This window comes from Balaenoptera ricei, chromosome 5 (assembly GCF_028023285.1).
Source record: "Balaenoptera ricei isolate mBalRic1 chromosome 5, mBalRic1.hap2, whole genome shotgun sequence".
Lineage (NCBI taxonomy): Eukaryota > Metazoa > Chordata > Mammalia > Artiodactyla > Balaenopteridae > Balaenoptera > Balaenoptera ricei.
Genome location: NC_082643.1, coordinates 103,860,805 through 103,932,893, shown reverse-complemented (window position 1 = coordinate 103,932,893; position 72,089 = coordinate 103,860,805). Strand labels below are relative to the sequence as shown.

Here is a 72,089-nt window from a genome sequence, read left to right as displayed (position 1 = left end):
TGACAAGGGGATTCCAAGGATGTCGGCTTAGAGGCAAACTCACCTTGGGAATCATCGGGACAATAAGGAGGGTGGATGGTTTTAGATGCAGTTTAAGTGAAAGTCTATACACTAACAAGATGTGTTGGGATTTACCAAATGGTAAGCCCTACTTTCCAGATAGGCAATCTTTGCTTTCCAGGTGCCTATAGCCCCACTGAGGAAAATAAACATGCGCAGACTAAAATGGCAAGGAATGGTCCAAGTGTATAAATTATATGGAATTGACCGTCAGTAACTGAGGCCCCAGGAGGAGAGCAGTCACATGGCTCAGTGGCAACACTCAGCTTTAGCGGCTTCCAGATCTGAGTTTGAATCCTGTTTCCTCCACTTGCTCAATATAGGACCTTAAAGGAGTCTCAACGCTCTCTGAAAGATGATGTAATACATTTGAGCTGTTTATTTTCTATGCGCCAGACACCATGCTCACTACCTTACCTGGGTTGATTTACTTAATCCTTACCTTCACTCTATGAGATTACGTTCCTCTTCATTTACAGAAGAGGAAACTAAGGCACAAAGTGATTCAATTATGTTCCCTAAGTCATGACCCCAGTATGGGAGGAGCAGGAATGTCAGCCCACACCATCCCTCTGTGTTTGCCTCTGTGCCATGCTCATCTGATGACCTCTCAGAGCTGTTGCAGAGGCTGAACAGTGCAATGGATGTGGAAGAAGTTGTGAGTTCTTGGGACATACCCCAATGCAGAGATTGACTCCATTTCCCTCCCTCAACCCCTTCCTCTCAACCTCACTTTGTTGGCTTAGGTTGATAACCTTAGGATTTGATCTGATCTGAAACAAGCATAATGATATTGTATATGATTTGCCTACTTCCAGTAGCAGCTGTGAGAAATCAAGTGAGATCACAAAGATTAAATGACTCAGTCACAGGAGTTGAACACATTTTTATTGATGTAGTTAGGTGTTCATGTTTCCACCAGTATTCTAGCTTCTCTTCTTTTATAAAGGTTCCTAAGTTTTCCCAGGCCATTCCAAAGCTTTGTAAATCAACTAAGTTATTTCACTCACTCAATCATTCAGTCATTCATTCAACATGTGATTATTGCCTACCTTTTTCATTCCAGGCACTGGAGGGGTTGGTATAAACAAGACAGACAAAGTTTCGGTTCTCACAGAGCTTACTTTATAGTAGGGGGTCCACAGACAACATACAAGTTAGCAACTAGATAAACAGGGTAAGTTCAGATAAAGGCAACTGCTAGGAAGACACTACAATAAAGAAATGTGACAGAAAATGGTCTATGTGAGCAAACGTATGCTAGAGGCAGGGGTGTGCACAGGCCTTTCACAGGAAGTGACTCTGAAGCTAAAATCCAAATGGTGAGAAGGATGCGCAAGGTCGGGGTGTTTGAGGCACAGAAGGAAAACCAGGGAGCAAGGGAGATGGAGGTCAGGTTGAGGTCAGAGAGGGAGGCAGGACCCAGATTAGGGAGGGCTTTGCAGCCAGGTCAGCAGAAGAGTGTTGTGATCCAAAAAGAAAGTTTAAAAACTCCCTCTGGCTTTTGCATAGATGGTGCATGGTGGCAGTGGGGTGGGGCATGGGGAGGGAGACGAAGGTACTGAGACCAATTAGGAGGCTATTCTTATGCCCACGGAGAAATCATAGCTTGGAGTGGGTGTGACAGCGATGTCTTCAACACACAGTGTCTAGTGTTTGCAAGTGATCTTTTCCTATACGGCATGAGCCCTCGCCTGGAATGTCGAATCTGTTCCATCCAAAACCACATCAGATACTTCCTTCCGTCCTCACATAAGTATTTGAGCATCAGTCAAGAGTGAAAACTAAAAATTTATCTCCAGATGAATTTTATACTCCCATCCCCAAAGCCCAGCTTTCTACTTCAACAGACCTTTAGATGTTAGGCTTTGCCAGATGTGTATATTGTGAGCAAAAGCAGAAGCAAAAATTAACAAATCTAGTGTAAAATATGTTGCCACCATGTTATCGCTCCTTCCTCAACAGAGGAGAGCATGCCACACTGACTTTAGAGATTAACTTCGGTTAATTTTTGGTGATCTTACCAAAGTGCATTAGTTTCTACAGTTCTCTCTTTCCCATCCATGGGATCCACTTGTAATGTTACATTTGGGGAGCAGCTCCACCCTCTATTCCTAAATTACCTGCTATCCCTCTGTGCGTGTCCTTGAGGCCCTGGGTATCCCTGTAGAACTTTGGAGACATCATTCCTTTTATGGGTTTCACCTCATCATCACAAAACGTATTGGTCATTCTAACCTTTCTTCAAGAGGCAAAGAAAGCAGGAGTCCCGCCAGGGACTGTTTTGTTTTTTTTTTTGTTTTTTGTTTTTGTATAATTCTCAACCCGTAGGCCATGGGGATGGGAGGCATAGAGTGATTTCAAGAGCTCTTGAACCGTATATGTACTAAGCTTTGTCTCTACCCCAGATAAAACGCCTTGCCCTTTATAAGTTCTAATATTTTTTCAAATGCATATTAATGATGGTTTGTGAAATAAACTCCTGACGCATTTTACATTTTTATTAATACATGGCAGTCTTGTATTTTTTTCAATACTTGGATATTAAATTGATAAGCACTTTCCTGTGGTGGTTGCAAAACAGACTTTTAAAAAGGTCCTTCAAAGTCCAAAATGGGATTATTCTCTGAGGTACGGGCTGGGGATTCAGGCACGTGGGTTCTTGCGCCTGGCAGACAGTGGAATCCATGAGAGCAGGGTTATCCGTGACGCTGTCTATGTTTCTCACATCGCTGAGCACAAGCTCCGGGACCTCCTAGGAATGAAAACAAAATCACTTTCCTGGGTGTTCACACACTCTGTGCATTAGACTTGGGAGGCTGACACGATTCATTTTCCGAAACCCAATGAAGGAGGTATTTTCATGAGGATGATTATAGTGATGGTGAGAATCTTCACTTTATAGATAAAGAAACAGGTCCAGAGGAGCCTGGAGCTCGGAAAGATTAAGTAACCTCCCCCAGGTTCACAGCGTCTCAGAGGCAGAGTCCAGACTTGAGCTCAAAAATGTGAATCAGGAGCTCTCGGTAAAACCTCATGCTATTTCAAATAGAAGTGTGTCAAATCAGTGAACGAATGACTCACCTTACAAAGCCGAGTCCCAGACATCTCAAAAATCTCCACCTTCATAGCTGGGACCTGGGCCCCTGTTCAGGGCTTCATGCGAGCCTGAGAAAAGGTGGAGATGCAAGAGGAGGGGGTGGGGAGGAGGAAGCGTGGGATGCTATTTGCTTCTCTAATAGTCCTGTGACACCAATATTTAATTTTCTCGCTGAGGATATTTCCCATTGTGTCAGCAGAGCCAAGGAAATTGCTCATTGCAGAGAAGGGCCATATTTATCCTTCTGTTAGGGAAAGAGCAAAGTGGTGCTGTTCGCTGATACAGTTGGTGCCCTCCGCTGAGAGCCGACAGCAGCACTGGTGTTTACTATCCACTCTCTCATCCGTCCTCCCCCTGGCCCTGCAGGACAGGCAGCCGGTACTCTCCTTGCCCTGCTCTAAATGAGGAGCCAGCTGCCCACATATTCCTGTGTGCCCTTGGGCAAGTCACTTTCCTTCGCTGAGCTCATTTTTTTTTCATCTGTAAAATAAGAAAATTAATCTTATATTACATGGCGATTTTGAGGATTAAATAAGACGTCAGGTAGAAAGTTCACTGTACTGTGGTAGTACCTTGTAGATTTGACTGATTTTGTCATAGGCATTGGTAAGTAGTGACATGCAGGTAAAAGCATGGGCTTGGAGCCAGTTCTGCCCAAGATCAAGACTTCAATCTGTCACTTACCAGATTTGTGATGGTGTCACATCTCTGAAACTTGTCATTTGCCCCTGGGGAACCACAGTATGGTCATTTCTTGTCTCTAGAACCCTCCACTGGCCCCTCCACCTGCAGGCCCAACTCTGGGCTAGGTCAATACTCAGGGTTCAGCATTTGGTCAGCAGGCTCTGGGCTTACTCCAACCTGCAGGTCACCAGGTATCGGAGTTGCTGTATTTTCCCTTGTGATTTAGGTCTTGTCAAATGCAGCGGCCCCTTCCCCAGAGGCTGCAGTCCTGTCCTGCTCTTACCATCGGGAATACTTACTGATTGGCTACGGAGTGTCCATCACGGGGAGCAAAAAGGTGGACAAAACATAGCGCCTGCCCTCAACAAGATCAGATTTTAGGGAAGAGAAAAAGAAAGGAAAAATACCAACCATTTATTTGGATGTTTACTGCAGGCCAGGGACACTATAGCACCTTCCTTACAGCCAGTTCTGAAACAAGACTTATTTTTATAACACAAATGTTTTCCAGCATAATTGATATATCAGGGAACAATTTGAGCATAGCACAAATTTTGTGTTTGCTTAGCAGAATTGTGTCCACAAGAAGCATTAGATAAACAAAGAAAACTGCATCCATGTGAGCAGAGACATATGAAAATAAAACAATGAACACAAAACGTACCTCAGACATCTACCAACTACCCAGTCCCTCGCGTGTGCCCTAAGCCACACTCTCCCATCCACATCCTGTGTTACGACTTTCCATCCAATTTTATGCCTCTCCTTCCTCGCTTTTCCATCACTCACAGTATACACACTTCAGGTCTTTTTCAAGGTCAAGGGCCATATTTACTGAAGTGTTTTATTTCTTATCTACTTACTATGTGTAAAGCTGTGCCACCACTTTTATTAAGTTCCTATCTGTTTTGTCTTTAAATGTATCAGTGTCGAAGTTTTTGAGTGCTGTGCCAATAACTGCATGCTTCCCTTGAGCGCTGTCATTTTTATTGCATGATTGTGCATAGTGTAATGATTTTTAGGGACTCGTGCATCACATTACAGCAAAATTGACTGTATATAATCTCATTTAATTTAGCTTCATAATAGCAGGTGGGTATTATGTCAGTATTTACTAGGTGGATATGATTTTCACCAATAACATCTGTGGGAACCAGGGCTTCGCTTAATCCAGGTTTCCATCTACTGCTTGGTAGAGCTGAAATTAAAACCCAGGTTAGTCTGATGCCCAAGCACAGCTCTTAGCCATGGTGCTTCCAGAACTGAAGAAATCTACTTCCCTATTACTCAAGAGATTCACAGAACCAGGATCAGCTTTTCACAGAACGTTTGAAGATTTCCAACTAAAATTTACAGAGCTTGGATGCTATCCAGGGGAAAGTAAAGTGTGACACAGTCCACTGCTTCTGTTTAAAAGTTTATCACATCTCAGAGAATGAAATCCAGGTCTTCCACCTGGAAGAATCGAGGTATTCATTAGTTCCTTTCCCCCAAGGGGTTTCACTGTGATTCGGGCATTGCCAGGTGTGTGGATACTGAAGGAAGCAGATATCTTCCCCACCTCACTCTGCTTAGGGTCCGATGGAGGGGGCGGAGGAGGAGACAAGCCCCGGGAGACAGGTATCACGGGTGCTAAGAAATGGAGCATTCTAAACTGGAGCGTGTGGTGGGTAAGGTAAAAGACTGCAGGAACCTCCCGTAAAATAGGTGTCAACATGCAGGAACCGTGAAGGGGAGGGCTGGGGATAGAACCCAGGTATACCTTTGGATTGAGCAAATGAGAGAGACGCGAGAAATAGAGGCAGGCGGTCCAGGGAAACCCTTTGGAAAAGTTTCACTAAAAAGCAGTGTTAATAGGTGGGGGCATGAGATTATGGGATCTTTTATTAAAATGAGAGGAAATGAGCCTGCGTAAATGCCAAAGCGAAGGAGCAGATTGAAACCTCTGCTGGGGGCAGGTGATGGCTGGTAGAGCCCGGCCTCCACACCCGGGAGTTCTCTTCCTATCCTGCCGCACCCTCGGGGGCCGGGGGCGGGCGGCTGTTGAGAGCATCTTCCCTCTGATCAGGCCCCTCTGCCCCATTCCCAGCAGCCAGCGTCCTTTGAAATGAAAAGGCTCGTGAGTGTGTGTCCCGCGTGATTCCAGCAGTCTGGCTACCTAAGCGGCCAGGTAGGACAGGTTCACCCAAAGCCACCGGCCTCACACTTTCTTAATCGGCCGGATCGGCACCTGAAACAGGGAGGAGCCGTCAGCGAAGGCGACAACCACGGCGAGGGAGCCCCGCGTGCTGACCATGAGCGTTGTGTGTGGCTCTAGCTGGAGCTGGGTTCCCTAGTCTGGAACCAGTTCTCCTTCCTTCTTCCCCTATTGCCCCTGCCATCTCCTGCAATTGCGGAAGTGCATGTCTGCAAACATTCGGCTGAAGTAAAAGCTGGGCTTCCACTTCAATCAGCTTGTGGCAACATCAGGCAGAGTGGGCCAGAGATCTGGAGCCAAAAATAAAAGGTTTGTATTGTGGTCGCCCTACACCTAGACATGGCAATTTTATAGCACATAGATGATGATTTTTTTAGTTGAAGCTGAAATTCACATAAATACAGTTAACCATATTAAAGTAAATAAATCAGTTGTTTTTAGTATATTAATAATGTTGCACAACGACCATCTCTCTCTAGTTTCAAAGCTTTTCATCATCCCATAAAAACATCCTGTACCTAGCAAGTAATCACTCCTCATTCCTCACACCCCCTGGTAAATGAGTATCCATTTTCTATCCCCATGGATTTGCCAATTCTGGATAATTCATAGAACAGGAATCATACAGTATGTGACCTATTGTGTCTGGCTTCCTTTATTTACCATAATGTTTTAAGGTCCACCCAAGTTGTAACACGTATCAGTACTTCTTTTTTGGCCTCATAACATTTCCTTTTATGCATATACCACATATTATTTATTCATTTATCATTGATGGATATCTGAGTTGTTTCCATTTGGAGACTATTATGAAAATGATGCTCTGAACATTTATATACAATTTTCTATGTGAATATATGTTTTCATTCTTTTGGGGGGGTGGGTATATTCCTAGTATTGGAATTGTTGGTCAGTGATTCTAGGGGCAGGGCAGGAATAAAGACGCAGACGTAGAGAATGGCCTTGAGGACACAGGGAGGGGGAAGGGTAAGCTGGGACGAAGTGAGAGAGTGGCATGGACTTATATATGCTACCAAATGTAAAATAGATAGCTAGTGGGAAGCAGCCGCATAGCACAGGGAGATCAGCTCGGTGCTTTGTGACCACCTAGAGAGGTCGGATAGGGAGGGTGGGAGGGAGATGCAAGAGGGAGGAGATATGGGGATATATGTATATGTATAGCTGATTCACTTTGTTATACAGCAGAAACTAACACACCATTGTAAAGCATTTATGCTCCAATAAAGATGTTAAAAAATATTTTAATATTAATTACATATTTATTTTAATGTGTATCTTATATGTTTATATATAACACAGTAAGCCCTTAATTATATATATTGTTTCTCAAGACAACTCTAAGTAAAATTAAATCAGTTTAAGGAAAATATCAAATACAAAGGAAATACAAGTGGTAGGTATATGTGGCCCCAGACTGTGTAGGTGATACAGGAATTATTTGGGAAACACTTAGGCAGACAAATAGCTCAATGGAAGATATTCAGTCTCCTCATTCTTAAAATAGGACGTAATAACTACCTCATGGGTTTTTATAAGGTTGAAATTAGATAACAAATGTGAAACCTCCCCAGTGCTCTCAGCTTAGGGGTACAGATGGAATCCCATCATCATTTACCTAACTTTCCAGCATAATCATATGACCTCAGTTCCCTTCCAAGTGCCCCCTATGTTGCAGTATTATTTCTGGGAATTTTTTGAACCACTGACACCCAAGATGGAGACATCGTCCAGGGCATCTCAAACCTATAAAACCCTCAAGTGCCCAGGTGGGTTGGTGCAAACTTCCGGCCCCCCGACAGGCTTCCAGAGAAGAGTTCCCTTTAGCTTCTGCTCCAGATTCTTCGACTTCTAAGTTTGGCCCATAGTCTGTGACTATGGCCATAGCTATGACTCCCCCATTGCCTATTCCTCCTCCTCAAACTTCAGCCAAAAAAGGAACAAGTCCAGTGTGAGCAAATTGATGCTTGCAGCCCAACCCACTCAGCCCCTTTTAGATAGAGCCAGGCAAACCTGAGTTCCCCATAAGAACAACTAGAGTCATACTGGCACATGGTAGGGGCTTATCAAAAGTTCTTCACTTCCCTTATTAGGGTTTGAAATCCAGGTGCCCTGACAACCCCTCCAGGGCTCTCACGTGCATGAGGCATGGTGACATCCCCCTGGCCTAATACCCATGAGTAGCACTTGGGCAGTCACAAAGTACCTTTCCATATATCTTCAAAAATTCTCATATACCTCCTGGGAGGTTTGCAGTATGAGCTTCCTCTCACAGATGAGGCAACTGAGACTGAAGAAAGGTCAAATAACTTTGCCATCACTAGAGATAGTCACTGGAAATGCCAGATATTATAAGCTGAATTGTGTCCCTCTCCCCCAAGATCCATATGATGAAGTCCTAACTCCCAGCACCTCAGAATGTGACTATGTTTGGAGATAGGGTCTTCAGAGAGGTAATTAGGTTAAAATGAGGTGAATGGAGTGGGCACTAATCCAATAGGACTGATATCTTTATAAGAAGAGGAAATTTGGAGACAGGTATGCACACAGGGAGAATGCCATGTGAACATAAAGGCAGAGATCAGGGTGATGCTTCTATAAGTCATGGGATGCCAAAGATTGCCAGCAAACCCCAGAAGCTAGGAGTGGGGCATGGAACTGACTCTTTCTCACAGTCCTCAGAGGAAAACAACCCTGCTGATACCTTGATCTTGGACTTCTGGCGTCCTGAAAGGTGAGACGATACATCTCTATTGTTTAAGCCCTTAGTTCACAGTATTTTGTTATGGAAGCCCTAGCAAACTGATACAGCAGGATTCAATCCCAATTCTATCTTTTTCTTTTTTTTTTTTTAATAATGATAATTAGAAAGTCAATCTTTTTTTTTTAATTAATTAATTAATTTATTTATTTTTGGTTGTGTTGGGTCTTCGTTTCTGTGTGAGGGCATTCTCTAGTTGCGGCAAGCGGGGGCCACTCTTCATCGCGGTGCGCGGCCTTTCACTATCGTGGCCTCTCTTGTTGCGGAGCACAAGCTCCAGACGTGCAGGCTCAGTAGTTGTGGCTCACGGGCCCAGTTGCTCCGCAGCAATGTGGGATCTTCCCAGACCAGGGCTTGAACCCGTGTCCCCTGCATTGGCAGGCAGATTCTCAACCACTGCGCCACCAGGGAAGCCCCCAATTCTATCTTAAAACACAGCACTCACCACCCACCTACAAGTAGGCTGAGAACAAAGAATACACATATGTGCACGCACACACACACACACACACACACACACACACACACCCTTTAAACCACCAAAAAATTTCAGAAACTAAAGTTCATGTACAACTTTCAAAGGACAACAACTCAGGCCAGCATGTAGCACCTGTTAAGTTTTAAGTTATTCACAGTTCTAAGTAGTTTGACAATATATTTTCCAGCCAGTTAGGAAAGAGATGAACTAACATGTACCAGGTACTGTGTTTATGGTTTACAGTTACTGTAGACCATTTGCATCTAACAAAACTCCTCTGATTTAAAATGTGTATTCCAACGTTTATGATAAGTTGTGTCTAAGCAGAGACAGGAATTCCAAAAAAAATAGTACCCCAGAGTAAATAAAGGGAAAATCTTACGTACATAAACATATCCTCAGGGGACTATGCATTTCAATGCAACTTAAGGGTACGTATGATGATTGTACAAATATCATGAACATGAAAATAATTTTCCAGGAAAAAGTTTTTCCGTCTAAGAACACAGGAAAATGTGCTTCATTGCTATGAAAGAATCCATCAAGAATAGTATCATTCTAAATGTAAAAGTTTAAAGGAACCAAGTTTTACCAATACCAGGAAAATGATTCACTCTAGAAAATGTAGTTTCCTGAGATTCAAGAAGGTAAGCATTGTGTGAACTCACATTACCATGTTCTCTCCTGCGATATTACTTAGGCATAATCACCTGGAGAACAAGGCAAAAGAACTCAAGTAACAGCGGTGTAAACAGTGTTCCCAGGAAGGTCTCACGCTCCAAGGTCTCCAAGACACCAGAAAGGACATCTCCTCGAGTCCATCATGGTATTTGGAAATAAAACATAATCCCTGCAGCCATCTTTTACAAATGTCCCCTATTTGATGAGTTATCAGGAACCAAGTACAAAATAAAACAACAAAGACCCAAGAGAGTGACCTGAAGAGACACTAACTAGGATGAAACAACACAAGACAGGAACAACTTTTTTCAGGACATAAACTTGGGTGCAAAAGAGGCAACTTTATTTTTCTAGAAATCAGCTAAATCTTTATACCTTTGCACCTGGTAGCTGAAAACTCCAGCTAGGCACTTCCAGGTAAACATTGTTGTGTTAGTTTTCTGTGGCTGCTGTCAAAGTACCACAAGTTCCTTTCATTTTCTCATAGTTCTGGAGGCTAGAAGTCCAAGATCAAGGCATTTGCAGGGTTGACTCCTGGCTGTAAGGGAAGTATCTGCCACAAGCCTCCCTCTTTGGTTTGTAAATGGATGTTGTTTGGGTGTCAATTGTATCCGCCGGAAATTCATATGTTGAAGCCTTAAACCCCCAGTACTCCAGAATGTGACTGTATTTGGAGATAAAGAGGTGATTAAGTTAAAATCAGGTCCTGTGGGTGGGCCCTGATCCAATAATATGACTGAAAGAGGAGAGTAAGAGACAGGCACAAACAGGGAGACCGTGTGAAGACACAGGAAGAAGACAGCCTTTGACAAGCCAAGGAGAGAGTCCTCAGAAGAAATCCACCCTGCTGACATTTTGATCTCAGACTTCTAAAACAGAATCATGAGAAAATACACGTCTGTTTTTCAAGCCGCTCAGTCTGTGGCACTTTGTTACTGCAGCCCAAGCAGACTAATAGAGTCATCTCCTCCCTCTGTCCCTTTACATTGTCTTCCTTCCACATGTGTCTGTTTCTGTGTCAAGAATCTTTCTTTTTACTGGGATAACAGTCATATTGTATTAGCGGCCACACTGATGGTCTGATTACCTCTGTAAAGACTCTGCCTCCAAACAAGGTCACATTAAGAGGTATTGGGCATTAGGACTTTAACACATGCCTTTTGGGGTCACACTTCAACCCGTAAACAGTTATTTCAGCTTTAAACGCTGTTGAACTATGTTTTTTTCCAAACTACACAACTTGGTCAATAAACATCATAAGAGAGAGGGCTTTAGTTTCTTCATCTATGAGGATATGAGGGGAGTGAACACGTGACACGGAGCTCTGAATTTCTATGACCCGAAGCCACCGTGACTTTCCTTGAATGCTTGCACTGTTTCTCTTCAAGACAATGAACCTGATTGATTCCAGCTAGATTTAAGGAAATGGCCTCTGGGTATCCCTTAATTTTAAGTTAGAGTGATTCCAGTGTGGTAAAGGCCCCGTTCATATTAGTGCTTTGCTTAGGGCTACATACAGTATGCTTGCTCACGAGAGGAGGACAGGAAAAGTGCCAAGAACAGTATCACAGGCGGCAGGTTTGGGCAGTGAGTCAGTGAACAGAGGCTAACGCCTGCAGAAGGGATTTGTTGTAGAGTTTGGCTGACATCCTGCCATCAGTTAGGGCAGTTACCAGTGTTAATATCTCTGCTTGGCAGGGTGTAAGTGAAGGAAGCCCAGGCTTCAGAATCAGACAGCCCTTAGTCACGTTCCTGCTCTGAGATGCTTGAGCCCCGTAACTCTGTCCAAGCCAACTCCAACCAAAATGGGTTAGTGATTCCTAACCCATTAAATTAAATTAAATGAGGTATGCTCATTGACTTTCAGTAAATGTCAAAAACGTACCAAAATCCAGCAAATCAAAACATACTGTGTCCTTTCCCTGTCGTGCAACTTACGTGAGTCTTCCCTGAAGAATCAGTACAACTTTAGGACAGTTATAAAGAAAAGGAAAACACACTAGCTATACCTTCCTTGCCTCCATGTTCACTGTTCCTGTATTAAAAGTCTTCAAGGAGGAAAGATCAGTATAATAAGCCATTCAATTATGAATTCATTTTTAAAGCAGGGAAAGCTGATTAATTTGTTAATGAATGAGAGTACTCACTGGTTAATGAATTTTATAACTTGGTTAAATTCTGTACCTGTTTAATGAGGTTTTATTTTATGCATAGTCACTTAGCACAGGTATTCCTTTTGTAAATGGCATTTTATGAATATTTATTTAGCAGAGTTTCACTTTTCAGCACAGCAATGTATTTAGTGCCCCTGTATGAATTTTGCCATTCTATGGAAGCAGTAAGAACGGGAGTTGTGATGCCTGCTCTGTGCTTCTACCCTCAAATTTAGGGCTCTGCTTTTCAGAACATGGTCTGTTTCGTAAAAACAGAAACAAAAACAAAACACAGTGCAAGCTGACTATTATAGGAATGAAAGAATGAACATCAGCAGCTAGGCGCAAAGGTGGGATTCTTAAGAGAGCAGACCCAATATACTGTGGGTTCAAAGATTTATGTAACTCAGTTTTGCATACATTTTGATATAAATTATTGAGTAGCAATGCTGCCAGGGAATTTTATTAAACACTTAACATGAATTAGCTCACGTAATCTTTACACTACCACTAATGATGGTATGATACCCCTTTTACAGATGAGATAAGTTAGTTGCAGATGAAATAAATTTCCAAAGTCACTAAAAGTGGTGAGGCTTATAGCATGACCCCATGAACTCTGAGCCAGTGGGTCAGTCATTCTTTGTACAAGAATGGGGACAGGCTTGGAGCAGAGTAGACGGATTGTGACTCAGTAGCAGGGGCCACCTGGAGGGAGAGGAAAAAACAATAATGATGAGAGTTTACATTTATTGAGGGATTATTATGTATCAGGCACTTTACATGTAATATCCTGGTTAGTCCTCAAAGTAAACCACTGAAATGGGTGTTAATATTCTCATTTTATAGAAGAGGAAACTGAGGCACAGAGAAGTTAAGTAACTTGCCTAAGTTCAAAGAGCTTACAAGTGATGGAGCCAGGATTCCAGGGTCACTTCCACTCTGCTAGACTCCCACTGGAGTCTGGGGCTGAGGCTGCAGACACGTTTCCTGTCCTGAGCAGACATAGCTCAGACACAGGGACAAGTCTTGTTCTTAAAGGATGTCCTGGGGTCCATTCAGGAGCTGGAGTGTCACAGACTCAAAGGTAGGGCTTACAGATTCTTCTCAGGAGCTGAAAATAAATATTTTATTTGCCTTTTAGTTTATTTCTCACTGGAAGACACATGTGGGAAGAATGTCTAAAATGGCGTACTATAGTATAGAATAGTATTGAAAAGCAATTAACGCAATCGTATGGTTCTTGAAAGCCACCAATTATCATAAGAGCACAGAGCCCTTGCAACCCAGCCATAAGTCCGTCTCACTGTGATGCAGTCACCTACTGAAGGGCCAAAAATTCCCATACACTTAGTATTATGAAGGAATCATGGCACATCACGTGCATATACCTATGCTTGTCAACATCAGAGCTTGTCATGCAGAGAGATACATTAAGAAGGAAGCTAGAGAACAAAAAAATTTTTAAGGTTTTTAGAAAGCATGACATATTCAACAAAATCCCTTTTAAGAAGATAATTCAGTAAGATGCATTGTCCTTCAGAGAATAGTATAATTCTTCCAGAACTTATAGGAACAGGAAAGAGTACCTGCTATCTGTATTTCACAGTGCAGGTAATACCTGAGGGACCATCCAGTGGGACTTTCCAGGTGTTCTAGTATATTCCAAAGGAGCCCTTTAAAGACCGGATAAGCAAAGAAATGAACACATCCAAAGAAGTACTGTGTGGGACCTAAAAATTGATTTCTCAACAAAACCTATATTTGATGGAGATAATTAATAATTATTTTAATTTAAAATAAACAACCAAAGGAACAAAAAGCTATAACAGTCTATTAATTATATAAAACACGAGTGGAACTTCCAAGTTCTAACAGGCCATCCTAGACTTCCTTGGAAATGAAAACAGTGGAAATTCTTTATTAGAAGTTCTTGAAAACCCTGAAGAGCTTTGAACACTTAACAATATGGAAAGAGAAGAAATGGGTGCCAAATTAACGAAAATATCATGCACAATACCAACAACCATTTATTTAGGTGCTTCTGCCTGTCAGCAAGGAGGCACTTCATACATAATTTCATTTAATCCTCCCAAGAAGAAATCCCAAGAAAGGGAACGTTATAATCCTTCTCCAGTGGCAGGAAACAAACACGGAGAAGTTAAGGAAACTGTCTAAGGTAACACAGCTCGTTATCAGTACAGCCAAATTCTCACCTATGTTACTCTAAAGGTCATTCCAGCCCCCAGGATAGCACACTGCTTCTCGTTTTTGATTTTCAAAATGGCCTAAAAATTGGTTTTTGTTTTTTAACTTTTTAAGATTGATTCAAGTAAAGAATGATTAGAAATAGTTGAAAGTACAGTTGTTGAAGATCAGATCATAATGAGAAAAAATTACCTCCATGACTCACTTTTTTCCCTTAGAAAAAGCAACTTCTGCCATAAGCTGAGACTGTAACTCGAGTGCTTGTATGAACTTGATTATCAAGTTCATAAGATGTTCTGGGAATGAGATAAACAAGTTGGAAAATCAAAATGAATTCTCTTGAATCCCAGGAATATAAGGGAAAGTGTCAAATCTAGACAGAGCTTCTGAGTAGGGTGTCCTGAGTATATTCATTGGCAATTTCATGAGGGGAGGAGTATTGCAAATGATAATATCGTATGCACTTCTGGGCAATAGATTCAAGAACAATCAATTTAAATAAATCAAAAAGTGGGTCCAAATAGGGGAGAACCATATTATTTATAAATGGCTTTGTGGATCAGCTAGTGTCCTAGACCCTTAAATGTTCACTGAATCCTCCAAGGAACCCATGAGTTGGGAATGGAGATTCTCATTTTTTTTTTTTTTTTTTTCAAATAATTAAACAAAGCCTCAGGGCAGTCAGTGTGTCTGAGGTTTCACAGCTGGGAAATGTTAGAACTGGCTACATTCACATCTGTCTAAGTTGCCTCAGGAGAATGAGAGTGAAGAGACATCTGAACACTGCTCCATCATGAGGAATGAAAGAAAGTACCTGAGGTGTTTTCCTGAAGTGCAGAAGTCTCGGATCAGATACAAGAGATGTCTGACTTCATGTCAGGCGAAATAGATAAAGAAAGCAGAAATGCTTTGGTTAAATAAGGATAGAAGGGGTTCCAAAAAGGTGTTCCTAGGCAACTTAAGCTAATCAGTAACACAAGAGGCAGAGTGGTAAACAGGTAGTTGAGTCCAACTGCCTGGGTTTGAGCCCCAACCTAGGTCTGTGAACTCAGACAAACACCTGAAACTCCCAATTGTGCATGCGTTAGTTTGGGTCCACTGAGAACCAGATGTCAAGATGGGATTGTAGGTGTAAGACATTTATTGGAGGAGTGGATTAGTATCAGCACAGGCTGCCATAACAAAATACCATAGACTGGATGGCTTAAACAACAGAAATTTACTTTCTCACAGTTCTGGAGGCTGGGAAGTCCAAGATCAAGGGCAACTGGGTTTCTAGTGAGGGCTTGCTTCCTGGCTTTCGGATTGCCACCTTCTCGCTGTGTCCTCACATGGGAGAGAGAGCGAGCGAGCGAGAGAGCGAGAGAGAGAGAGAGAGAGAGAGAGAGAGAGAGATTAGGAACAGGGGAAGGGGATACAACGCAGTCCATAGCATGGAGGGAGCAGAAAGTAGGCAGAGCCTTCCCCCTATGTGGATCTGATATCTGTGAAAGAAGAAAAGGGAGGAAGAAGATTTGAGTAGGAAGGATCTTTTACTGCAGCCCACTTTCAAGAAAGGTTTGGCCAGGCTAATAAGTAGTTTTTTTATTCTTTTTTTACTTTACTGAGTTAAAATTAACCTACAAAACTGTAAGATGTCTAAAGTATACAATGTGATGATTTGACATACATAGACATTGTGACAGCACCCCCATTAAGTTAATTCGTACATTCATCACCTCACATATATACCTTTTTAAAAATTTTTTTATTTTATATTGGAGTATAGTTGATTTACAATGGTGTGTTAGTTTCAGGTGTACAGCAAAGTGATTCAGTTATGCCTATACATGTATCTATTCTTTTTCAGATTCTTTTCCCATTTAGGTTATTAGAAAATATTGAGCAGAGTTCCCTGTGCTATATACTAGGTCCTTGTTGATTATCTATTTTATATATCGATATAATAGTGTGTATATGTTAATCCCAAACCACTAATTTATCCCTCCCCCCTCAGCCTTTCCCCTTTGGTAACCGTAAGTTTGTTTTCTAAGTCTGTGAGCCTGTTTCTGTTTTGCAAATACGTTCATTTGTGTCCTTTTTTTTTTAGATTCTACATATAAGTAGTATCATATGATATTTGTCTTTCTCTGTCTGACTTACTTCACTTAGTATGATAATCTCCATGACCATCCATGTTGCTGCAAATGGCATTATTTCATTCTTTTTTATTGCTGAATAGTATTCCATTGTATATATGTGCCACATCTTCTTTATCCATTCATCTGTTGATGGACATTTAGGTTGCTTCCATGTCCTGGCTATTGTAAATAGTGCAGCTGTGAACATTGGGGTGCATGTATCTTTTTCAATTATGGTTTTCTCCAGATACATGCCCAGGTGTGGGATTGCTGGATCATATGGTAGCTCTAATAGGTGTTCTTGAGATAGTCACTCTCTGGAGGAGTCTTGCATCTCAACGTGCAGTAGAGTGTCCTGTCATTGGGCTGGGAGTAGCCCAAGGGAAGTGTGCTTTTGGCACACATGGTAATGAAAGCAAAGGGGCAGCAGCTGGGACTATCAGCCAACTGTGCTCTTACAGAAGAAATCTTAGTGGTACATTTCCTTGGCTGCTTCTGGGCACAGATTGGAAGATACCAACAATAGTGCATAGTTCAAACAACACTTGGCAGGATGAAATGAGTTAATATAAAGTACATGGCTCAATGCCTAGTGCATGGTGGCCATTTAGTATTCATCAGCTCTTATTAAAATGTGCTTCTCATACACCCTGGTCTTTGGGTGACAAATGTAAAGAGTGCTAATTACATATTCATCCCAGGTTGTGTTTGTTGATCATCAACACCCACACTTCAATTAAATATATTATTGGTTTTATTGCTTTGTAAAAATCTTCCAAAGATAATCAGTGTGAATGCTGAAAATTGTTATTGCTCTGTAAAAGGAATAAAGAGCTCAATTTTCCTGACTTGAGGCTGGTGATCATAATACACAATTGCAGCTGCATTGGTTATTTATATGTTTCTAGTTCAGTGGAGGTACCTTAGAATTACAAAATCTCAGAATTAAATGGAAAATTTTAAGCCATCTGGTCCAAACACCATGCTCTGCTTGGATTTCCCAAAGAAATGATCCTTCAGCCTCTCTTCACCAACAGCAATGATGAAAAACATACTCTTTGATATGGTTGGATATTCCTTTTTTGACATGCTTTTCTCCATGAGGATGATCTCTATGGACCGTATTCTTGTTTCCAGTTAGATTTAGCCAATAAATTTAGCCAACATCCAGCAGGATATTGATGGGTGAGAGGAGACAAGTCAGGCTACTTCTTTCCTTGGGTCCTGTCCTAAGGGTAATGTAGGACAAGCGAGTCCCCGATTGAAGTCACCACTCCTCTCAAGCTAGTGGGTGCTGATAACCCTCTCATCCTGCTCTTTTATTAGCCGTGGTTATCACATTATCCTTTGTGGTTCTCCCATACCTCTGTAGTTGGCTCCATTCATAAGCCCATTTCAAATAACCCCAGTTTGGATTTTCCATCTGTTTCTCATTGGTACCCTGACTACCACAGACTGTTCCTAACTAATAGAAAGGTGTCCCTTACCAAGGTGATGGGACCCCCCTTGTTCCATTCCTTGGAGTCAGGCAGAAAGGGTCCCATGTATCTTTCCAAATAAAAGTTCTTCAAGTCCACAAGGCAGATCTTAATAGAAACCTAAAAATCTGGACACGTTCAGTCTGAGGCTTTTGTGATAAATATTTCGAAAGCATTTCAGGAAAAATCAAATTTGAAGCTAAGTACTTTCCTTAAATATCCTGCTGAGCTCAATAATCCTTTGTACACCTTCCATTCAAAAAATGTCTAAGACTTTTAATAGTCTACTTATATTTCCAGTCTTCACATCTTAGGAAAATACATTCCCTTCGCTCATTCTTTTGTGATGCTAGATGCTTTCTCTGTGTTGAATACAGTATTATAGCCTTTAATTTGCCCTCAGTTGAGTATGCAAAAGCTTCCCCTGAAGACAAACTCTACATCTTTAATGTTATTATATGTTTTCATTTGAAGAGACCAGTAAAAATCGGGGGTGGGGAGAAAATGGAAAAACAAAAAGAAAGAAAGACAGAAATCTACAACCTCACTATGCAAACCACCCAGTTAATAGTTTCCTGAATAATTTATAGTCCTCTGAATGTACAGAGGAGTATTTTTTACATATAGTAATCATATATTTATTTTTAGCCTGAATTTTCTATTTAACTTTACAAGCATTTTCCCATATTTTCATGTAGCTTTCTGAAAAGCTGCTTGAAGACAACATAATACACCATTGCGTGTCTAGGTCACAAGTTACTTGACCACATTCCACCATTTGATAGGTAGGTTGTTCCTATTTGATTTTTTAGAAGCTTTGAGTATTATAATATTTGTTACAGTGAATATTTTTGTAAGTAAGACTTTCCATTGTTGTTGCCCGTGTTTTTAGTTTTCTTCCTCAGGTTTCATTCTCAGGATTAACCCTAAGTACCAAAACGTTTAATCAATCATCCATCTCTCCCTGGAATGTGTAAGAATTTCTGTACAACTACATCTTGGCCAGCAAGATGTTGCTATCAATGCAAACTCTGCTAGTGTTTCAATTCCAACATTTCTGGAATTGTTGTGGTCTCGGCTAATACTGAATCAGTTACACAAATGATTACTGACCCAGAGGCTTGAAAAATTAATGGTTAGAGAGTGTTTTCTTCACATAAGGATTTATTCAGACCTTATGCCAGGTGGGCTGATGTTTGTAAAATATTCAAGCAAGATCTCTCATTTTATATATTTTGTAACAAATACATCTTAGATTGATAGATAGCACATGTGTGTCTTAATAGACTCAGTTGCTTTCAATATAACTTTTACAATATCTGTATTACAATATCACTTCAATGCAATCTTTGTTCATAAGTCTTTGCTTCAGGTATTGCTATTTTCTTAAAAGAGATTTATTGCAGCAGAATTAGTGAGCAGAGGACTCTACTCATTATTAAGGACCTTGATATATATTGTTCAATTGCTTTCTAGAATGTTTTCACCATTTGAACTTGAGATTGCATGAGCATGTCCTAATCTATCCATAGATCTTTATCAGTGTTAAACATTACATACATATAAATTATATATGCACATATATATTTAAATATTTAATAATTTGGTGGGTGAAATCGTCATTCACTTTTATTACAATTAATTTAAAAAATATTCCTGGAGTGTTGGAGCAATTATCTATATTTTTGTTTAGTAAGTATTTTACCTTTAGGGAGTATACATTTTTCCCTCCTGCTCCTGGAATTATAGGTGGACCTTGATAGAAAGTCTCCTTACTCTACATATACATTTCTTAAATTTGGCTACACAGCCCCTCAGTTTCTCACTTTTCAAAATGAAGAGAACAAATAGCATAGGAGCCCCAGAAGGAGAATGTCCAGCTTGCAGCTGGCTGGTGGTTATCAATGCATGTCTTGCTAATATTCTAATTCCTCCCTCTCTGGTGCTGTTTGTGGTTTTGGCTAATGCTTGTTCACTTACACAAATGGTTACTGACCCAGAGGTTCAGGGTATCAAGTTTTGAAGTGTAGCCCATTGTGGGCTTGGGATGCCCCTGGATTCAAAAGCAGGTCCTTCTCTCAAAGTGGAGAAAGAAAATAATAAATGAAGGCAGGTAGAAGAACACCAGTATCTATGAACTATCTATTCACTATTCAGATATTCTTTCACCAAAACTTTTTTTTAGCACTTCTGCTATGAGGTCATTGCTGTGTGAGGTGCAAGGGAGACAAGGTGACACAGGAATATTGATGGATTTTGTACCTGGTCAGGGACTCGGGCCCAGAATTGACCATGACACTGAATGGTCAGGCCTGCCCCACAGACGACATTCTTAGAAAGTGCTTTGAGGATGCCATGGAGGTGCTAAGTCCTTCCACCAATGAGGACCAGGGGAAGTTAAATCCAAGAGGTGGCATATCAGCAGGGCTCTGAAAGCCATGGAGGCCATTGCTGGGTAGCAAAGGGAGGAACACGTTTTGAACAAGGCATAGAGGCATGAAAAATTGTGCCCTGTTTGGGAATCTAGGCTAGGTTGTCTGGCACTCTTGTGTCTTAAAATGTGGCCAAGTAAGTAGACAGGTAGAGAAAGAGGACAAGAAGGTAAAGTTGGACCAATCTTGCAAAAGGCTTTAAATGCCACATTTAAAAAGCAAAAAGCAAACTTACCTTCCATCAATGGGCAGCCATCAAGGTTTGTGAGTGGGAAATAATTAATACCCCTCCAAAGATCACAGTCAACATAGATAACTTGAACTCCATGCAAATGCCAGCCAGCTACAGAAATAGAGCTCCCAACACCATCCACCTGCTTTCTGCATAGAGGTTACCATCCCTTTATTTACTGACTTTTATCTAAACCTCAAAAACACATTCATGTTTATTAATGACTGTCTATAGTATATCACAATTGTGACATTTGAAAACCTGAAGTCATTTGAATTATGAGATTACCAAGGAAACAACAAATTCCTCTACATTTGAAACCTTCCCAATTCTATCAGCCCCCATGGTGTTGGAACAAGAGCTTAAGGGTTTTCAAACTCCAAGGATGTTTCATAGGAAGAGGAACCAAGCATGAAGTATTTCAAACATTAGTTGTTGTTGTTTTTTTTTACACTATGAATATGTCAAGGTCTTCAACAGGAAAGGTCCATTGTCTCTAGTGTAGTGATAGTAAAATACACAATGTGATATGATTATGCATACATTAAAATGATGTATGTGCAGGACAGAGATGAGAGCAGAGCAAAAGGGAAGACAGACTCAGTGCTGTGTGATGGGGAGAGTTGGCTGTAGGGTGAGACAGTCCTGGCTCAAACCCCAGCCTCAGTGTCCTCTCCTCTAAGGAATCATTGTCAAGGTTCAAGGGGACAGAATATACCAAAGACATTAATTCTGAATTTAAGCGAGATCTCATTTACATGCAATCTAAAACCATGGTGTCATGAACCCTACTGACTTGATTACAGGGTCTCATTTCCTCTCATCAGCATCTTCCAATTCTTTATTGGATCCCCAAAAGGAGTATATCATACACTCACAATTATCAACTAGTTACCACAGCCCGGTGGGTTGTTTGTCTGGTTAAGTTTAGGTTGTATCATATAATGAGAGGTTTCTACAATAGCGACACCCCTGAATCTCAAGGGCTTGACACCCACTGTCTGTATGTCTGGGGAGGAAAGGGCTGGGATGTGAACACTGGCCTCCCCCCCATTCAGAGTCACGTTTTCACTGGATCCTAAGAAAACCTTGCTCCACCCAGAATTCCACAAAATCTCCCATGAAATCAACTCCTTCAGCTACCCTCTTCCATGTCTCCTCTCCTGCATGCAAGTCTCAGAAAACAAACTTGCAAACACCACCTCCATCTCTCCAATGATAAGGTATGGTTCACAGAACATTCTAAATCCATTTCCTTTCACTAGTCCCTTGCCAGGCTCCAACTCTAGAGCAAGACAGCCTAACTGAGCCACTCACACCTCACCAGTGACTGACCAACATAACATGTGAAATGGAAAATGGATTTGCATTTCCAAACCCATGCTGAAATCCTGTCTCTAAATCCTATCAGGATGGAGGGGCGACTTTTCAAGAAATAAGATTTGTAAATAGATGCTCTCAGGACAGAGACAGCAAAGTTGTCCTCCAGTTTCCTCCTCTAAGAGCATAACAAAATGGTTACGGCTTTTAAGTGATTATTTTTCTGGCTTCTACCCAGGACAATTTCAAAAAATTTAAGGTACTAATTTCAGCCAGAGCAGCCTGTTACTTAAAATCTTGGCACAAAGAAGAAGAAGAAGAAAAGACAGAAAAAGGAAAAAAGAAAGAAAGGGAAATGAAGGAAGGAAGGGAGGGTGAGAAGACAAATCTTTCTTCTTTTTCTTACCTAGGAGAAATTATAGCATTCTAGAACTTGTCAGGAACATAAAGATCATCCAGTTGTATGACCTTTTTCAAAGAAGGAAATCTGAGGCTCAGAGAGGTGAAGATATGTATCTAAAACCACAGAACCAGTAAAAGGATGAACTGAAATTTTGTACAGCAATTTCCACAGCCCCCTGTTGCCTAGATAAACAACAGCTTAGGTAAGAGGTGATTTTCTGGCCCAAATTTGAATTGCAGAATCCAGCCGCCCATTTGTATAATGGTACTTTATTTTTATGCTCAGAGAACAGTGCTTGTTTGAGCTCCTGGTCACCCGCCAGAGGAGCTGGGCTCTGAACAGGCATCACGGGGACTGCAGTGAATGGGAGGGAGGCGCCCAGCTGGGAGGAAAATCTTGGCTCTCTACTGAGGAGTGTGTAGGAATCCTGCACAAGAAACTATTGAGAAATCCCTTTAGGATGGTAAACAACATCAAGTGCAGAATTGTAGGCCAGGATGAAATACCGATGTGAGCAAATAGTCAATTAAATGCCCTACTTTGTTACTCTCTTTGTTCTTCCTTCTCTTCTTCCTCTTCCTCCGTCTCCTCCCCACCCTCCTCCTCCTCCTTCTTCTTCTTCTTTTTCTCTTTCTTTCATAAACACTGAGGTGATTTATATTTTCAGGTGTCTAAACCTTAGCTCTTTAGACGTCTACTTTACATGGAATGTGTGGTGGTAGAGTGTAGAGAAACTGTGTGTGTAACTGAGATCTTTGCCAATCCTTCACTCTTTCTTTTAGTCACTAATCAGTAAGCTTGGGCTGCTCTGAACAGATACAGTATATAGAGCATGGAACTGGGGGTCAAATAGACTCTGCCCCAGTCTAGCTGTGTGTCATTGAGGAAGTGATTGGATGTCTCTGATTCCCACTTTCCACAGCTGACCATAGGGACAAACACAGACCACAGGAAATCATGAGGGTGAAGTATGAGATGCATTCCATCCCTTCATTCTCTACCTGTCAGAGATCTTCAAAATTTGTCCCCCTTTTCTCCCTGGGGTAAATTTCTATGTGACAGATTTGAAAGATCATTTGTTTATTCATTCACTAAGTGTTAACAGTAGGGCTCAGGCACTGTTCTGGCTCTGAGGGTTCAGGAATAAACGGAAGATGCAAAGTCCCTACTCTCATGGCGCTGGGATTCTAGCAGGGAAGGGCGGTAAACCAACACCAAAAGAAAGTTTCATGATGGAAGAAACTTTACTTTTTATCTACTGTGGCATTCCCTGTCCTGTGAACAGCGCCTGGCCCACTAGGTGCTCAGCTAATATCCATGGAATAATTGAACAAATTACATTTGGCACAAGAAAACTGAAATAAGAGAGATGAGTAAAATATACACATTTAACCTATAAATAAATGTATATCATCTCCAGTAATGATCAGTTCTATGACAGACTTCTAGAGCCCTGTGGTAAGCAGAATAATGACCCCCAAAGATGTCCACACCCTAATCCTCCAGAGTCTGTGAATATGTCACCTTCCACAGCAAAGTGACTTTGTGGATGTGATTAAGTTAAAAATCTTGAGATGAGGAGATTATCCTGGGTTATCTGGGTGGACCCAATGTCATCACAAGGACCCTTGTAAGAAGGAAGCAGAGATCACCTGAATAAAAGGTGAGGTGATATGGGCCTGCTCGTCAGGGAATGAGGACAGTCTCTAGAAGCTAGAAAAGACAATTAAATGGATTTTCCCCTCAAACCTTCAGAAGGAACAGGTCCTTGAAAACAGTTTGATTTTAGCTCACTGAGACTGATTTTGGACTTCTGAGTTCCAGAACTTTGAGATAATAAATACACATTGTCTTAAACCATTAATTAAGTTTACAGCAATTTGTTATAGCTTCCATAGGAAGCAAATATAAGCACCTTGATGGGTCTTCTGGCTTGACCTAAATCCACATGTAGGTGAACAACCCGTTCCTATACAAGGCAGACACTCTGATTACATATATCATTTGCTTTTGCTTGCTAAGGAACTTTTTTTTTTTTTTTTTTTTTAATCATTTATTTCCAACAGTTTGGTCAGTTAAGCTCAACTCATGATGGGAAATTTTTGTCAAACAGAACTGACAGAGTCATGGGTTAATTTTCACTCCGGAGAGATCTGACTGATGATACTGAGACCCCAAGTTTGTGATGTTGAACATTTCACAGGTAGATTAGGAACAATATGATTTAGAGAGGCAGTAATGTACTTCTCAGGATGGGAAGAATTGAAAACTGTGTACAGTAGCTTAAATTATAACTGTAAATAGTTTATTTTGTCTGAAGATGAGTCGTAAGTTAGGTACATGAAAAGTGGAGGTAATTAGGTCTGCTTTACATTAAGTATCATGTTTATTTTCCATCTATAAACTGATAAATAATGCAGTAATTGGAAACTAGAATTGTCATGCAATTGTTGGTGACACGTGAAGTTAACCCTTTATGAAGGTCCTTCTGCATAAACTGCAGATGAATTAAGAACATAGCTGACTTGCTTGCAATTAAGTGAAAAGTTAACATAGAACCTAAGGTTGGATTTGTGTCCTTTTCTATATGTATCTATATCTATATCTATCTATATCTGTCTATATATATATATCTATATCTCTATATATGTGGTAAGAAATATAACAAAACATAAATTTTAACCATCTTAAGTATACAGTTCAGGAGCTTTAATTAAATTCAAAATGTACATCAGCCACTACTGTCCATTTCCAAAACTTTGTCATTACCCCACCAGAAATTTTATGTTTATTAAATAACAATTCTTCATTTCCCCCTCTCTCTTCAGCCCCTGATCACCTCTAATTTACTTTCTGTCTCTATGAATTTGGCCATTCTAGTTATTTCATATAATTGGAATCATACAATATTTGTTCTTTTGTGTCTGGTTTATTTCAGTCAGCATAAAGCTTTCAAGCTTCATGCATGTTGTAGCATGCATCAGAATTCATTTGTTTCCATGGCTGAATAAATTTTCATTGTATGGAGAGACCACATTCGTTTATCCAGTAATCTGTTTATGGACACTTGAGTTGTTTCTACCATTTGGTGACTGTGAATGAGAGTAAGACTGGATTTTAATAAATAGATGGTCATGGCTAAAATATCCCTTGAAATGTAAAACTTTTTCAAGTTTCCTTTTCAAATTTGCCATACCCCCCGGGGCGGGGCGGAGGGGGGGAATTAAGCAGGACATTGTACATTGGGAGATGGGAGAAACTGAATTTTAAAGGAATGATTTTGGTACAGATGAGAGAAATGACAGTTAATTGAAAAACAGTCATTTTATGTCCTTGGCAAATAGTTAGGAGCCTTCTCTATAAAAACAGGTAAATTTACAAACTATTTAGTGGACTATATTTTCTTTTTAAATTACCTTTAATCTGCATCTGTCATGTATAGAAGAGAAAGGAACAAAGAGGCCATTCAAACTTATCTTCTTCATTATTTGAATATTTCAGGAAAACAAATAGACTTTTATTATTCAGATAATTGTCTCAAAAGCTGTGTTTGCTTGTCAATGGCCTGGATTTATGTGAATGTTTATGTTTAGAGGCACAACAAGATCTCACTGATTTTGGATGTGTTGCCCTTGATGTTCATAATGGGCAGTGATACCCCAAGGGCTGTTCTATTCCAAAAGCCAGTTCTTTATCACAGACCCTTTGGAGGGGTCCACAAAGAGGGTATTAAAAGAACAATGAATGCACAGGTGTTGAATGCCTACTATGCACCTGGCTGTGCTCTTGGCCTTTAAGATAAATAAATAAAAGGCTGTGCTCTTGGCCTTTTACTTAAGAATTCCTGAAATAAAAGCTTATTCCTATTTAACATATGAGCAAACTGAGCCTCTAAAATAGTTCATCGAATTTGTCTAGTATTACTCACAACTAAAGTCAAGATTTAAACCCTAGTTTTCTTACTGGGAAGCAGGTAAACAGATAAACAGAGGGAAAAAAATGTAAATCACAGCTGGGGTAGAGTCTTTAATTGTGTGGAAAATGTAAATTGTTACTAAAAATAGAACTTCCAAATTAAAGAAAGTAGAAATGGAATCTGCCATGCATTCTTTTCTGAATGTTATACACAGTTTCTAATATGCAGCGTTAAATGTCTCAGCAACTTTCTTTTGTGTCTGACAGATTTTCTAAGAGGTTCTGTAGGTCTGCCTACATTAGAGGACAAAATTTTCCCTGCTGACCAGAGTCCACAATTTGTTCTAAGTATATCTTTTTCTCATATGGTTTCATTGGCCTATAATAAAAATACAGTGTAAGCAACATGGAACAAATGATTCATGCAAAATCACTTAACACCATCACATGTCATCAAAAGATTGGACTGAAAATAGGCAAATGCTCTAGGTCAAAATTGCTGAAATTACATAGTAGGCCCAAGGACTTGTAATAATGATAGCTTACATTTGTATAATGGACTCTAAGGTTCATGAAAGCTCATACCTATATTAGTCTCCCTTTTAAATATGACCAAAAATCCATTAAGTAGGTGTTCTGTCCATTTTATTGTCAAGGAACAACCAAGCATGGCAGACAGTCTCCAAAGAAGTCCCTCCAGTGAATTACTCCTCCTATTATTCAGCTCCTTGTGTAGTCCTTTCCTACAGAATCTGGGCTGGCCCCATTGGAGCAATACAATGTAGCCATAGTTTCACTGTGTAACACTTGCAACTTTCGCTTCATTCTTCTAGAACACTCACTCTCATGGGAAAGTCAGGTACCATATAAAACATTCCACCAATGACCTTAGGTCTGTCATGCTATAAGGAAGCCCAAGTTGGCCACATGGGGGGTGTGTGTGTGTGTGTGTGTGTGTGTGTGTGTGTGTGTGTGTATGCCCAGGCAGCCCCCAGGCATTGTAGTCATTCCAGCTGAGGCATCAAACATGTAACTAAAGACGCCATCTTGGACCTCCAACACAGTCCAGACTTCAGGCAACTTCAGTCCGAGCCACCATCTGGCTACAACTGGGTGAACACCCAAAGAAGAACTGGCCGCCCACAGAACTATGAGTGATAATAAATTGTTGCATTAGGCCACTGAGTTTTAGAGTAGTTTGCTACACAGCCACGGGTAACTGTAATACCACGTCTACCTAGCTTTTATTGTTTTTCCCATTGCACTGAAAACACTGCTAAATGAGGGCTATAACTTTAGTCAGCCACTCTCACCTAGATATCAGCTTCCTGCAAAACGCTGTGAGGCACTGGTTTCATAGGAAGCGCAGGCCTTCACCTGGGGAGCAAACTGTCTGGTGGGGAGTTAGACAAGTGATAGACATCAAACATACAGTGTGGAAGGCATTAGGAAGTAGTTCTGAGTTCTCATATAGATTCAGCACGAACAGTGACTTGACTCCTCCAAACCTCACATCCTTCTTCCATAAAACAAGATTCGCTTAAATGACTTCTAAGATCCATTTCCACTCTATCAATGGATAGGTATCAGCTGATGTTGACACTCAGGTTGCTGAGTTATCAAAAAGATGTAATTTATTTTTTAATACACACACACACATTCATGTGTTGGAAAAATCTGAAACTATACAAATCAAAATGTCGACAGTGATTATTTCTGAATAATCTTACTTGCAGAATCCGGTTTTCATATAATGGACATGTATTCCTTGGGTAGCAAAAAGTCATGCATTTTGTTTGTTTTCAAGAGAGAGTATAGAAAAGTGAGTATAAACTGAGAAGATGGCTAAAAAAGTAGATATAAGTCTTTGTATTAGTTTCCTATTACATAAAAAATTACTACAAACTCAGCAGCTTAAACCAACATACTTCTACTATCTCAGTTTCCATAGAACAGGAGTCCAAGCAGGCCCTCACTGGGCGACAGTCAAGGTCTCAGCCAGAAGTGTTTTCATCTGGAATTTGGGGCCCTCTTCCAAGCTCACAGCTTGTTGGAACACTTAAGTTCTTTGCAACTGTAGGACTACGGCTTTTGTTTCCTTGCTGGATGCTGGCTAAGGGACACTTTCAGTATTGCTGGCCACTGCAATCCCTTGCTAGTCCTCTCACATAGCAGGTGACTTCTTCAAAACTAGTAGGAGAATCTCTCTCCCTCCCCAGTCTGCTAAGTTGGAGTCTTAGATAACCTGATAGGTCACATCCCATTATCCTTGCTATATAATGTAACCTAATCAAGAGGGTAAACATCCCATCTTATTTACAAGTCCTGCTCACATTCAAGAGGAGAAGATTACATAGAGTGTGTACACCAGGGGCTAGAAATCTTGGGAACACATTCTTGAATTCTGCCTACTACGTCTTTTTGCTGATTTTTTATCTTAAGTTCCTAATCTCTATTTTTTTCTTCTTTGTGCTCTAGCTCTTTTCATGGGCAGATATGTTGGAGAAAGGGTTCTCTTTTGCACTGAAAGGTAGGGTAGCCAGGAGTTCAAGTATGCTAGCCATGAAGACAGACAGCCCAGGGAACAGATCTGGCTCTGCTATTTACCAGCTATGTGACTTAGGGAAAATTACTTAATATCTCTGTGCTTTGGATTCCCCATCCATAGAATGAAGTTAATAGCAATATCTGTCTCAGAGGTTGACCTAAAGATAAAGTGAGATAATACACACCCAGCTTTCATTAATACTCAGTAATTATCCCATTACCCTCTATAGGGGATGACACCAGTCATAAGATCTGAATTACTTTTCAATATTAGATGAATTTTTATAGAATTATGATCTCTTATATTTATACATTGGTCACTAACCATGCAATACTCATAGAACCTCTGTGAAGAAGGCATGATTTATGCTGTTTTGCAGAAAGTTACCAGAATTTCAGAGAAGCTAGGGAAATTGCCCAAGATCACATAGCTATGAAAAATCTCTAAGTTCAGGACTTCAGAATCCAAGGCCAGTGTTTTATCCAGTGTGCCAACATGAAAAAGTGGAATGAGACTTGTTCTTCATGACGCCCTGTGGTAGAACTCATTTCTATTGGAGGAAGCCATGGGAATAGAGATTTAGTTACAGGAAGTGTGAATTTTAGTAGCCAATTTGGAGATGTAATGGGTTGCCTTAGAGAATACTGGATTCTCCACTAGTGCTATGTTCAGGAAGTGGTTGTATAGTACTGCATAGTGGAGAGAGCTTGGGCATTAGAATGATTCATTTAGTTAATAAATATTTGCAACTCCTATGTCAAGCATTGTTCTATTTGCTGGGGATACGATGGTAAGAAAAAAACAATGAGCTTGGATTGATTATTTCCCTAGGGTTTTCTAAGGATTAAATAAAGCAGTATATTGTGAAGTGCTAGCAGTGCCTGGTCCAGAGAAGGTGTTCCCAGGAGGTCAGATCATGAAGCTGGGATATAGTAGAGGGGATTTTCACATCAGATTGACAACTGGGCTAGAATTACAATTCAATCCACAAACAAGTACTTTCTGTCTACCATGTGCCAGGCACTGTGCTAGGTGCCAAAGTGTTGCAACCAAGAGCAGAAAACATTCATGCACAAGCTCGAAATGAAATACTTACCAAACAATAGAGATACGATATCCTGTAACATAAGATAGCGTAATGCCCTTATATTTGTGAGAACCAGAAATCTTTCATGAAGTTAAAGTTTGATGTTGATGCATGAACACTATGTTGATAGTCTGATAAGCCAAAGAAGAAACAACTATTGTACTTGGTAACAATTGTGTCTATTATTGTATTTAGCTCTTTTATGTGTCAGAGAATAAAACGGACTCATTCTTTATTGTCTGTTATTTAACTGGAAAAATTATAATAACCCTGTGGGCTGATCATATTACTCATATGAAATATAGAGAGAATAAGACATGTATGCAAGTTTACTATCTTAGATTGTATGCCCTAGAAGCAAACCTGAGATGGGGATTCCTGTATTCTTGGGCAAGTCATTTACTAACAATGGGATTACAGAAGAAATGGGTAACAAGGGACACAGGATAAAGTAGAAGAAACTAAGCTAAAGTGTGGTTTCAGAAGTCTAGCCTCAGCCTGATCCCAGGAGGAGTTCTGGAGCATAAGTTGTACCATAGAGGTTGCCCTGCCCAGAGACCAGGAATCTGGGCTGCTTCCCCAAGACCCAACTCCTCATCCCACATCAATCAAGTGTTGCTCACAGGCAACCCCAAGGAGAGTAGAGAAGAAGGGTGGGCATAACTTCCCAGGCACCTCCAGGGAAGGCAGCAGCTGACAACTAAGAGAAATGCTCCAGAACACAGTACAGGGTGAGCTTTTAGTAGCCAACTCTTCTGAAGGTGGGGAATGGGGACACTTCCCTGGTAAATGGGTTCTGGATGGTGCACCAACAGCAAAGGCTACAGTCCCGAAGCTGGGAAATGGATGGAGAAACCAAGGCAGTGGTTGCCTGCTGACTGTTTCAAAACCAGTTTTGGTCTACTTCCCAAATTCTAAACGCTCTTAACCACTAAGCCACATACCCACAGATTTTACAGTTTTTACTTATCTCATTGAATTCTCCCCAAAACAGAGTTAAGCCCATTTACATTGAGAAAGAAATTGAGCTTCTGAGAATTTGAACCTAAAAATTGGTAGAGGTGGGATTCACATCCAGGTCTCCTGGCTCTACTTGATTTTTCTCTCAGGTCACCTAACTGGGAAATTTGAGGAAAATGGAGTAAAGATATTGATATCAGGGTGAACTGAAGAACCAAGGCCATTTCTTACATCAAAATACTTCAGTCAAGCATCTCAATCAGAGACAGTCTGTAGCTTTGGTCCTCACCCCTTGCTTGCCATTTGGAGAGCTCCGTTGTGTTGCTTTGGTCTTTAGCTCAAGCTTAGACTTTCTAAATGAATATCTGCCGGTAAGGAACATGCTTTATCACGTGTCCCTTGTATCAGGTCCCAGCCACTCTTGGCTTGAAGATGATCTGATATAACTCTCTCTGCGCAGCCTGGCATTCTGGATGCCCATGATTCTTCCAGGCTCTGCCTAATAGACAGATGCTTATGCTTTATTTCTTCCTCCCCTGTCCCACAATTGCATAGACTGAAAAGCAGCAGAGCATGGACATTAGACCCTAACTTCCATTTGTGGCAATCAGTGGCTCTGGCATCGTGGGCAAGCCCTTTAGTGTCTGAGTTTGAGTTTCCTCCTTTGTAAAATTAGTACTATGCCATTTCCTGCTTCTCAGAATTGTCACATGGATTAGAAGCAACATATTTAAAATGCCAAGCACATAGCAGGTATGCAAAAAATGGTAGTTACTTTTATATGACAGATACACCTGCACAGGAGACAGACACATGGGTGCCTTCTAAGCAAGCTTCCACCACTTGTAAAGCAGATGTCAAGGCCACAGAGTGAGTTCCCAGTGTGCTTAACTCACTCCCATGACCAGTAGACAGTCTCTTGCCTGCACCTGTCTATTTCCTTCCCCCTCCTCATCACCACTGTCTTGATTCCTCAAGCTGCCCTTGTTCAGAATGCCCTGCTCTGGTTATATCCATTGCCTCCTGTGCTCCAGCTCTATGGCAATTTCTCCAAGAAGACTGCCTGTGGAAAGAACAGGGTCCTGTGGCCCACAAGATAAGTGATCGGGTTCACAGCTTTGCCATGCGACCTTTGGGAAGATTTCCCATCTCTTCCTGCTCCTGACTAATGGTGTAATGAAACATGTCTCTGTCATCTCTCCCTTTCTGTGTGTGATCCTTAATTCCAACATTCCCCGTCTCTGGGACAACCATCCCCCTATTATGAGTAGTATTCCTCTATTTATTCTAAAACAATGAGTGCAGGTCCATTTCTTATGCCCAGTTTAGTCCTATCACAGGGCTAGTTGATTTCCCCCAGGGATGTTCTTGAATTCAATGAGAATGACTGCACTGGTCAGTCTACACACAGTTAATACTACCTGCCTTTCTAGCCTTTCCATCCTTTCCAATTGTGTTTTTTTGTTTGTTTGTTTTGTTTTTAATTTAAACACAGAACAGCCTTCCTAGCCCTTCCATATTGCTGTTTTTGTTTTTAATTTAAACACAGAACAGTTAATGACTATTCGTTCTTGCATTAACATTTTCATACTCCTGAGAGCTTAATACCACGTTAAGCACATAGTAGGGGCTCAAAAGAAAAATACAATTTTAATGAATACCTGAACTCTTGGCAGTGATCTCTGATTCCGCCTCTGTAAGTAGCAGGCACCCTGAGCAATGGCCTCTTCTGCCTCACATCTCCCCTCTGCTGAGTACAGCCTCCCAGGATAGAAAGAGCAAGACACTGCTCAGAGGCACATCAGCATGTTTGCTAAAATGGCAAATTTTCAGGCTGTGAGCTGATAACCAAATAGTGTTACCAGGGTTTCAGCACCGTCCAATTCCTGGAGGATGGGAGGGGGCTGTCCTGACTCAGAAGCATCAAGTGAAGTGAATATTCCGTATATAATAGCTGAGGCCCTGCTCAACTGCCCTCAGCCACTTGTCTGGGAGGCTGTCATCCAAAGGCCCCCAGGCTGCCCCTGAGCCTGGACCAGTCCAGGCAGCAACCTCACTCCCTCAGCATCTCTCTGTTAATAGACTTAGTACTAGGTGTGTTTGGAGAGGGATCAGGTCCCCACCTGGCTCCTGAGTCATTGCATTTGGCTCTCCGTGCAGGTGGTCTACTGCAGGACCTCCTCTGAATTTGACAGAGCTCAGATGAGATCTAAGTGCTTGGGCTAGGTCTGGAGCGATAGGCTCATACTGCTTCTCTCTTCCAAATGGCTGTCTCAGGTTTTACCATAAATAGATGAATAGAACTAGCTACTAGGGCCCCTGACCCCTTGCCCATGGTGGACCCCATGAGTGCATTTTTAGTCAAGACCCATACCTCCAAACCAACAGTTATTGAATTTATACCTTCTGACCATTTTAAACTGGATTATCCCCTACCATCAGCTGTGTGAGCCGCAGCAGCTAGATGTGTCTCCAGTGCTTAGGCCTCCCCTCCTCCATCCCCACCCACCACCTTTTACCCCAACAGTACAGGCTTTAAGCACACCATCCTTATCAGGGCACAGGCATGCACAAGTATTTTGCAAAAAGCACCCTCCTAGGAGTCAGAAAACACACATTGGAGTCTCCACTCTGTCACCCAATTCCTGGGCAAACTTGATAACTCAATTTCACCTTTGTTAGTCTCTCATTTTTTCAGTCTTGAATGAGTGTGATAAAAGTAAGATCCAATGATACACTACAGAGAGAAACACTCTGCAGATGGCAAAGTACCATGTCAACAGGAAACCTGCTATATTTCTGCCACACCCTCTGGGGAGTTGGTTGTTTAATGACAACCTTAATAAAGGAGGAGAGAAGACATTCTCTGCTGTCTGTGCAAGGCCCGGGCTGGGGCATGGGCCATGCTAAGGTCAAGCCAGGGTGCAGCTGCAAAGCATAACCAAGGTGACTCATTTCCCTGATAGCACTGCTGAGAGAACCTCAGGCTCATTCTTGCCCTTTTCCTCAGGCTCAGGCTCACCTCTTGGGATGGAAGACATTTGGCACCAGGGATGGAATATGTCAGGAAGAACTGTCTCTGAGTCTGGGTCTTTCCATTTGAATTTAGAAAAAATTGGGTAGAAAAAAAAATAAAAAACAAACCAAAAACCCTGTGCTTTGGCTCTAAGTGTACTCTGAGCTCTGGCTTATAACCAGTGTGAACTTGGCCAAGTTCCTTATCTTCTTCAGGCCTATTTCTTCCTCTTTGAACTTGCTGTAATAATTCCTTCTTCCTGGGGTTGCTTGGGGGAAATTTCAATGAGTTCCTATATATAATGTCTATTTCATTCATAATAAGAAAAAAAATCCGATTTATTTAATTCTGTAAAAGGCTGACTGAATGAAGAATGCATGAGAAAACTGAGGCACAGAAGGGCTTATTCTATCACTTCTAACAACCCAGTTGTTCAGGGCAGAAGTGAAACTGAAACTGGGCCTCTGGCCTCTTGAGGCAGGTGCAAGGGATTCTTTACCTTTTACCATTTGCTTTGCACTTTTCTCTTTTCAATTTCAACCCTTGGGAGTTTAAATTTCCTTTCACCTTCAGGACTCCAGAGTTGATTTTTAAACATACATACACCTATATGGAGTATAATATTTATATTTCAGGAAATAGATTAATAGACTCCCAACTCAAGCAAACAGTTACCCCTTTAGTCAGCTTTTTACAAATGGGGACATGCATAGGTTTTGCAATTCCTCTTTTCTATTCTAAGTGGCTTTCCAGAGACCCACTGCCACCTGGGGCAAAGTACACAGCCCCAAGATCGTTCTGAAGGCCAATGGTTTAATTCCCTTTATTGTAGTTTCACATATTGCTGCAGTCAGAAGTAAGTGCAAGCACTCTCTGAGGCAAGCCTCTTGCTGGTTAGTAACTACTTCTCCAGCTTAATTTCTTTGTTCACTTGGAGTTTACATGGGGTTAAAATCCACATTCAGGTACTTGCTGAAGTTGGGAATGGGTGAGACTATCACCTCCAAGAATAATAGGGGATCTCAATGAAATCTCACCATGCAAGTAAAAAAATTAATCTGATGACCACAGCGAGCCATTAAAATTTTTAAAAGGTAATGAAGAAGGGAGAGAAGGGGAGAGGAGTATAATAGCTATGAAAAACTTTTTTTTTTTTTTTAAAGTAATAAAGGAATATGTGCAGTGAGTGAACACAGACAGCTATCTTGAGTTGGGGGCAAGTTAATTACATTCAAAAAAGACAGCGTCTCCAGAATTTTTTTTTTTTCTTTTTTGCAGTGAAATATTTTAGTTCCTTCATATAGAGACATATTACACATGTTAACAACCATGAAAAACAATACAAAATGCCCTCAATTTAACAAGTAGAAAAATATAACTAGTATATATGGCAATTGTGAATCTAATACTGTACAGAAGTAATTTATGGATTTTACAAATAAATTATAGCTTAAATGCCCTTTTAAAATTCTTTTGCCCCCCTAGATATACACTAGAACTTACAATAGGAAAGGTTCCGAGCCTAGCTTATCGCAAATCAGTGCCAGTCAAATGTTCTGCCGACAAGCTCGAAGAATTTCTTATTTGGCTCGTGAAAATATTCATGCAGTTTATTGAGGAGCTTGGGGTCGACTTGGGGGTGCGCCCGGCCTTTGGACTCGTGTAAGCAGCGGTCCCGGCCGCTGTCCCGCAGGCAGTAAAAGCCCTTGGTTTTGTTAAAGTAGAAGTTCGAGGCATTGATCTGCGGCGACAGCCTCAGGAACCTCTCTACCTTTTGGATCTCGGGGAAGGGGTCCCTGATGAGGCGGTCGCCGTCCACGATGTGCATGCGGCGCAGCGAGAAGAAGCGAAGCCAGTTCTGCATGTGCACGTGGTACAGGCTGCGGTTGAGGGCCTTGTAGTCCACGTTGAGCCGGCCATCACGCACCAGGAACTCCTCGATGGACGGGTAGGGCTTGTGCTTCTGCACGTGGTTGTAGAACACTTGGGTGTAGTCGGACAGCACGCGCTCCGACGGGTCCCGCAGGATGAGCAGCAGCCGGATGGACGGGTTCATGCTGTGGACCCGCTCAGGCACTTTGGGCGACGTGAAGTACGCGGGGGTCTTTTCCACCGTGAGCTGGTGCGGGGAGGAGAAGGGCATCTGGCTGAGGTACCAGCCCAGGCCTTGGCTGTAATGCTCCTCCCAATCGAAGAAGTGCACCTCGTTCTCGGCGGCCGCCACGTCGGGATGCAGGCTGAGCATCTCCAGCAGCGCGCGTGTGCCGCCCTTGCGCACGCCGATGATGATGGTCTGCGGCAGCTGCTGGGCGGAGCCGTTGGGGGCCGCGCCTTCCCGGATCTCGCCCTGCAAGGTCGCCGCTTTCCTCACAAGCTCCGGCTGGCCCAGCTCGGCCCCGGGCACGGCGGGGCGGGAAGGCACTAGCTGGAGCTGGGCCACCAGCATCACCGCGCCCAGGAGCAGCGCGGCCATGCTGGACACCACGGTGGCTTCACTGGGCGGGGCGCCGCTGGGTCATGAAGCGCTACCGCGAGGGATGCCTCCGAGGGATGCCTCCGGATCAGTGACACATGGGTGTCGCCGGCTTCCGATTACTAGGAAACAAAGGGGAGAAGTATTAACCCCACATAAATACTGGGCTTAATCAAGCTGACAACTCTGTCGTCTTGGGCACGACATTCACCTCCTGGGGCTTCCTCGGGTCCTTCATCCTATGAAGCAGGGGCGGCAAAGAGTTTCTGTACAGGCAAGAGAGTCAATGTTTTAGGCTTTTGGGGACATATAGTCTCTATGGCAACTCCAACTGTGCTATTTTGCTCTAAAGCACCCATAGACAATACACAGAGAAATGGGTGTGGTTGTGTTCCAATAAAACTTTATTCATGGACACTGACATTTGAATTTCATATAATTTTCATGGGTCGTTAAATATTCTTCTTTTAATTTTTTTCAAACATTTGTATTTTTACTGCTCTGTTGGCGCTTTTAAAACCAGGCCAAGCTTTGGCCTGCAGTCACAGTTTGCCAACATCTGCTATAAAGGAAAAGGTTGGGAAGGACTTTTGGACCTTGGCAAACATCAGAGAATATCTACTAGCTGCCAGCCCCAGGCAGAAGGGCAAGTGATATGGAAGCAGGCATTGTTTCTGCTCCCCAACCCACTAGGGGCTCCTGATCTAACAGGGCAGGTGAACCTGTTTGAAAGATTTAATGATTAACTTCAATTCTTTACTCTTCCCTGAATCCAATTCTTTCTATAGCCTCATTGTAGGGGGAGTGTACTTCCCAGCAATTTGATTTTGGGGTTTTTTTTATTTGCCACGAGAAGAACATGCCCTGGCCAGCCAGCTGCTGGTCCCAGGAGGAAGACGAGAGACACCTGCAGCAGAGCTGCCCCGTCAGTCCCCTGTGTTTAGCCCAGCCATCTCCCCCAGGAGTGAGAATGCATGCTTGTGGTTTTAAGCCAGTGAGTTTTGGGGTGGTTTGTATTACAGCACAAATTTTGCAAAGGTTAATGGACACAACCAGACTGCAAGCATCAGTGTGATATATGTTACGATTATAATTTAGGCAGAGTACTGTGAGGGCCTATGTTCATTCATTTTGCCTGAAATGATTAGAGATGTCTTCCTAGTAAAGCAAATGTTTGAAGTGGGCCTAGAGGGATAAACAGGCGAGGTTACTGGAAAGAGCAAAAAACCTTCATGCATGCAAAGGTTTACTATTTATAAAGAACAGGTCTTGCAGTCTGCTCAGTGGATTGTCATTCTAACACTACAGTGTAAGGTAGAAACGCAGGACAGTTATAGAAACACAAGGACACAAAAATTTAGTACATTTCAAAATTCACGGTCCAAATTTAAAATTCTAAATTCAGGGCTCTTCCCGTGAACTGCCTGCTTTATACCTTTTTCTCTTTAACCGAGATTTATCACATTTGGGCATTAAAGTCCCTCAGGAACATGGGCACTGCTGGGCTAGATGGCATGGAGTTCCCAAAGACTCACGAGCCATGGTTCTTGTTTTTAGGGGGCTGATAAGCAGCAATACATGTTCGACCCTCTCCCGGAAAGAGCAGATTGGAAACTCTCTTTTTTTTTTTAAGTTTATTTATTTATTTATTTTTGGCTGTGTTGGGTCTTTGCTGCTGAGCGCAGGTTTTCTCTCTAGTTGCGGCGAGTGGGGGCTCCTCTTTGTTGTGGTGCGCGGGCTTCTCATTGCAGTGGCTTTTCTTGTTGTGGAGCATGGGTTATAGGTGCGCGGGCTTCAGTAGTTGTGGCTCGTGGGCTCTAGAGCGCAGGCTCAGTAGTTGTGGCGCATGGGCTTATTGCTCTGCGAAATGTGGGATCTTCCCAGACCAGGGCTCGAACCCGTGTCCTCTGCATTGGCAGGTGGATTCTTAACCACTGCGCCACCAGGGAAGTCCCGGAAACTCTCTTTTAAGTAATCTCTGTCTAAACACGGTTCAGGAAGAGTTGCAGACAGGCCCAGTATGGAGACTATGGGATTTACAGAGCCAGAAAAATGTTTTCTATCAAGAGGGCCCATCATCTTCTTTATGCCAGGTTTAAAATTCACTTTATTAGCTTAAAACTTGTCTAGAATGTGTAAATAAAGAACAACAGGCAGGACTTCCATGTTTATGATCAGATCCATTGATCTACCTCCCTCAGATATTAACTGTAATAGCCACTTTGTAAAATGTATATTAAAGATCAAGCAATTAAAAAGCTGAAACCTTTAGAAAATCATAGAACACTAGAAAAGGGACTTGCCAAATCACCTGACATACTTATTTAGGAAAAAGAAAGAGAAAAATTTAAGGAGGGTTGGCCAAACAAGATGGGGCTCAAGGTTGGTCTTACTGATTGGATGAGCCCAATTTAATGGGCCATTTGCTTCAGTCAAATGAACGTTTTAGTATGTTTCAGTGAAATTCTATTTCCTTCTCAACTGCCCATATGGGTTGACCAAAGGGACCAGCTGTTCTTGCCTTTTACATGTTCGGGGTATGTGTGTGCATGTGCAAGTGTATGCTTGTGTGTGTTTATGTATGTATGTGTGTACACACATGTATGTGTGTGTGCACATGTGTACGTGTGTGCACACGCGTGTGTGCGCGTGTGCAGGGGGTGGGGTGGGTGAAGTGATGGAGAGAGTAGCTTCTCCACACTAACTGCTATACTCTCTGTGGTGGGTATTGTCGTCCCCATCATACAGCTCTGCATCCAGACTTAGGAAACAACCTGATCCTGCAACATCTAAGGGTTAGGGTCAGAGCCCGGATCTGAGATTCACATTATCTGACTATTCATGGTCTTTCCATTCTGTTATGAGGCATCTTGATTAGCACAGTGCACATCTGAGATCGTTTTCCTAAAGGGAAATTACCAGCAGACGGCAGAAGCAAGAAACTAAATATAGTTTGTCCTTTACAAAAACAAAGCAAAAAACAAAAACAAAAACCCTCCAAAACAACCAAAAATCTGGGCAGTTTGTAGTTTAAAAGCTCCTCATTTATAATGTAATAGATTCTAAAATGTATATTTACTTATTCTAAGCCATCTACATTACATTCCAAAAATACTTGAGGTATATGGAAAAAAAAAATCTTAGCTAAAGTCTCATATGTACACGTGTGTGTGTGTGTGTGTATGAAACTTTAGCTAAGTTTTATGTATATATATACACACATATATATTATATATATATACACGCATATATTTGTACATCTAAATATATATAAAATGTAGTTACACACACACAGTGGCCATTGAGAGCCAAGTTCTTCCTGTTTTAGTTTGACAATGTGAATTTCTCAGTGGTACAGAGAGAATTTTTGTGCCTTTTAGTAACATTCTCAGAAAAGGAAAGATTCCCCAAGCTCAGGTGAACCTGTAAGCCAGGACATCTGGGCCAGCTGATCTTGACAATGGAATTATGAGCATCAGAGCATCATGTCATTAAGTCCCTGCTTTTCATTTTATGGGTGAGGAGGCCCTGAGGTGACAGGCCCAAGGTCAGGTAGAAAATCAGAGCCTAGCACTTGTGGATCCTGAGTTCCAGTTTTGTACTCTCTCTGCTATTACTGCTATCTCCCTAGCATGTGGTCTTAAAATAATGGCATGGTTTTGGGGATCCTAAAGAAGAAAGCCCCCCAAAAAACCTACCTAGCAGTGACAAGCCCTGGCTGCCAACTCCAGAATCAGCTGGTACACAGGGGATATACATACAGCATGTGGGTGAAACTCATTCACTTGTTCTACTCAGTAGAAGAGTTAAAGGAATCACACAGGCTATGGAGTCAGGAATCCTGTCTCCAGTTTTGACTTTGGTCCAAGTGCCTTAACCTCTCTTAGCCTCAGTTTTCTCATCTGTAAAGTGGTAATAATTCCACTTCCCTCAAATGGCTACTTTGGGACTGAAGTGAGATGTCCTATAGAAATGTAACGTGAAGCACATCTGCACTTTTTTTTCCATTTATCAAACAAATATTTATTGAATTCATGCTACATAGCTAGCATTTTAGCTAAGCTATGAGATGAATTCCCCACTTTCACCAATACTTTCTCCCCTCCATTATGCCAACCACGGTGCCTTCCCCATAGGAGTTATGCAGCAGATGAGTTGTGTAAATAAAATGTGTAACACACAGTTTTACTACATTCTGAGAAAAAACTCAAATCTCCATAGGTGATCAAAAGATGCTCAGGAAAGTAACAGCAACCCCCCTCAAAGGTGATAGCAGCCACTATTTATTTATGTCTCTGACACTTAGTCATATCTTGCCCTAAGACAGATCATGTCTTATTGTTACTTTTATTATAGGTGTTAAAATGATCCACATATGCACTTGTACATTTTCCAGGAGCCCCTTTTTAAAAAGGCATCTTTCATGTAAGCCAGTATTTCCAAAATGTTATCACTCCAACACATAATCACTATATAAAATTAAGGAGATATATTTTGCTTTTTTTTTGTCTTCAAAATCCAGTGTGTATACATTTACTCTTACAGGACATCTCAAGGCCACATGTGGCTACTGGCAACTGAGGTGGACAGCAGAGAGGTATTAGAACACTGAGCAGTGTTGCAATTCTTACTCTGAAATCTCTTTAACTGTGGAAAGTGCTTTCTTAATAAGTAAGATACTCTACCCCATTCACAAATTAGGAGCTCCCCAAACAGGAAAAGGACCAGGAAGGCAAGTTTGAACTTGTAAGCAGCACAAAGATAAATTGATTATTCTCCCTCCAGAAGTAAACTAGATACTATCAAAGGAATCTTCTGAAAGTCTGGAGCCCTGAGCTGGCATAGGCACAGACAAAGACTGTTCAACAGAACCTGGAGCCCGAACCACATTCCTCCCAAAAGCAATGATGGCAGCTGCCATCTGTGGCCCCTGCTACTAAGCGGACCCTAGGCTGGCAACTTTGCACACAGGACCCCTGTGATGCTCTAGGTGGCAACACCCAGGGTTAGTGTATAAGTAGTTACTGGGCTCCTTGGTTTGTCCTTGGTCTTGTTGAACCATCATGCCAGGCACTGATTCTTTGATGAAGAACAGGATTCCTTGGAATGGCCCAGACTTGCTAGAATGAGCATAAAATGAACCCCATCCTTCCCTTTGTAGATGGGTTAAAAGGTCCCCAAAAGAGATCCAGCCCACTCTCTGTTCACTCCCTTTTATCCGGGAGCTGTCTGCTTCATCCTGCAGTGATAAACCAAGCTCTGAGTTTCAAGAATTCCAAAGACAAGAGTCTTTCCCATCAGCAGCACTAGGCGTCCTTGGGCCCCACCATGAAGATGCTGACCACACACCAGGCCTTGGGAACACATGGGAGAGGACACAGGATTTTCCAGATGGAGATTCCCTTGCATTAAAAATTAAATCGAAACTCCTCTTCAGGTCAGGGAGGAACCTAGGATGGGACCAGCTTGCCCCTCCCGCCTCACTGCCTCTTTAAGCCAAGCCCTGATTTTTCTGTTCATTTGAACACACCAAGCTCACACCAGCTCTGGGCCTTGGCATTTACTGCTCCCTCTTTCCAGGATGCTAGCCCCAGGCTTTGCAAGGCTGGCTCTCTCTTGTCATTCAGATTTTATTTCAAATGTTGGCTTTCCCGCAATGTCAGCCCACCCACTCTCCTTTTAATCACTTTCTTTGCCATCATCTTGTTTTATATTCCTCATATACTATCCAAAATTGTTTGCTTGTTTACTGTCTGCCTCTCCACCCAACCAATGTTAATTCAGAGCTTCCTTAGCGGTGTCCTGCCTCTTTTTGCTGCATCCTCTAGGGCTGGCGAGATTGCTGGTATACAGTGGGTACTAGAGATGATATTTGCTGAATGAACACATTGAATGTTGTGGAAAGTCAGGCAAATGACTGAAGGCACTGAGAAAGGCTTTTCAGCAGAAAGAGAAACTTAACAGTCTGTCCATTTATGAAAAAGACTGTGTCAAAAAGTAGTGAGTTTTCCCTCCCTAGAGGGTCAAGCAGAAACCAGATGTTAAGAGGGGGACTCAAAATTTCTCATGGCGATTGGACAAGATCACCCGAGAGTCTAAAACATATTTTCTTTACAAAAGGAGGGGAAGCAGTGAAATAACCCTTCAAAAATATTTTAATTTTCTCCTTAATTCTTCTTGCTACATAGTTCACATCATGACCTACATTTCAAATGTAACTAATACAATATATTTGCTCTCAGTCCCACCACTGGAGTATATTCGTGGATAAAATGAAATAACTAGGAGATTTAACAGGAGGGAAATTCAGTGCATCGGGAACAGTGACACCTGCGGTCCCTGTGTCTGCAGGAAAAACTTCCCAGTCTCTCAACAAAAGACAGTGACCCAGCTGGCACAGGTGAGAATCTCCTCGGATAACAGGGACGATCAAAACATGGGGACCCAATTCGTCTAAGGGATCTGACAAAAGGGTTGGAAAGAAATAGATTCCTCCCTGGGTGCCCACTGTGTTTCAGGCAGTAGGCACTCGTGTATAAATTATCTCCCCTAATACTTGTAACGATAGTAAGAGGTGATTAGTCTCCTTTTATTTTATATATATTTTTTTAAGCAATGAAAAGGCAGTGTGCAGTAGTAGAAAAGCAAAGAAGCTTTTGTAATTGGACAGACCCAGGCTAGAATTCTTATACCTAACTGACCTCAGGTAAGTTTCTCACCTCTCTGGGGCTCAATGTGCCGTTCTGCAAAATGGGCTAGAATCTACTTCATAGGGATGCCATCGTGACTCAGTAAGATTACCCAGGCCAAAGAGATAGTGCAGTGCCTGGCACTCACTGGGCATTCAACGAATGTTAATGGCCTGTCTCTCTCTCCCCAAGGCAGACATGGAAACATGCTATTAAGGTTAAATGACTTTCTCAAGGTCACAGAACCAGGAAGTGTGATGACTAAAATTCCGCAGGCCATCTGTAAAGCCCATTGTGCTGCTTTGCCTTTGAATGGAGATGCCTTCTGTGGGCAGCGGCAAGTGCATTTCAGGCAGAGGGGAGAGCTTACTCCAAAGAATGATAACATAGCAGGAAGGATAAGAGCTCTTGTGCTGCTCTACAAGAACCGTTTCTCTCCAAGCATCCCCGAGTATTGAGTGATTTAATTTTCTGGAATGCACTGATACCTGAGCCAAGACAGTTTGGTCAGAACTGTCATTTCCATATCCAACCAAACTTCTGAGCAATTAACAGTATAGGATTTTTTGTTCATCTTTAGGAGAAAAAAATGTCTTCACTTTTACCTTTGCAATGCTAACTTAAGAGCGCATGGCAGAGCTGTCAAATTTCCATCCTCGGCAGATCATCTTGGAAACCAAGAAAGAGGAAACAGATTTAGCTCATGCCTGTCAGTCTACAGAAGGACAGTGAGATCTCAAGACTAGCATTAATATTTATTTTCTTGAAATTGCCTACACATGACACTTGTCATCCAGTGTTGACATTCACTTTTGTTTGGATTCACTTATGGTAATTGCTGTGAGGTAGGATGGGGTGGAAAGAGTCCAGGGTAGAAAAGACCCCAGGTCAGTCCACATAATGTTAATAAGTTTCTCTGGGCCACATTGGCTACCTGGGAAAAGGGGGAGTAATTGGCCCTGTTTTCCCCTTGAAAAAGATCAGGACTCTTCCAACACTCCCTCTTCCAGACTTTCTATGCTCTGTTGCTTCCATGGCATGGCTGGGAGGTTCCATATATACAAAAGGTTACCGGCATAATGAATGTAATTCTTCAGGATTGAAGGAAGGAGGGACCTGGGCCAACCAGGGAGGGTAGCATGGTGGGGCAAGGCTTTAGGGCCAGAAGATTTCAGTCACAGTGTTTTGCCGAGCTTCTGAGAATTCCATGATACCATGATGATAAAGGCAAACTGCCCCATAGGTAGTCTGAAGTCAACCCATACAACGTTGTTTTCCAAATTAGTGAGAGATTAGGGTTGAAGCATCTAGAAAGGAGTTGCAAGTGGGAGGTGACTAAAGCATCCCTCCAGGAGCTCTGTCTGCCCCATGACAATCACCAGGAACAGTGCTTTGCAAACTTACACGTGCACGCTGACCCGCTAGAGATCTAGTTCAAAATGCAGATTCTGATCCAAGAGTTCTGGGGAGAGTCCTGGGAGTCTGTGTTTCAATAAGCTCCCAGGAGAACTGGTCTGCCCACCCATAGCCCTCGGAATGGCAAGAATTCAGTGAGCTTGGAACAACTGTGTTCATTCACATTCAGATCCTGATGCCCTTGGCCTTGGGCTGCGAAGGCTGATGTGCCTTTGGATTTTGTTTCTTATGATTGTTGGGGCAGTTTGCTTTTAAATCCAGGTTTGGAACCACCTGCGGCAGACAAAATATAGAGGGATCAGTCCGGGTCACAGAGGTGGTGTTATGTGTGGAGGAGGGCAGAGGGGAGATGTTGGAATTCAGAGGATTTAGAGCCAAAAACCCAGGCTCAAATCTCAGCTCTATAACCTAAAATCCACAAGACAGGATTGAAATCTCAGAGCCTTAGATTGAATGCCTTGGCCCAATATATACCAATTTTGAGGATTAAACAGAACAGTCTATGTGGTGCTTACGAAGTTGCCATATTGCCTGGCCCAAGGCAAGCCCTTCAATCGTGGTAGCTATTTTTGTCCCTAAAAAAAGAAGGCTGTGTGGTATAAATGGGAATCAAGGATGATAATTAGTCAAACGCATTTGTTCACGATCCAAAGTACTGCAGTGACTCAACCAGACAGAGGCTTACAGAAGAAAGGACAGTGACACACAGAAGCAATCCAGTCTCTCTATCTGGGGAGGGGGCACCCAGAGGGTCCTCCATGAATACCCCCTGTCTGAGTGATGGGCAGCCATATGTGTGCAGTGGGGAGGCCCCCAGGAGGGCTGAGGAGGAGGGGCTACTTCTCCTCAACATGTTTAATCTGCGGTGCTGTGCACAGAAGGCAGCAGTGACCTAAATAAATCCTTCATTAGAAGCAGAAACACACTGGCACAGGCAGAGTTCTGTGACAGGAGGGCGGACAGGGCCTCTCTTATTACTCAGTGCGGCTGAGTGGAAAAGGGGGCCGTGCTAGCAGACAGGAGACAGGAGCTGGCCTGCCTCAGTGCACTTGGATATGCACAGCTCGATCCCTGCCCCAGGTGTGACCCAACCTCCCAACAGGTACCATCTGACTGTGGGAACCACCCTGGCTGAGGTGGACGGCCATGATCACCCCACAGATGGCCAGCACCTATGAAATCTATACATTTCCCCAGAAATGGCAAGGAAAGACACACAGAGCATCAGAGGCCAAAGAACCCTGCCCTGTCATCTTGTCCTGTCCGTATCCCTGTTGATGGGGAAACAGGTGGCCACAGAACGGGAACTCCAAGGTCAAGTGTGTAGGGGCTGAAAAATGAATCAGAAAGCAAGGTCTCCTGATTCCCATGCCACCAGGGCCCAAACACATGGGAATCTGTGTTTCTTTTATGTTGGGACAGGGAACATTAGAATACTTTGCAGCTGAAAATACGTATATACAAGCCAAAGTAAATTCTTCCCCTGGGTGGGCAAAGGTAGAGGGCAGATTTGTCTCATTTCTTGAGCCAGACTGTACAGAGTGAATTTTGTTTCCCCCCAAAATTCAGAGGTTGAAGCCCTTATCCCCAGTGTGGTGCATATTTGGAGATGGGGCCTTTGGGAGGTAAGTAAATTTAGATGGAGTCCTGAGGATAAGACCCACAATGGGATGAGGGTCCTTATGAAAAGAGGAAGAGAGATTGGTACTCTGTCTGCCACTTGAGCACACTAGGAGACAGCAAACATCTGCATCCAGGAGAGAGCTCTCACCAGGAACGGAATCTGTTGGCATCTTGGTCTTGGACTGCCCAGACTGGAGAGCTGGGAAAAATACATTTTTGTTGTTGTTTAAGCCACCCGGTCTATGGCATTTTGTTACAGCTACCTGAGCAGACTCATACACAGCCCTTAGAAGAAATAGTAAAGAAAAAGAGTCTGCTTGCAACTGCTTCCACTGTGTAAGTTTTCCCAGGGGTAGCACACAGCGGTCTCCTGGATCAGGCAAGTGATATCAGCCTAGGAAGCCTCCTGGCCAGTGGGGACGGCAGGAAGCAGCCATGTGTGTACGTGGTCTGTCTAAGGCGGCAGCTGCTGCCAGCTCCAGCAGATGTGGCTGGAGACAAGAGACCCGTGTGGGCTGATCTTTGGATTTTTCAAGATTGAACGATGGATATTTATGTGAAAACTCCTGATTATTACTATTTATGAATGTAATAAATGGCTATCAGTTGCCAAGACAGGTGAAGATGAAAAAAAGAAAAGATTAGAAAGCAAGTCTGCAAAGACTGATGCCTCAGTTCTCTACTTTGCCCACAGGTGCCCCCCCAAACTTTTACAGGGCACCTATGATGTTTCTAGGATTATACTGAGTTCCTGGGGACACAGAAATAACCCAGTGACCACCCTCAGAGCACCCTGTAAAGTAGAAGATACAGGTGGAAGGAGACCTGCTACCGTGTTCAGTGTGGGCAGGGATTAGGCACAGCTGCATCAGAGCCCAGGGGAGAGAGGTCACACAGGTAGAAGACCAGGGAGGGCCTGGTGCCGTTCTACCAAAAGGTGATCAATGGCCGGGTATAACCCGGGAGGAGGCTTGGGGTCTGCTCAGCAGGCAGTCCCCCAGGGACAATCATCCCAAATGGAGTTTGTAGCAGAATCAGGGCAGGGCAGGGCAGGTTGCGGGGACTCGGCCTGTGCTGGGGTTGGCTGTGGAGGTACAGTCTATGGGGGAGGGTGACACATACGAGGCTGCAGGAGCCAGCAGGGGCCACGACTTGAGATTCGGAAACACAGTGGAGGGAAAAGAGCCATGGCAATGGAACAAAGCAAAAAGTGCTGAGCTTGAATCCCAGCAATACCACTCACAGATTCCAAGATGGGGCAAGTTAATGGAAAATCTTGGAAACTACTGCTCACTTTTGGTCCAAGAGCTTGTTTTTGTCTTTGCTTTGGATATGCATGTTCTTGGTTTAATATGATCATTTAAAGGCAGACATTTAAGTGAGAGCTTAGTACTGACCTTGAAACACCCCGGAGGTGCAGTGAGGACTAAGACATCCCTGCCTGCAAGTCGCTGAGAGGGAAACAGGCATGGACAGAATTAAAGCGTGGTGCCATGGCTGGTTTTGATTTTACATTGTCTGTATTTTTGTTTTTTTTCCTTTTTTGAATTAAATTGCTGCTGTTCCTGTAACAGCACTGAATACAGCCATGGTGGTGCATGGATTTTTCCTCCACCCCCCGCATACACATAGGGCTGTGATTTCTGTTCATCCCTTAAAAATTTTTTAAAAACACTAAGTTAAATATTCCTTTATTCTTAAGTTTCAGGTTTTACAAAATGAATTAGTGTCTCATTTGCCTCTGATTTGAGCTTGAACTTATCTATAATGAATTTACTTTAAACAGGAAACACCTACCTTATTATCTCAGTCATCTTGAAATCTTTAAATGCCATTTAATCTATTGAAAAGACCTTGCACTAGACACAAGCTTCTCTGTGATCTCTTGTTATCTCGTTATATTTTCAGTATCTTCAGATTAAATATAACACTCTACAATAATTTCAATCATCGTCAGCCTGGTCATTTATTCTTTCTGAATGTTGCTGCAGAGTGATTTATGGTTTCTTCTTTTAAAATATTTTCAATTTATTATTACTTAAATAACATATTTGAAACGATCTGGCATCTGAGGGAGACATTCAGGAATCCTAAGATGAATTACAAGAGCTCAGAGGGGGCAGGCTGGTGGTTAACAGTGTGGGTTTGAATCCCATCTCCATCCCTTACTTCCTCTGTGTGACCAAGAGCAAGTTACGTGTTCTCTGTGTGCTTCGTTTTTTTTTTTTTTTTTTTTTTTTACCTGAAATGTAGGGATGGTTACAGTATTAATTTTGTAGGATTGTCATGAGGCTTAAAGGAGATATTTACTACATGAGTGCTAAGAAGAGGGCCTGGCATATAGAAAACCCTCACCAAATGTCATCATCAGCCCTGGCAGGAATTTCCACCGTAGTGGCTGATAAAGGTCTTATTCAGGTAGTCAATATTGCTAACATCGATCATTTCAGGCAGATAAAATGCATCTCCACAAAGTCACCTTTGCTTGAAAGGACCAGTGCACAAGAGTGAGCGTGGTGCTGAGCTGGCGTCAGGAGCTGGGGTCTAGTCCCAAGTTCTGTCCTGACTTCTGTGTGACCTTGGCCCAAGACAAAGAAATACTCTAAGCCTCTTTTACAAAAGGAAACAATGGGCCCACAAATGCTAAGAACATCCGCCCTCTTCTACCTATCTACAATGCAAAGGCTTTAGAGAATTAAGAAACATTCTTGACTATCAAAGCAAGATACTATTATCCCCTAGGGGCAAGACAGGAATAAAGACACAGACCTACTAGAGAATGGACTTGAGGATATGGGGAGGGGGAAGGGTAAGCTGTGACAAAGTGAGAGAGTGGCATGGACATATATACTCTACCAAACGTAAAATAGATAGCTAGTGGGAAGCAGCCGCATAGCACAGGGAGATCAGCTCGGTGCTTTGTGACCACCTAGAGGGGTGGGATAGGGAGGGTGGGAGGGAGGGAGACGCAAGAGGGAAGAGATATGGGAACATATGTATATGTATAACTGATTCACTTTGTTATAAAGCAGAAACTAACACACCATTGTAAAGCAATTATACTTCAATAAAGATGTTAAAAAAAAAGATACTATTATCCAAAATTCCAAACAAAACAATTACTGTTAAAAATAAATCATAAAGTTTTGTCACTTGGCATCAGTCTAAAATTTCATGGGTTAAAGGTAGCAACATGTCTTGAATTTCTACACTGCTAAAGTCCTTTTGATATAAGGGAAAATAATACAGCTTCTAGCAGGAAAGACTGTCCCCTTGGGTAGGGTCTCCCAAACTACCTGCTGCTCTGGTTCTATTCAGATCGTATTCAGCGTTCATTTAACAAATATTAATTGAACGTATCACCTGATTAAGAGGTGGATCAGCTAGATTAGAGAACCATCTCCAAAGGATGCTTAGTCACCACCAGAACAAAACAAGATGAAGAAAAATAGCATTATATAAAAGGCTTCTCAGTGATTAGAAGATATACAATTAAACCAAGCCCTTCAGGCTGGGGTAGGGGCTGAGGGGTTGTGTGTGGTGAGATAAGCCTTCCCCACACCCAACTCCAAAGGGTCAGCTTCAGGACCTTCTAGGCTGGATAGAAGCAGTGGACTCTAGGGCTTTTGCTTGTGTAAGAGAGGGATGTAAGTTTGGGAGTGAGCAAAATTGCTTAAGACAACAGGAAAGGGCTGAGGGCTGCCACAGGGGTCCATTTTCTTGGTTCTGACCACACATAACATTCAGTCTCTCCCTAAATAAATGAAGATGCAACTTTTGAAGAATAGTTGGACGTGTAAAAACCCAATTATCAGCCTGCTCAGCGTAGCCACAATTCAGCCAAGCCCTAAATAGACTTGTTGTGTATCAGGCACTGGGGAATTGGAGATACAGCTTGCATCCTGTTCCTTCCCTCAAATAACTCAGGTACACGCAGGGGTGTAGGGTGTACTGGGAGGCAAATGGAGGGAGAGGAGGCAAAATCTGTGATGACTGCACTAAGGTTAGGGCTGAGAGATGGCTACAGATATGCTGCTTATTAGCAGAAAGATTCATAGATAACAATAATGGGTAGACATACATCACACATCAAATTATTTTGGTCTTATTAATGTGTCAAGAGATGAGAAGAATTGTAACAGAGTTACATTTAGAAATAGTTTGTTTTGTGTTTCAAAATCAAAGATGGAAAGTGGGGTGGGAATGAGTTATCATGTCCCAATAACTGTATTTCTTTCTCCAATTCTTAGTGAACAAGAAGGAAAAAGCAAAGGCATTGGAAGAGGGAGTGAACAAACAGAGGTCTTCATGTGATTTTCTACATTGCTCTTTGTTTTCTGGTGTTGATTAGATTTGACGGAACTTCAGTAGGGCTCATCCATGGGATTCCCCATTCCAGTTCCTTCTGAAAGGAATCTGCTGCATAAAATTGTGTGTGTGGTGGGGGGGGGGGGGGAGAGAGGGAGAGAGAGAGAGAGAGATAGGTCCAATGATGAACTAAGTTTTCAAGACTTTTGCAACTTTCACACCCTCTCAAGGCTATCAATGCACTAACGAAGCTAACACGTGTCTTGAGGTCCTGCCCATGTGATGCTTCCATGACAATGTTTCCAAAGTTGTCAAAGAAAAAATCTGACTGTGTCCCCCTTGATCATTGAGCCACATTGCTTTCCCACTTTGACAACTACCTTCATTCCCCCATCAGCTGGTAGGAACATGCAGGCCTGGCTTTGTACTCCAGATTAGGACCAAACTCAAACTAGCATTGGTGTCCAACATGCCAGGGAAAAGGAGGGGCTTGGCCAAAGCCCAAGGGTTCAAATTAAATGAGGTTTTGAAGATTGTGCTGAAGTTTATGGTTTGGCTTTCCACAAGTCTCCTTCAAATGTTTAGAGTCATAGGGAGAAAGACATTTAGTGTGAGTCACTAAATTAGATTTCAAGAAGATTTCTTCTTACACATATTACTCTCCTTCTTCCCTCAGACACCACACCCAGGAGTCTATGTGATTGGCTCAGGACACAGACACCAGGCCTCCTGAGGGCAGGTCCCTTCCGGGCATTGCCCAGGGATACAGGAAGGAGACAGGTCCCCCCCTCAGCCTCCAGGAGACCACTGTGGAAGGGGAAAGATGGATGTGGAAATATATACTTACAGCCCAATGAGATGGAGGAGACTCTGGGGTAGACACTATTTTAGCAACTTAAAGGAGGCCAGGAAGGGGAAGTTTGTGACATGCTTCGTGAAAAAATACCTAAGAAACATTCAGAGGTCTGATGAGGACAAAAGCCAAGCTCACCGCTTTTAACTGACATCCAGGGTAAAGTATATAAACAGAAAAATAGAGAAATAAATAGAACAGTGTGGGAAGATCAAAGCAAGTGAGTTGATATCTGCCGGGGTTTAAATCCTGGCTTAGTTATTTGATCACGGAAAAGCTACATGCCTCCCTGGGTCTTATTTTTTCCCATCCAAAGATAGGGTATGCTTCCTACCATGTTGAGTAGCTATAAGAATTAAATGAGATATTGCAGAAAAATACCTTAGTCCACCTGACACAGGGTTAGACCCTCAATACATAGGAGTTCAATAAAATTAGTTCAATCAACAGTAGTATGATGAATTAGCTTGAAGAGAAAAATAAAAGGACAATAATAGCAATGAAAATTCAGATTTTTATAACTAGGCTGCTCAATAATTGTTGTAAGTAAAGAAAGGAATTGCAACATTCCAAAAATTGACAAGGAAAAGCATTCTTAGGAAAAAGTGGAAAATTTTGAGTATTGAGAGCTATGCAGAGAGAGATAGATGACAAAGAAAACAGCAGAATGAAAAGCACAGAGTGGCTCAATCTAATGTTTTTAAAGGACAACAATTATGAGCTAATTACCCTTTGCACCATCTTTGCAGAGGACCGTAAAGAACTATTTAAGTAAGAAAAGGCAGCAGGTGAAGGCAATCCTGAACACATGAGATTGTTTAAATCAGCAGGGCCCGGTGGCTTGTGTAATCAGAATCGTCACTAATGGCTCCATGCCAACCCCGAGCCCTTCTGCTGCATCTGCTGGAATTTGTGTGATGGAGGAAGCGTGGCTGGGATCAGAGCAAGGCCAAGGCCGGCTCCACTTTCAAGACTAAACAGTGTAGAGCCTTCCCTGGGACAGGGGCCTCCCAGGCTAGGGGAAGGCTTATGCACACAGGGCTGCTTGCAGTGAGAGGGCTAGGGAAAGGACAGAGCGCCGGGCGGCACTCACTTTACCCAGAGGACATTTTCTGGGGTCACTTTCATTCCTTGGTGGGTCACTAAGGACAGCTGCCTATCTGAGCTCAAAAAATCTGAACTAAAACATCAGGCTTCTCTCAAAGACTGATGTTTCTGTTTATGATAACGGTACTTTCACTTCCCAGCGGCACATTCTGTTGAGCAATCCTGCACTGAGATCAGGGAGCAGGCAGGAGCGGGTGCAGAGCTCTAAGAGCAGTGGTTTATCCTGCTCTCTGGGGGCAGCTGTTTCCTGAGGGATGCGGTGAAGCCCACAGCAATCACAGCAACGTCACGGCGCCAGAAGGAGCCAGGAGAACTGAGAATCGACCCCACATCTCAGTGCCTCCTCCCTCGGCGGCTTGTCCCACTCAGGTTGGTGGCAGGACTCTGCCCACTTGAGGCTCTCAGAGACCTAGAAAGACAGTGCAGGCCATCACGCCAGAGTGGGGAGAAAATGCACAGAGCCTCAGCTGGCCCTTCAAGCTCCAGGAAGTGACACTTCGCTTCCTCTTACTTTCACTGCCCACAACAAGTCACAAGGCCATCTGATCTTCAGATAGCAAAAATGCAACCCTACCCTGTGCATGGGAGAGAGAGAGCCGCAGAGCTGCCACATGCAACTGCCACATGCACGTTATTTATTATGGATGGAGCTGGGGGGTGGTGGTTGGAGAGCATCCAGGACAGACCTAAGGGAAGGACAGAGCCTGGAGCTAATAAAAAAGGGGGAAGGGCTTCCCTGGTGGCACAGTGGTTAAGAATCCGCCTGCCAATGCAGGGGACACGGGTTCGAGCCCCGGTCCGAGAAGATCCCACATGCCATGGAGCAACTAAGCCCGTGCGCCACAACTACTGAGCCTGCACTCCAGAGTCCACGAGCCACAACTACTGAGCCTGCGCTCTAGAGCCCACGAGCCACAACTACTGAGCCCGTGTGCCACAACTACTAAAGCCCACGTGCCTAGAGACCATGCTCTGCAACAAGAGAAGCCACTGCAATGAGAAGCCCGCGCACTGCAACAGAGTAGCCCCCGCTCGCTGCAACTAGAGAAAGCCCGCATGCAGCAACGAAGACCCAACACAGCCAAAAATAAACAAATAAATAAATTTTTAAAAAAGGGGGGAGGCTGTCAGAGGGAACAGCATGGGCAAAGGGTGGAATATCCACGTTCCTGATTTATCTGGGGAAACAATGGGCAGTCCTGTGGTCAGAACACAAGGTGTGTGTCAGATCAGAGGATGGTGAGGGACAAGGCTTGAAAGATTAGAATGTGAATGCCATGCTGCAGGACTTGAATTGCATCATTACTTGTATTATATTTTTAAAAAAACCAAAACAGCAAAAGAAAAGCTAGGTTTTGAGCACCCACTCTGGGCATTAAATGTTCCCTATGCACCACCACATTTAATCCTGACAAATCAGAATTAAAAACAGAATATATTGGGTTCTTAGGTTTTTTTAGTCAACAGTTATTTCTTGGGAACAGATTAAACATTAAGTAAGTGTATGAAAAAATCCATAATTAAAAATCACAGAGTATGTGAGGTTTAGAGAGACGATTACCTTGCCCAAAGGGATGCTGTGATGTAGCAACATGGATGGGCCGAGATCTCATCTATGTTTAAGTGTCCTGCACTCAAACACTAATACGGTAAATCATGGGGCTCCATGGGACATTCTTCCCCAAAGGACAGGGCAGGGACCTGATTATATTTGTGTTTTGCAAAGATTGGTCAGGTCAGGGCTGGAGAAATTAACATAGAGAAATACTGCAGATGCAAACGGTTGTAAAAGTTATGGAGCTGGGGAGGGAAAGAAAAGCATAACCCGGAGAACACAGGATTTGTATTTCAGCTGAAGAAATATGAGATGTTATGAAGCGGAGCAGGATCCATTGCCAATTGCAAGATACAAACATAAATGTAATAGTTGCTCAAAGGCAAGAGGGATCAATTCAGGATGACCATATTCGATTAATTGGCCTCTTCCACAGTTTCAAATGTCTGTGCCTTAGTTTCTCCTTCTGTAATGCTGGCCTGTGGGCAAATTTTTGGCTAATGGGACCTACCGGGGAATCTTCCGCAGGCTTTTGAGAAAGGTTTCCTTCCCCGATTAAAAGAGTTCTCCAACCTTCCTCCCTTCCTATGTTAGAGCAAAGGGATGAGCGAGGCTGCTGGGGGCACCATGGGCTTCTCACCACCTGGAAAGGGATCAAGAAGGCAATACACAGCTAGAGTCTTACCAACGTTCTTGATCTGCTTTTCACACAAAATCAGGCTTACCAGCAAGAAGAGCTAATGATCACTACTAAGTGCTGCATTATACACACTTCCTTGGTACCAGACTCTCAAATCAGTGTTTCACATATGTTATCAAATGTGATTCTAGCAGCAAAAAGTCCATGAAGAAGTATAATTCCATTTAACAAGGCAACCGATGCTGGGAACAACAAAATCATTTTCCCCGATGTCAAACACCTCAGATAATACACTACCTTCTGGAGCAGGGGCAGTTCTTTTTTGTGACCTCCAAAGTGCTCTGGCCCCAAGGATGCTCCCACCTGGCTGAACAACTGAGGAGGGCAGACCTGTCCTCCAAGAAAACGTCAGTTCCTCTGATGTGTGGTGTGGAAAGTGCTTAAAGATCAGAAGGGAGGGAACCATTTCACAGGGAGAAATAGGGGCAGGAGAGATGCCACCCTGAAACTCTCTCTAATAAGAGTCCATGTTTAATGAATGGAAATGTAAAACTAAACCCAAAATAACAGACCCACCCCTCGCAGCAAGAGGAGGACCAAGAGGGGCACAGTGGCTGTTCCCTCCACACAATGTCACTGGGTTCCCTTGGGTTCAGTTGTCATCTAGGACTTTATGCTGTTACAGAGCAGGGGGAAAAGGTTCCAGTTTCTCTATTTCCATCACGTTCCACATTCTTTACAGTTTCACCATTACAGTTCTTGCGTCCGTCCCTCAAGGTCATGGGTATTAAGCTGGGGTCCTGAGAAGCCTTGGGAGAGGGAGAGGGAGTGGTATTTACTTAAATGACTGCATCGGGACGGGATTTAACCAGGGACTTACTTTTACAAGATGTCACTGCACTTCCCTGGGCTTCAAATCCTGTCTTCTTACAATCCTTTTCTGCCCTGCTTCTCTCCCTTCTCTTCTCTTCCCTCCCTCTTCCCCAGGTTCTTGCTCCCTCCCTTTCTCTCTCTGTGCTTTGTGTCTTCCCCTAACAGTAATACCTCTTCTACATTACTGCTTCTAAGCTATTGGCCCAGAAAATGAAATAATAAGATTTGTACGGATTATATAAATTAAGACTAAAGAAACAAAGGGCAAAAGACTCAGAGAGTCTCCCAGGAATATGATGCATGAGATTCAGTCCATGGTCTCTGTGACATGACATTGAGTTTGCAGTCTCAAGGTCTACACTGCTTTCTTTTGTCGTCTTATTAATAACATTTTTTAAAAAGCTGACTATGAGCCAGGCACCATGTAAATGCTTGACACTACTTATTTGGTTTAATGTGCACTAAGCAATCCTCTGTTATAATTTTAATTATGCCCATTTTGAAGATGAGGAGACTGAGGCTTAAGGGAGGGGAAGTAACACCTCCTACTGCATGGCCAAGAAGTAGCAAAGTAGATCTAACCAGATCTCTCTGGCTGATTAAGACTACATCCTCACCACCATGCCGCTTTGCCTTCTTTCTGGTCCATATTCCGTATAAACATAATGCTAGTAAGCAGCTCAGGTTAAATGAGGAGTTAGTAATATCAGATGCAACAGAAACTGATTATTTTGGCATGAGCTGTATCTCACTATAGAAGAAAGCATTAAATCCTGCTTGGGAAAAGTCTACCGGCAGCCAAAGTCTTGTTTATTGAGTTCCCCAGCAGGTTATTACCTGAAATGGAAACACATTTTCACGGCCATCCTCAGAACAACATATTCCAGCAGTCCTGGGGAGATCTCGGACTCAATTCGTAACCTGAGTTCATCTACTTGGGAGGAGCGGGTCTGAAAGGCCCTCTCGCTGTTTTATGAGCTTTGGATTCATTTGATGAGGGAGAAATTGCAGGTGTGAGTTTTCAAAGCACAAAGTATTCCTTCAGTGTACTCAGTGGAACCCTTGTGTGTGCCTCGTAGTTCCAACTCCAGCCCTGCAGTAAATGAGCTCGGAGCAATATTGTTGAATAATGTGCTGTGTTAGCGGACTGAATGCTCCCCTGGTAGCCTCATGGGATTAAAATACCTTCTTCCCAAAGGGTATTGGGAATAATCTGGTGCATGCATGGGAGATATCCGACTAACTTATTAAATGCACTCAGAGATCTGACTTGTCCACAATTCTTCTGCTTCTTTTAGCAAACAGGTAAGCTTGCCTTGGTTTAATCTGTTGCTAAGCTCATCAGAGAAAACAGCCCTTCCTGCTCTCCTTGGACCCCTGGCTAAGTCATTTCACCTCCAAATTACTGTATTCTCCTCTCTGTAACTGCCTCCAGCTCTAGAACGTTCACCAAAGGCATCACCCAGAACTGTCACTGCAAGAATAGAGATGCTTAATAAAATATAGGACTTCCGGTTAAATTTAAATTTCAGAAAAAACAATCAATCATGTCTTAATATTGAGTATCTGGGATATACCTATACTAAAACAGTATATGCTGTTTATCTGAAATTAAAATTTAACTGGGTGTCCTGTATTTTTATTTGTTAAATCAGGCAACTCTGCATAAGAAGAATATAAGTTTTCTTGAGCACTACGCTAGGCATTTGATATGGGCAATCTCTTTCAATCCTCATTAGAATGTTGAAAAATCTGAGACCCAGAAAAACTGTCTATTTCTCAGGGTGATACAATCAGTAAGGAGGGGATCAGAAATGCCAACAGACATGACTTCAAACGCGATGCTGTTTCCACCTCAAGAATAACTCCGAAATCTAATCCCAGAAGCCTGTAATTGACACCTTTTCTGTCCTTCCTATCCGGGACACTGCGGAAAAATCTGGTTGAAGACGTAATTTACATCAAGTGCAAGTGAGTTTTCCAGAGACAGTGCCAGCCTGCTTTCACTCCATGCCACTTGAGTATGTATTTTTCCGAGCACAGCTAGAAGAGCATGCCTTTTCATTTCAGCTGCGTCTGCAATCACCTTTCTCCCACTGTATTTTAACTGCTGATGCAGGACTCTGATTTACTCTCCTAAACTAAAGAGTGAAGACATTTACATAAAGCAACCCTATTGCAGGGTGTACCTAATCTGCAGAATTCTAGGGGAAATTCAACAAGACACAAAACGCATCTCAGAAAGTGCTGAAATGGAAGTTCTTAACGAATCAAAGGAGACGTGAATGTTTGAAATCTAAATATATTTCTCCGCTTATAGAAAACTCAGTCCTCCAGGGGTTTAACCAATCTCCACCTTGAGCGATCTGCTCACTGCAGGCGGAGAAGCACAGCCCTGGATCCAGGGTCTGCTGCCTTCGTTCTGAGGATCTAAGGAAAGTCGCTTCACTTCTGGACCTTGGTTTCCTTAAATACGAAATGAAGATGCTAAGAGCTCCCTGTCTCCCTTGAAGGACTGGGTACAGAAGAAAAAGGAGACAGTGGGTATTAACGTACTAGATGGAAGTAAACAGTTATCGTTTTCACTCTTTTTTTTTCCATTTTTTTCCCGTCCTTTTTAATCATTTTCATTCTTTTCATGCCAGAGTGCTTTGGAGCTGCCAGGATCTAATCAGGGAAGGGTTTGTGTTTAGCATATCAGCTCTTCACCTGGGCTGACCACACTGGGAATCCCTAAAACCGACAAATGAGATCGCACCTAGGGCTTGGGGCCATATTTTGATTATCTTGTATCATCATCGTTCTTTGGCTTTTCTCTGCAAGCCTCTCTCTTTCCCCCATGAAGCCTTTCCTAATTCCCCCAGGCAGAAATGTTGCCTCTTGTTTCTTTTCTGAGCAACTACTTGGAACCAGACACACTGTTCTGGAAGCTGGTGGGAGAAACAAGCCTGTACCTCCAGATGCCTGCTCACACAGGGTGCATATTCTGATGGGGGCGTGAGAGATAGTGAGCAAGTGAACCAATGAAGTAATGAGAGGACTCCAGATAAACATTATGGCTACAAAACCATGCTGTGGGAGAGGGTACTGCAATGAAAGAAATAAATAGGTTGATTGTAAAGGTGTTCTCAAGGTACAGGCTTACCTGATGACACAGGCAAAGGCTCAAACAGGATGCATTTCTCAGCTCATATGTGAAAAAAAAAAAAAATGCTAATTTATCTGACTGCCATACTAAACTGTAAGTTCCTCAAGAACAAGAACTATTTTTTAAATTTTCTGCACAACTGCCCTGGCAACAACAGTCACTATTAATGGCTGGGCCGACTGGGGAGAGGGTGTACTAGAGTTTCAAAAATCTTAGAACAGATTTTTTAAATACTTTGTTTTCTTGACACAAAATGAAATTTGGTAATAACACAAAATGTCATGGCCAGGTAAAAAAAGCTTTAAAAAAATCTTTACTGATGATGGGGTCCAGGATTCAAATAGGTTGAGAAGCACAGACCTAAACTGTTCCTGACACATATCAGATGCTCCATTAAAAAGATGCTGAATGCCAGCATTCTGAATGTCAAAACTCAATAGTTATGACACCCTTTCCACCCTCCTTGCTCACTTTAGCCATCTACTCTTTTGCTATCATTTATTCATGTCTTCCATTCTGGTCTACAATTTCCTTGAGGACCGTCCCTTGTTTGGTTTTGTCTGTTAGTGGATTGTAGCACCTAATCCAGTGCCCGGCACCTGCTGGACACTCAATGAATGGGCTCAATAGTTGATTTCATTAAAATTAAGATAACAGTCTGTTATTAGGGGTTTACCCACAGTAGCAACTCCCAGAATATAATCCAGGGTCCAAATTCCCACACCCCAAAATCTTTTTTTTCCGACAGTGAAACTTGACTTTGGTTATGCTGAGTCAGAGACTGAACTTGGAGATTCCTGCCCCCGCTGCCGAAGGTTTTACCCCAGCACCCTTACACTTCCTCTGATTTAGTTTTATTCTTAGCACATCTCGATCTAATCTAGGATTGTCCTTACCCATCTTGCTTTTACCTGTCTCTTCCACTAGAAGACAAGCAGAAGGGCAAGGCTTTCCCTCTGTTTTATTCCCTACTGTGTCACCAGTGAGAAGAACAACTCTTGGTACATGATTGGAACTCAATAAACATATGTTAAAGGGATAAATGCAATTGGTGTAACTGCTTACAGGACAAGGAAAAGGAATACCGCAAACACAAATTCTGTAGACATGAAATTTAACTCACTGGAGCACTGTCTACACTACACTCCCAGCGTACCCTTGCCTCAATACTCCCAAGAACTGATTTTACTTAGCCTCATATTCCAACCAATTTCTTTTCTATCCCTGGAACCCAGAGGCCATAAATTGGAGGCCTGTGGGATACAGATGAGGAGACCTACCCATAGGATTGTTTTGAATTAGCAGCTGGTACTTAAAAGTCAGTAGATTCTACATAAAATTGTGAACTTGCAGCCTATCTTGGAAAAAAAAAAATCAGATGTGGCAAGACAGGGCCTGAGGTCCCAACTTGTGTGCTGGGTGAGAGCTGCAGCCCCCCACCCCCCTTACCCTGATTGTTCCCAGGCCTGTTTTGCTCAGGCTGTTCCTTGCCTGGCTGCTGAAGGCATTTGAGTGAGCGACCCCTGCTGGAAAGTTACCAAAAAGCATGTAACATGGAAAAAAAAAAAAGAAAGAAAAGAAAAGATGCCCACTGGGATCTATTTCAGTTATGTTTACGCTATTTCTTGGAAGAATAATGTATTCATTTTTCCAGAACTCTGGTGGTATCACATAACAACTGACAAACTATGGCCCAGTAAATATTATTCTAACGGCCTGAAAAAGCTATGAGCTTAATTCCCTGTGGGTAGAGGAAGCTGAGAATGCTTCATGCCAGAGGCAGGCCTGAAGACAAACTGTGAACGGCTGAGCATCAGCTGGTTACAATTCTGGCTAAATCAAACAGAGAAAGAATTTACTTGAAGACTATGAGTTACCTCTAGGAATTAATGAGAAGCTGAAAAGCCAGGCTTGGAAATGAAAAGGAATGGAGGGAACCTGGCACCAGGGAGCGTCAAGATAATGCCATAGGAATGGCATCCCTGGGACATCCTGTGACATTGAGGCTGCCGCTGACACCATTTGATTCATGACCCACGGTCATAAATAAACGCTCAATTGTCCTTTTGTCCTTTAGTTAGTCCCTCGAGATTCCAAGTCTCAGGTGGGATCATCCAGCTGAGCCCCAGTTCAAGGCACAGAGATGTGGACACAGAGGAAGAGCCCCTCCCCCCCCATGGAAAAGTCCCTCCATGAGGGGAGGGTGGTACCCCCTGAATAAGAAGGGTGTTTGGTTGCTGGGAAGCTTCCAAAATGCAGAAGTCCACTATGGATTAGGAGGAGATTTTAAGTGATGATGGGAGAAAGAGGGCAACACAGGCAGTACAGCGGAATGGAATGAGAACAGACAGACCTGAACTCCAATCTGGAATCCTTTGTACCCTCAGAAAATTAATTAACTTCTCTAATCAGCAGATTCCAAATCTTTAAAACAGAAATGATGCCATCTGCCTATGTACAGCACAGGGTTGCTGTGAAGATTCAGTTCAATCGTTCATTCACTCACTTCGAAAATAGTTATCGAGCATGTATTAGCCACTTAGCTAGGTCCTGGGGACAAATTTTGAACACCAAAATGCAATAGAGAGACACTTTATGCTGATGACAGAGGTAGACAAGGGAAACCCAGGTCATCTCCTGAAACTGATCATGTATCACTTTTCCCCAACTGATACACTCATCTGCAAGTTCCTCCTTTTTTGGTTAATCAATATCAGGGCCCTTCCTGAAACATATATTTCCTGAAGACATAGGAAATGCATTAAGCTAAAAAAAAAAAAAAAAAAAAAACTCAAAAATTTAACTCTGGTTCTACAAACAAGAAACTAATTGTTCTCAAAAGCCAGGAGCCCTGATGCTGGTGAATTTCAGGTGGCTTAATCACAAGGAGATAGTGGTCCATTATATGAAATCCTCTCCCTCATTTAATGTTTAGCATATGTAATTCACACAGACATTCACAAACTATAATTAAATTTAGCATTAAAATAGACCAAATGAAATTGGCAGGAAAAGCAAATTAAGTAACCTTGTGCATTTTTCACCAGTGTCTGAGAACTGCCCGAATGCTCTTCACATACATTTCTCTCTTTCTCATAATCTTTCAGTCTCTATTTTGCAGAGGAAAAATCTGAGGCTCAGAGAGTAAAAAATAATTTGCTTAGGGTCCTGGGGCAAGAAGCTGGCTCCAAATTCAGCTAGCACTCTTGCCATTCCCCACTGGAAAACGTGGGCCTTGCTAAGAAGCACTGGGTCGTTAGTGAGGTTGAAGGAAGATACTTACATCAAAGTGATGGGGAAAAACCCAGATCTTTTCCAACACCAGCTGGAAAGTTACTGCATTTCCCACAGAGCAGCTAGAAGGTTGCTACTCTCCAAAGTTGCTACAGGCCTTTACTCCTCCAAGACTGTCTCTCACACAAGGACCCTGGCTTAGAAGCGTGCCCTGGAACCTGGATTCTCAGCTGTGACCCTGAAAACAGGCTCAGTTCCATCAGGACATCATTACCTTTTACTGTCCCTCTCTCCAAACTGGCCTCAATAGAGAGAACATGACTCTGTACTCCCTGTGGGTATGGGCCACCCTGGGTAGATGCCCTGTTCTGGGAAAGGCACTGTTTACCCATCAAGCAATTTTACATCAGCCAGTCCACATCCCTAGCCCCTTTCTATTCGCCATCAAATTTTAGTTCAAGATAAGAAAAGCTTCCACTTTGTGTTTCCCTTCAAGGAGCACTCCAGACTTTTCCAGTAAGAGGATTTCTTCTTTTCACAACAAAAGTGCATCCCCAATTATATTGTGGAGTACAAGGGTTCCTGAACATCTGCAAAGTGGAGGACTTGAAATTTCACACAAAGCACACCACAACACAGCTAAGAACCATGGACTTTTCCTGATGCCCTTTGCAAGTTCAAGGTAGCACTTTCTCACCAGTTTCCCGAGCAAAGAATTTCCCATCTTAAAGCTACGGTGCCCTGAACAGCCCGCAGCTTCAGCCTGGATCTCTAGCCCGGAAACACCGCTCAATATGCCTCCGTAAGGGATCCTCACTGGATGTTACCTCCGTAATTAACTGCTTCGACTTAAGAGTGCTTAGTCACGAAGTTGCTGATCCCAGTCAAACTCGGCTGAAAGAGTTAGAAAGGACCCGCTGAAGCCCTGAAAAGCTCCTTGAGAAGCTGATCTTTCTCTGCCTAGCGCTGGAGAAACCTTATGTAACACAATGGTCCATTTCAATGTTACTTCTACAATCCTATGGGAGGGGAAAAAAAAAATCTAAGCACTGGAAACACAAAGAGTAACGTGGGGATTTGTAGCAGAAGCGTCCATCTCCTGGAATTTCACTGGGTCACGCTTATTCGAATCGCACCCAATCGTTACTGAGAAAGCGGAAGGCAACAATAATTCCGAACGCCAAAGAATGGGCTTCAGAAATGCAGGGAGGCAGAAGTTGGGTTATCTCCCCCTCCTTTTTCTTTTAACATGAAATTCCTGAAATTAACACTTGAGTGGAACTTGGTAATTACATTTCAACAAAATAAGGTAAGATTTTGCAGCAAGGCGAGAACGCCCGTGTAGGACCCAAAGGATCCTGCATGTAAAAGGGCTGTGGCCACTAAAGTCGGTCAAGCACCTGCGCCCGGGCCCTAAGGAACTCTCCGGGGATCGGCTCCCGCAGCGAGCGGCGGGCGGAGCAGCCGAGCCGGTGGTGCCGGGGCTTCGAGAGCTCAGGCTGCAGAAGGAGGAGTGGGGCGCACTCCATCCTCATTCATCCCTTGGCTGCTCCGCGCGGCTGCTCCCTGCTAGCAGGGGACCGCTTCGGGGAGCGCAGCGAGAAGACAGTAGATTCGGAGTCGCCTCCCCAGAACCCCCCCAAAAGCATCTCTGTACAAGTAGTGGATAAAAATAGCCGGTGGACAACGCTGGGGGGAGGAGCGAGACTCGCGCAAGACAAGGAACGGATACAACTGGTCCTGCAAAGTGGAGGGCGGAGGAAGAGGGATGCAATCCCCTCCCGAGAGAGGGGCCTGGGAGTGCGAGGAAGCGTGGACTCCCGCCCGGCGGAGGGGATGAGATGGAAGACTCACAGAGCCGGCAAACGTCCGCGGAGCAGAGCACACCTCACACCCCGCGCGCTGCATCCCAGCTCTTGCCCCCGCTCGCTTCTCCATCCCATTTTTTTTTTTTTTTTGCCGGCTCAGGAAGCGGCCCTCCGGCTCCCGGCACAGAAGGGGGAGCAGCGCGCGGTCGGCCGCCTGGCTCGGAGGGCGCACCTGGAGACACCAGGCTCCGCGAGTGTGCCCCTGGTTCTGAGCCGGGTTCTACGCGTTCCCACCGCGGGTTGGCGCCCCTCCTCCCCTCACCTTCATCTGCCGTCACCACCCAAGGTGCTCGAAATAGAAACAGATGCAGGGAAAAAAAAAAAAAAAAAGAGTAGAAAGTAACACGAAAAATCAGAACCGTGCATAATCGGCATTAGGGGAAAAGGGCACGTAACTGTCGGTCGCCTCGACCTCTCTGCTCCCGGTCATCCCCGCCCCTCGCGAAACGCCCCATCTCCGCTCCGCTCCAAAAGCACACCAGACCAAGGTTTCCCCACCCTGGACGCTCCCTCAACAGACTGACTTTTTGCTGACTGTATCCGCGCCCCAACTTCTCAGCCAGAGTGGTACCCGGGCTCCGCTGCGATTTGCGCTCCTGCTACCCCTCACGGTCGGTCCTAGAGAGAAGCCTCGGGCAGGAGCCAACCTCCTGACTCTGCTAGGGAGTAAGGGGGAAAAAAGAATCCAATCCACCAAATCAGAAACCCGGATACCTGCCTGTAAAAACCAGTCCCTGAAGACTTGCACAGTTGAGGGACCAAGTCAGGAGGTTAGGAGGATGGGAAAACCTCTGGCCTCTCCTTCCTTTTCCCCCCAATGTACACTCCACTTGCTCCAGCCTCAACTCACCTTGGGCTCTGCTCTTGCCCTAAGTCCGGGCTGCCAGGTCAGGGCACCTCGACGGCCCCTGCTCTCGCCACTCCCCAGACTGACGGCCCTCGCCTCGCGCGCTCCTCACTCACCTGAGCCGCGCCACCTTCCAGCCGGTCTGGCGCCCGAAGTCGGCTCTCGGGCTTGGCCATGGGCAGCGCCGTGGAGCACCGGCGGCCGGCGGAGCGAGCCTCGGGACGACCTGGGCAGGCGGGTGAGGCACGGGCGCAGGCACCCACTGAGACCCGGCAGTGGCGGAGGTTCGTGGCTGCCCGCGAGCCGGGGACTTTGCAGGCGCGAGGCTAGGCTATCAGACCCGAGGAGGGGAGGAGCAGGAGGAGGAGCCGGAGAGGGAGGAGGGGACGGAGGAGGCCGGGTGCTGAGGGAGAGCGCGTCGGGCAGAGGAGGATCGCGAGCGCCCACTACTGCCTGGCCCGCTCGGGTGCTGCCCCGAGTCGGGTCCGCTCGGTGACCGGCTAGCTACTTAGCGCTCGGGGCGGCGGGGCTGGGCTGAGGACTCCCGCCGATAGGTATTGAAAGAGTCAGTCCCGCCCACCTGACACGGCAGTTCCTCGGGTTTTAGTCCCGGGAGGCTGGGGGAGTGGGGATGGGGGCTTGGGGAGGGGACCAGCGCTACCGGGAGGGTGGGGCCTGTTGTGGGTTGGGTGACTCTGCCGTCGCTGCAGACCTGGCAAGTCCTGTCTACTCCGTCACTCTTGCTAGGGAAAGGTAGGTCCGAACCCCGAGCCCGCATCTTCCTCCACTTTCCAGCCTTGCAAGGTCCCCGGCACCTGCGCTCCTCCCACGTGCGTCAGCACCGCCGGTTTCCTTCCCGGCAGGTGCCCACTTTAGGCGTCGGCGCTCCCTGCTCCGCCCAGGAAGCAGTGGGAGCCATCATCACACACCGCAGCCCAAGCGGGACGCCAGTGGCGGGGCACCCCGGGCCGGGATCAGCGCGAGGAGCCGGCTCCCGAGCGCTCCGTGTCGCCATTGAACACGCCCTCCAGCTTCGGTTTCGCGTCCGCGAGCGGGTGCCGGTTCACCCGGGGAGCGCAGAGCGTTTAGCTCTGCCTTTGCTAGTGCACCAGGATTGCAAATGTCAGCTCTGAAATTAAGCAGGTCTCCCTGCCCCCTACCCCGCGTTCCTGTAGCTGGGAAGTTTTGTGTGAGAACTAGACCGGCCTTCAGTTCAATTTCAGATTTAAGATTTCCAGGGGCCTGGAGTTGGAATCTCCTTGGGGAAGCTGGGCTTCCTGCCTAGCCGAGCCAAAGCAAGTCGCCCTCAAAGGCAGATCGGCAAACACGTAAAAAGAAAAAAAAAGAAAAAAGCAAAGAAAGAAAAATGCCAGATGAGCGTCAAAGTAATTGATTTTAGATGAAATTTCAGCAGCTCTTCCATATCTTAAATATTGGAAGATAAATACTTGGAAGAATTCGAATTTGTCCTTTAAGTTTAAAAAAATCTTTCATTAACTTTGCTTAGATTAAAAATACTCTCCCATCTAAGTAATGAATGCTGTAGGAAATTGACCCCTTTCTCACGTACTGTTACCCAGTGCCCTTTCACAATAGAAAACAACATAACGACCAACATTATCTGGCTGTCTAATAAAGCTCGTAGCATCTGGGAGGCCAAGGCCAAGTCTTATTTTGGAAAATAAGCTTTTAGGGGTTTTAATGACCCTGGTTACTTCTTTGAGCCAGACTAATTTTGACATGCCTATTTTAGGTTGAAAAAAAAGAGGAAAAAGAAAAAGAAAAAAATATATATATATATATATTTATGTTTTAAAAAGTCACTTTAATCAGACTTATGGTTAGGGGCTGGGATTGGAGGAAGGTGGTCAAAAAGTACACACTTCCAGTTATAAGATAAATAAGTACCAGAGGTATAATGTACAACGTGATGACTATAGTTAACACTGCTGTATGGCATATAGGAAAGTTGCGAATAGAGTAAATCCTAAGAGTTCTCATCACAAAGTGAATGTGTTCTTTCATTCATTTCTTCTTTCCTTACTTTTTATCGTGTGTATATGAGAAAATGGATGTTAGCTGAACCTATTGTCGTAATCATTTCACAATATATGTAAATCAAACCATCAGGCTGTATGCCTTAAACTTACACAGTGATGTATGTCAAACTTATACAATGATGTATGTCAATTATTTCTCAGTAAAACTGGAAAAAGCGAAGTCAGTTTAAAGCCCCACTTTGAAAAGCCATAACATTCAAATTTACATTAGCTTTAAAAGAGGTGCTTTTTTCCCCCTATTCTATGAAGCTGTGTAAAATCACGTATGAGGCTGTGCGGGTCAAACGGTAGTTTAAGATATACCCTTGCCAATTACTGGTGTCCTTAAGCTCCTACCAGAGGCTAAGCCCAGCACAGATCACGAGTTCTTCAAAATAGGGAGCGGCTTTGATGTTCTAAGTTGGCATGATTACTTTTCCTTAAGAGTTCAAAGTGCTTTTGTGCCCATAGTCTGAATTTCACAACTCGTTTGTAAGATGCGAAGGGAGGCTGGCAGTGATTCCATTTGCACCCTGGGAGCCAAAGTCGGGTTAACTGATCTGCTTAGTTCCCCACTACAAGTCCAAAAAGGGAACTAGAACCTCAGGCCCCAGCCTTGAGTCTCTGTTACAAGCTTCACTTGCACCAAGTGACTCAAGGCAGATCTGGCAACTGGCAAGAATTTGGGGACTGGAATTTTAGCTTCTTTCATTTTTTGATTTTAGCCAACATTTCACTGATCTATGGTCAGTATTCTTGTGCTTAGATAACTAAGAAAGAGTTAACTGGTTATTTTGTTATTTAGCATTTTTGTCTTTGCCAAAACGTTTGTCATTTCTCCTGAACAGCCAGCCTTCCCTGACCTCTTCTGGGCCTGAGTTAGGTTTCCTATCCAGGTGTTTATGTATCACCAGAACTCAGCTCTGCTATAACAACACAAACACTGTACTGAAAATATCTGCTTAGAGATCTGTCTTCCCCACTAGATTAGAAGTGCTTTGAACATGGGGAGTGCGATTTAGTTATCTCTGCCAGAGCCTTGCATGGTGTCTGAAGCATAGTATACTCTCAAAAAAGATTGTAAACTGAACTTCCCTGAAGGAGTCAGGGGTTAGGTCAGACGTGGTTCCGTTTTTCCATTTCAAAGCTATCAGTGTAAGAATGGATGGTCATAAGAGACACTGTAACAGTCAACTAGAAAAGAAGGTGTCACTCTCAGATGGGTGGCCTAAGACCTTCTTACTCAGTGTCATCAACTAGAAAATGAGAGGGTGTTAGTAGGTGATCTCTCAGCTGCTCATATTCTAAGATACCAAAGTCTTTATAGAGCACCCAGTAGGTATGTGTTTACTACTATGCCAGGTACTCAGGAAGAGATGGAAAAGTAAGACATCACCACTGCCCTAAGGGAGCAGAAAATCTTATCTCAAGGAGAAACAAGACTGACACAACCCATTTTTACCGGGACTCACTGGCATCAGTTAAGTTTCAGACTGTGTCCTGCAGAAGATAAAGGCTGCAGGAAAGCAATGGAAGCGGAAGTAACTGGCCTGTGTGTTGGATCGAGAATCAGGAATGCCCCCAGCTGAGATTCATCCAAGGCTTTTGTGCCAGGTCCTGTACAAAGTGAATGATATGAATGAACCTCACCACTTGTTCTTTCATCGACCTTCTTAGAAACCATGAGGTCCACATTTTACAAAAAAAAAAAAAAGGCACAAAAGTTTCAAGTCATGACATGAGTGAGTGGGAGTAATGAGGGCACCAGAGGAGGAAGTGATTTATTAAAGGCAGCTACCCTTCCAGTAAAACAGACTGCTAGCTCATGCTCTCTGCACTTGAATAGTTTGCTTATGTTTGTTTTTGGTATTTTTGGTTGTTTACTTTCCCCCAAATATGTAATGGAAGAGAGAGGTCAGGAGAAGGGGACTTGGAGACAGAGAGAAAGAGAGAGCTTGCTTCCTCGGAACAACTCCAGGACCCACGGTCACTCTCCCTGCCTGGGCTCAACCTGATTTTATCTGTAAGCCTACCCTGCACAGCCTCAGCCTTTCCTCCCTTAATGGCCATTTGAATCTTTCAGGTTAATAGCATGAATATTAAGGAGTCCAGTGGGATCCTTTATAAACAGAGGAAATTGGGATCAGGTTAAAAATCCAATTTTAATAAACTTTTCAATTCTTGATTTAGATGGGGCTCTAATGGCTCTCAGTGCTGAATCACCTTAAAAGTCAATGTATTTTTTTTTAACATCTTTATTGGCGTATAATTGCTTTACAATGGTGTGTTTGTTTCTGCTTTATAACAAAGTGAATCAGTTATACATATACATATGTTTCCACATCTCTTCCCTCTTGCATCTCCCTCCCTCCCACCCTCCCTATCCCACCCCTCTAGGTGGTCACAAAGCACCGAGCTAATCTCCCTGTGCTATGCGGTTGCTTCCCGTCAATGTATTTTTTAAAAGGTCCTTGCTGTATAGAAAGTTTGATGGATATTGTTTAATTGTAGATTGTGCGTTCCTGTCTTCATAGGATAGATCACACGTAAAACTGATAAGAGCAGATATGAAATGCCACCATCCACAGAGCTGGTTGGGTAGAGGAGAGGGAGTTGGGTTTGAAAGATAATTTTCACTCATTTGACAAAAACAAAGAGAGTATGATTACACTGTGCGGAAATGGTATCCTCAAATAACTCCTCTAATTTGATTGTGCTGAGGTCTAGAATTGTTTCTATTTCTTTTGACTTGCTAATTAGCTGGAGCAGACGGCTTGTGAGAGAGAAAATGAGGGTCATATCCAGAAAACATGTAGGATTGTGGTTCCTTCCAACCAGCACACCCTTCACATGCCTCCCCAACAGCCCGTCCAATTCCCAACTTTATCTATAAGTCCTTGAAAACGTTTCACGCCTCTGTGATTAATAGATTATTGGATGTTTTTCTGAAAACAGAACTTTCATCCCCTTCCCGATACCAGATGTATTCTTGGCACATGTGGTTATAGGGTTTAGTTCTAACTTTTGCCTTTATAGGACCTATCCTTCACCAAAATGAATTAATTAATTAAAAATTAAAATTATATTGCATGACTACATTGGTGTAAAGAAGAGTATATTATTCTTATTTATTTAAATATTTTCTGAGATATAAAGCTTGTTATTTCTTCTGATTTTAAAAGAAATTAAAACTTTTTTGAGAAGCACTGAAAGTACCTTGGCCTCTCATGACTTCTAATGGAGAGCTTGGCCCTGTGTAGATGGTGATGTTGAAAGGGATGAATGCTTAATTGATTCTGGTGAAGAGTGTATGATAAACCCAATTTCATACTCATACCTTACGCTCCATTTATTGTGTTGGGTAAACAACTCTAGACAACATAACTGCTTTTATTTCTGATCCTGTGTCAAACTTTGCCCCAAATTACACACATCAGTGCTGCAAAAATTGCAATATTGCAGGTCCAAAGTGGTTCCCTTGTTCAAATTATTAGACCCTGCTGAGTGCTGGAAAGCCTTCAGGGCAATGGGAAATTGTGGCACTCTCTTTGATTTCAGGTTTGCTGGGACCAAAGCTGACTGACGCTTTGATGAGCAGATCTTGCTGATTCTCTCTTTTAGGTCTTATTCAAGGATCCTGGGAGGTTCAAACTCTCCAGGAAAAAAAAAAAAAAAAAAAATAGACCTTTTCCTCTCTCTTCAGCCCTGTCAGTTCAGTGGAAACATTTACTGGGTAAATCCTATATAGCAGCCCTGTGGTAGGTACCTGGGCTGAGATTTATAGAGAAGAATAAAATGTAATCCCTTCCCCGAAGGGGCTCACAGATGAGCAGAACAGAAAAATTACATTTCAGTCTGACGATTCTCATGTGCTCCTGGTCTCTGTATACTAGGAAGGTCAAAGGAACATTTGGGCTGTGATTCTCACACCCGTACATCCTACCCTGAACTCTCAGCTTCAAGCAGCACATGCTACTTCTAGCAGCTCTCTCCTCTCGGAGTCCCCACTGAAGTCCTCCAGAATGTGGCCTATTGTCCGTGAAAACCAGCAGGGCTGCCTTCTCACTTCTAAGCCTTGTTTTGATTCTATATTTAAAATAGAGCCAGAGCTATGAGAAGAGTCTTGAAAGATGCTCAAGTTCTCTTTCTGACTTTTGCTATACTTTTCTTATAAAGAGTTTGCAATGACACTCAGAAGAGCTAGCTATATTTATATATTTTTTCTCCTTTATGGTAGCAATATGTATTTGAAAGAACACTTTGAAGCTCAGACAACTTAGCTCTAAATGAAAAAAAAGCATTTTATATTTAAAATGATCAAGCTGACATCTCAATATATTAGTAACGATATTTATTATAAAATGTAAAAATGACTAACCTGCAAGTATGATACCTCAGTTCCTTTTTGTAACTGTCCTGTGACCATGAGAGACCTCAGCAGGGAAACAAAGTCTGACCTCTGGTACACAGAAGATGTCAAAACAAGTGGATCAGAGAAGAATTAAGACAGAGCCCTGATCAAACCATGCTTGAATTCCATGTTAAAAAAAATGGTTAACTTGTACAAAGTTAGGAAAATATATTAGACAACATGGGAAATAAGGAGGAGGTATGTAGAGGTAAATAAAAATCATGGCATTTATTGATATGCGTTATGCTAGGAGATTCAAATACATTCTCCTTTTATCCCCATGTGCAAAATGGGGAAGAGAAGACATAGAGACATAGGGACATAGAGAAGTTAAGTACGTTCTTAAAGGGCATACAACTAGCAATGCTGGATTTAGGACCAGGTGAACATCAAGTCTTTCTATGTTTTTTTCCGGTCTCATGATGTAATTCTCTCTTTCCTCTCTTCCCTGCACTTTAAAAAAGTAGAAAGAAGAGTCCAGTGGATTTTATGTCCTGTCTCCAAATGAAGAAGAAGAGATCTGGGGTTCTCTTCATGCCTAGAAAATGTACTTACATTCTAGGAATTATCCATAAGGTATTTAAATCCAATATTCATGCTGTAATTGCATTCAGTAAACTCACTCTAGGCTTAAAAGCTCAGTTCTCGGTGTAATTGTTTTTCTCACCCCACATACAATCAGCCCTTTAATATAGTAGCTGTTATGGAGATGTATTTCCTGCAAACTTTATCTCACATTGGGACCCTTGATTTCATGTGGTGCTTCAGATCTCAGCTCTGGTGTCTTATGGTCATTAGTTCATTTATTCCAGCATCAGGTAGTTTTCTAGCTCTTACTCTCTGCCAGGCACAGGGGTGGGCCCTGGAGATACAGGATGAAGTGGAGACAGCACCTGCTGTCGTCTTAGAGCTGAAAATCAGGAAGGTGTCAGTACGTCCCTTGGAGGATTGAATGCGCTTGCCAGCTCTTTCTCTTTATTTGGAGTCAGCCTGCCTTTCTGAATTTATTTCTTCCTGGAAGCTGTTCTGGTTGGTAGGGACACTCTGCCTGTCTAGGGAAATGGATGGGCTGATTTGTGAGCAGATTGCAAAGAAGAATAACTTCAGATGCTCCATCGGCTCTGCCCTTCCTCCTCACGGGAGCAGGATGACTG

General features: G+C 43.1%; 1 protein-coding gene across 1 annotated transcript; it reads right to left on the bottom strand.

Annotated features, from left to right (window-relative positions):
- Positions 1-35,134: 35,134 nt before the first annotated feature.
- Positions 35,135-65,274, bottom strand: HS3ST1 (heparan sulfate-glucosamine 3-sulfotransferase 1). The gene is made up of 2 exons (XM_059924178.1): positions 64,602-65,274; positions 35,135-36,446 (listed from the first exon to the last, which is right to left on the bottom strand). The coding sequence occupies exon 2, from the start codon at positions 36,322-36,324 to the stop codon at positions 35,389-35,391; it is 936 nt and encodes a 311-aa protein (XP_059780161.1). The 5' UTR covers positions 36,325-36,446; positions 64,602-65,274; the 3' UTR covers positions 35,135-35,388.
- Positions 65,275-72,089: the final 6,815 nt, after the last annotated feature.

Excerpts from the sequence above, each read along its gene's own strand:
- HS3ST1 (XM_059924178.1), bottom strand. The coding sequence starts at position 36,324 with ATGGCCGCGCTGCTCCTGGGCGCGGTGATGCTGGTGGCCCAGCTCCAG.